This window comes from Salmo salar, chromosome ssa14, assembly GCF_905237065.1.
Source record: "Salmo salar chromosome ssa14, Ssal_v3.1, whole genome shotgun sequence".
Lineage (NCBI taxonomy): Eukaryota > Metazoa > Chordata > Actinopteri > Salmoniformes > Salmonidae > Salmo > Salmo salar.
The window spans coordinates 25,163,005-25,223,952 of record NC_059455.1 but is presented as its reverse complement, the minus strand read 5'-3'; the positions used below and the strand labels follow the sequence as shown (position 1 = coordinate 25,223,952).

The 60,948-nt window shown below is 41.9% G+C and overlaps 2 protein-coding genes across 2 annotated transcripts; one reads left to right on the top strand and one right to left on the bottom strand.

Moving 5' to 3' along the window:
- Positions 1–2,315: 2,315 nt before the first annotated feature.
- On the top strand, positions 2,316–24,901 carry LOC106569231 (transient receptor potential cation channel subfamily A member 1-like). Its single transcript, XM_014140391.2, has 28 exons — positions 2,316–2,377; positions 2,581–2,771; positions 4,868–5,018; positions 5,192–5,367; positions 11,072–11,179; positions 11,334–11,442; positions 11,553–11,698; positions 12,196–12,332; positions 12,432–12,480; positions 12,569–12,668; positions 12,759–12,859; positions 13,277–13,446; positions 13,871–14,035; positions 14,809–14,923; positions 15,219–15,385; positions 15,536–15,626; positions 15,745–15,804; positions 15,934–16,032; positions 18,433–18,503; positions 19,534–19,702; positions 19,811–19,900; positions 20,173–20,342; positions 20,494–20,623; positions 23,470–23,661; positions 23,761–23,829; positions 23,948–24,052; positions 24,394–24,503; positions 24,709–24,901. The coding sequence occupies exons 2-28, from the start codon at positions 2,697–2,699 to the stop codon at positions 24,899–24,901; spliced, it is 3,318 nt and encodes a 1,105-aa protein (XP_013995866.1). The 5' UTR covers positions 2,316–2,377; positions 2,581–2,696.
- Positions 24,902–25,030: 129 nt separating this feature from the next.
- LOC106569232 (dnaJ homolog subfamily B member 6) lies at positions 25,031–33,693 on the bottom strand. The gene is made up of 10 exons (XM_014140392.2): positions 33,508–33,693; positions 32,499–32,587; positions 32,224–32,333; positions 31,731–31,796; positions 31,462–31,572; positions 30,351–30,494; positions 28,733–28,952; positions 28,456–28,526; positions 25,725–25,907; positions 25,031–25,371 (listed from the first exon to the last, which is right to left on the bottom strand). The coding sequence occupies exons 2-10, from the start codon at positions 32,561–32,563 to the stop codon at positions 25,301–25,303; spliced, it is 1,041 nt and encodes a 346-aa protein (XP_013995867.2). The 5' UTR covers positions 32,564–32,587; positions 33,508–33,693; the 3' UTR covers positions 25,031–25,300.
- Positions 33,694–60,948: the final 27,255 nt, after the last annotated feature.

The following is a 60,948-nucleotide window of genomic DNA, read 5'->3' as shown; positions in this document are numbered from 1 at the left end:
AGTCAATAAGTATTCAACCCCTTTGTAAAGACAAGCCTAAATAAGTTCAGGAGTAAAAATGTGCTTAACAAAAATCGCATGATCATTTGCATGGACTCATTCCGTGTTCAATAATAGTGGTTAACAAGATCTTTGAATGACTACCCCATCTTTGTACACCATAAGTACAATTATCTGTAAGGTCCCTCAATCTAGTAGTGAATTTCAAGCACAGATTCAAGCACAGAGACCAGGGAGGTTTTTCAATGCCTAACAAAGAGGGTCACCGATTGTAAAAATACAAAAATCATACACTGAATATCCCTTTGAGCATGGTGAAGTTATTAATTACACTTTAGATGGTGTATCAATACACCCAGTCACTCCAAAGATACAGTCTTCCTTCCTATCTCAGTTGCTGGAGAGGAAGGAAACCGCTCAGGGATTTCATCATAAGGCCAATGGTGATTTTTTAAAACAGTTGTGGAGTTTAATGGTTCTAATATGAGAAAGCTGAGGATGGATCAACAACATTGTAGTTACTCCACAATACTAACCCAAATAACAGTGAAAGAAGGAAGCTTATACAGAATATAAATATTCCAAAACATGCAGCCTGTTTGCAACAATACTACAAGACATTTAAGTAATACTGCAAAAAATGTCACAAAGAAATACACTTTTTGTCCTGAATACAAAACCTTATGTTTGGGGCAAATCCAACACAACACACCACTGAGTACCACACTTCATATTTTCAAGCATGGTGATGGCTGCATGATGTTATGGGTATGCTTGTCATCGGCAAGGACTAGGGAATTTTTTTCTGATAAAAAGAAACATAATACAGCTATAAGCACAGGCAAAATCCTAGTGGAAAACTTGGTTCAGTCTGCTTTCAAACCAACACTGGAAGACTAATTCTCCTTTCAGCAGGACAATAACCCAAAACTCTGGAGTTTCTTACCAAGAAGACATTGAATGCTCCTGAGTGGCCTAGTTACAGTTTTGACTTAAATAGGCTTGAAAATCTATGGCAAAACTTGAAAATGGCTGTCTAGCAATGATCAACAATCAACTTGACAGAGCTTGAAAAATTGTTTAAAAAAAATGATGGGCAAATATTGTACAATCCCGGTGTAAAGTGCTTAGAGACTTACCCAAAAAGACTCACAGCTGTAATCACTACCAAAGGTGCTTCTACAAAGTATTGACTCAGGGGTGTGACTACATATGTAAATTATATATTCTGTATTTCATTTTCAATAAACTAGCAGAACATTCTAAAAACATGTTTTCACTTTGTCTTTATGGGGCTTTGTGTGTAGACGGGGTAGAAAATAAATCTATGTAATCCATGTTTTATTCAGGCTGTAGCACAACGAAATGTGGAAAAAGTCAAGGGGAATTAATACTTTCTGAAGGCACTATACTTTAATTCAAAATACAACAATAAACCAGATATTTATCAGATGATGGCAAGGGAGCATTATGAAATATAACACCATGTTTGCCCCTCTGTAATGCTAACCAAACAAATATTGACTCTGGTTCGCCTCAACAATGGAAGTCCCTATCTTTATTGAAAATATTCTTGAACATATAAATGGTTCATTGCCCAGGCTCCCACAGAGCATTGTTATCAACAGAAAACCTGAATGCCTTATGAAAGTCTGCTTATAAAACAATAGAATAAAAGAGCTGAACCTGACGCTTTAGTCAATAAATGACAAACGATTTGTGCATACAGGAGGTGTATTTCTTTTAACAGACGAGAGTAAGCATTGTGCATGTGGTATTTTACGCCAAATGTAAAGTTTTGGAACAACTACTATCACAGAGTTTAATTGGCAAATTTAAGACAATGCATGCAATTTGAATATCAGCCATGACAGAAATAATGGCATTTCCTGGTTTTAATAATTGTTTATTGTAATGGGATGTTTTATAAGATGATTGTTAAAGATCCTCAGCTGTATGTTACATATGAAACATAAGTGAATAGGTCCATTCCGTTGTGGTCATTACATAGTTCAGAACAAAGAGAGAATTATTGATTTTAGTTTACTACAGGAAAATCCTAGAACCATAGTGCAGTAATGAGCCTGTGAATCTCATAGGTTTATTCTAAACCACAAAGTTACCCCTCAGTTTCAGCTAATGTTGTTTTTCAGGAAGGACTGTTTGTCCAATTAACTTGTCTGTTCTGTGGCAATGGACCCGATGCATTTACATTAGGATAATAACCCTCTCCACTGTCAGTCCAAAGTCTGACCAACCAAGATGCAATGTAATTCGATCTGTTTGGCAAATGGCAAATCTCTATATAACCCCCCCCCCCCTCTCTCTAACAACAGAAGACACTAGAAAGCTCATCTCACACCCAGAAAACATTAAGGTAAAATGATGTATTACATCTTACTGGTTAGACTCATTGGTTGACATTATAATATGTTACAGCCGGTTATGCAGCCTGCTGGATGTCTTTGTTTTCAATACTGTATGTTTTATATGTACACTTAGTGCTTATACATTGACAGCTGTTAACTATAGATATTAATGTATGTTGAAATGTAACTTCTCTGCTCTTACCTATTGTAGAACATACTACTAATCTACACATTCGGTCACAAACCAAACCACATGAAACTTTCACGTCCTTGTGGAAATGTCGACATGAACAGAAAAGCCTGACGAGCTCTTCAAAGACCGACCTGATGCAGGACAAGACCTACCACCAGTCTATGATTCATGGAGATCATGCTACAGAGATTTCTGCCAAAATATTTGAGGTAAGTCATGTGGAAAACAGATCTTGCAGATATTCAATTCCTTTTTTAATGTTATTATTGCATGTACAGTTTTTTACTTATCAAACCTTACTCATTATTAGTTGAGTATGAGAGCCATCCTCTGCAAATATGATAAACTATTTTAATATGATTTTGTGGTTAGTAAAAAATACATTGGTCTAAATCAAAACACATTATATTTGTCACAAGCCCGAATACAACTGGTATAGAGTTTACCGTGATATTCTTGCTTACGAGTCCTCCCAATGATGGAGAGTTTCAAAATAATAATACATATAAAAATAGCAACACGAGGAATAAAATCAAATACACAAAAATTGAGCTACAGTGGCTTCAGAAAGTATTCATACCCCTTGACTTATTCCCCAATTGTTGTGTTACAGCCTGAATTCAAAATGGTTAAAATATATTTTCTTTCTCACTCATCTACACACAATACCCCATAATGACAAAATGAAAACATGTTTTTAGATTTTTTTGCAAATTTATTGAAAGTGAAATACAGAAATATTGCATTTACATAAGTATTGACACCCCTGAGTCAATACTTTGTAGAATCACCTTTGGCAGCGATTACAGCTGTGAGTCTTTCTGGGTATGTCTCTAACAGCTTTCCACACCGGGATTGTGCAAGATTTGCCCATTATTCTTTTCAAAATTCTTCAAGCTCTGTCAAATTGTTTGTTGATCATTGCTAGACAGCCATTTTCAGGTCTTGCCATAGATTTTCAAGCCGTTTTAAGTCTAAACTGTAGCTTGGCCACTCAGGAACAGTCACTGTCTTCTTGATAAGAGACTCTAGTGTAGACTTGGCCTTGTGTTTTAGGTTTTTGTCCTGCTGAAAGGTGAATTCATAAAAAAAAATGTGTCTTGTCTTATCATCAGGTGAATGATAATAGCAAGTAGAAGTAATCAACATTTGAAATGTAATAGATTTGGTAGACAGTTTTATTATATTGACCTCCCCACCGTTCTTTGGAAGAGGAAGTGTACACTCTAACATAGTCTATTAGCTAGAAAGTATCTTGGCGGCGTAGAGAAAATGTTGCTGTTGTAAAGCAAATTTTCTTAAATTCTACACATTTTTCCATTGAGCTGAGAGAAAGCAGACTGAACCAGGTTTTCCTCTAGGATTTTGCCTATGCTTAGCTCCATCCCGTTTCTTTTAATCTTGAAAAACTCCCCAGTACTTAACAATTAGAAGCATACACATAACATGATGCAGCCACCACTACAGCTTGAAAATATAGAGAGTGGTACTCAGTAATGTGTTGTATTGCATTTGCACCAAACATAACACTGTATTCAGGAAAAAAATGTATAATTGCTTTGACACATTTTTGACATACATTTCAGCTTTTCATTTTTAATTAGTTTGTAAAAAATTTGAAAAACATAAGTCCGCTTTGACATTATGGGGTATTGTGTGTAGGCCAGTGACAAAAAAAATCTCAATGAAGGCAGGTAAAGTGACTGGGCATCAGAATAGATAATAATAAGTAAAATAAAGAACTGAGTAGCAGCAGCAAATGATGAGTGTAAAAGTGTGTATGTGTGCTTGTGTGTGTAATGGGTATGTATGTGTGTTTGTGTGGTGTCGATATGCGTGTGTGTGTTATGTGTGTGTCTGCCTATGTAGTGTATGTGAATGTGTGAGAGTTATGTGTTGGAGTGTCAATGTAGGGTGTATATGGTGTGTATACATGTATATAATCCAGTGAGGGTGCGTAGGGTCGGTGCAAATAGTTTGAGTACCATTAATTAACTATTTAGCTGTCTGGCTATTTTCAGTCTTTCAGTCTATGGCTTGGGGGTAGAAGCTGTCTCAGAGCCTGTAGGTCCGAAAGATGATGCTCCGGTACCGTGTGCTGGATGGTAGCAGAGTGAACAGTCTATGACTTGGGTGGCTGGAGTCTTTGGCAATTTTTTCTCTGGTTTCAGTTAAGATGTTTTACTTAACTGTCAACTGAACAGTAACAGAATCCAGTGTGTACAATAGTCTTTTGAACAGATGTGTTACTGTAAACCAGATCATAATACAGGATTGATATGGTCTTTCCACACTATGATAATAGTGGGCTCTGCAAGGTGACTCTGTAGCGTTGGGAAAGCACTCAGCCCTGCTGGGAGTCCGTGACCAAGCCAATGCCAGCCCTCTGCATTACGCCACCTCACACGGGCACATCAGCACCATACAGCTCATTGTGCAGTTGACTGGTCCAGATGGTAAGACGTATTTACGTAGGTATTTATTTACTGTATGCAGTGGTATATATCTTCCTTGAAACATCATTATTGTTTGCCATTTTATATTGTCACCAAAATCGTATTTATGATATTGATGTATATATTTAAATGTATTGAGAAAACCAAAATCTCTATCTGTGACCTTTGTGAAGAACTGAATGCCAGTGATGAGGAGGGCAACACTCCATTGCACTGGGCTGTGAAGGGGACCCAGAGAGAGAGCTGTGCTTGCCTGCTGGACCTGGGGGCAGACTCGAACATCCTCAACCTCCGCCTCATGTCTCCCCTACACCTGGCTGTCAGCCTCGGACACAACCCTCTCGTTGAGGTCCGTCCTCTACCTGACCCCCCCATTCAGCTCTACTCTAGTACAGGGGTTTTCACATGTTTCTTGCTCAAGGACCCCCGCCCCATCAAAGGTTAACAAACAAAAAAAGTAACGTCTTGTCTTATCATCAGGTGAATGATAATAGCAAGTACAAGAAATCAACATTTGAAATGTAATAGATTTGGTGGACAGTTTCATTATATAGACCTCCCAACAGTTCATTGGAAGAGGAAGTGTACACTCTAACATAGTCTATTAGCTAGAAAAGTATCTTGGCGTCGTAGAGAAAATGTTGCTGTTGTAAAGCAAGTATTCTGCCATTTTTCCATTGAGCTGAGAGAGTTCTAAAGTTTTGAAGTTCATTTCCAGCAATTGTACATATTTTGGCATGGAGCAGAGAGACAATTATGCAGTTTTCAAGCTAATTTCCTGCAATTCTATGCATTTTGCAGTTGTAATGCTCTGTTTCTCTGCTCAAACATTTTAATAATATCAATGGGCATGTGCCCTGAATGTCCATATTCTAGAATTTACCACATTCATTTTCTATACAGAAAAAAAACTGTAATTAGCTCCAATGACTGTAATTTCCTCCATCTAAGTTTAGACATTTTAGCAATGAAGTTATTTATCTACTTCCCCAGAGTCTGATGAACAGGAACTGCTAACGCTAGCGAGCTTTGGCCCGTGAAACTACCTCTAACGTCATACTGCATGCAGACATAAAAATGGTATCCATGATGGTATTCTGTTGCAACTAGAGGTTTTCACTGATCCACCTGTAGCCTGGGGGTCGGCAGGGCCTTCAGTCCTATGGGGCTCCGCTCCACTCATAGAACTGGAGTTACAACTCTGGTAACTATATCGTGGAGCTCCACCCCAAAGCTCCTAGTGGTTTAAGGCCGAGCGAAACGCTCCAAAATGTACTCCCTGCCGAGCCTAACACATCCCACTTAATGAAAAGGTCGGGCTCAGCCATGGCTGCGACCAAATCCTGCAGTACTGTAACACACTGTGTCACAATATACTACGTGCTCGGTCCAATCCGCCCTATTCAGTCTAGAGGCATCGCCAATGACTAGTGGGCAGATAAAACAGAATATGAGCCATACTAATCTATACAACCAGATAGATTATACTTCAATATTAAAAGATTGGTCTAATAGTACTGTAATACCAGTTACAGAAGCTATATCCCTCATCCTTCCACCCAAACACAGTCATAGACATGTGGGCAGGTTAGAATACATGACTCTAATGGACCACACCCCACCCTGTAGTCATTCTAATAAGAAAAAGTGGACCTGATGGGACCCTGTCCACTGGTCCTGCATTTCTCCCCTTAGTTCTAGTCCTCCCATCAGCAATGCTGAATACAGGCTGAACCAATTTGGAAGACATACTCACTGATTCCTCAGCGTAACCCGAAACACTCAATCCATAGGCCATTGCCAATGATTCGTGGGCAGATAACAGAATATTGGTCATACTAATCTGGCTCAGCAGATAGATGATACCTCAATATTCTATCAAAATTAGTGACCGGTCCAATAGTAAAGTAATACTAGTTACTGTACTATTTCCCTCATCACTCCGCCCAACACTCTGAGAGCAGGAGAGCGCGAATCTGTGGTGCACTCAGTAGGAAGGACCTGTATTTCTCTATGGCCCAGGGCCGCCGCTGTCCCCCGATATTGAAGTGGTGGCACAGCCCAGGGTGGGCCCCCCTTGAAGGGAGAGGAAATATTAGCATGTTCTGTGAGAAACGGGAGCGACGACACATTGGTTATACTCGTAACCTTGTGGTTCCAGCCCTCTGAAAACGCAGCACGGGTCTGAACTGCACTAACCGAGGCGCTTGCCTGAGTTAATGCGCCATCTCCCAACAGCGATTGCGTCATCGTCCCAACATGGGGTTGTGTACGCAGGCTGTTCTTTAAACCCTGAGCCACATTACTCCTCGGAGTCTGTGGTGTAGGGTTTTTATGAGGTATAGCATGGCGGCTCATCAAGAGCGTCCGCTTTGCTGCCCTCGTGTCATTCCCACTCACATCGTCCTCATGTGTGTGCTCAGCTACACACCCGTGGTGGGCTGGGCTACACTCAGAGTGGTGAGAGAGAGAGAGAGGGAACCTGAACGGTCTCGGGTTTGTTATGGAAAAGAGGTTCTCTTGTGACAAAGTCAACTGGAACACATTCCTTTATTCAACAAACAACACGATGGCTCCTCCATCCATCCCTTTGCAAGGGTGGGGGGGAACAGTGGGCGCCGCCGCACAAGGCGCTGCGCTCTCTCCCGTCCTCTCCCCCTCGCCCCGTCATGGTCGCCGTCTCTTCTGGCCGCCCCTAGGGTGTCGCCAGGGTGACGTCACGACCACCTCTCTCGCCGGTGGAGCGGACCCCGGTCTACTAGAGACGGTGAAGCTGGGAGGCTCTCTGGAAGATGCTCTAGCCCCTCCTGCTAAAGGCAGTTGCCTAGATAGCTGCTTCCTCCCCTCCTCCAGCTTCCCAAAACGCTCCGTCGCATCTTTGACGGCGGCTCCAAAGAGACCACTGTCAGAGATGTGGGCGTTTAACAGTGTGGCTTTATAGGTCTCCTTCTTGGCCGTCAAAGACAGGCAGAGGTGTCGATCCGCGACCACCGAAGTGGCCATGGACCTCTCCGCTCACACAGCCGACGCCTGTGTGAGATGGAGTATGGCGCCGGAAATTCTCGACACCACCTCTATCTCCTCTCCCGACAGCTCAGTCCTACCCGTGGTGAGACGGGAAGAGAGGCTGCTAGGAGGACAATATTATTTGCTGCTGCTATAGCCTGGACACCCAAAGCAAAGGACTTCTCTATCAGCTGAGCTGTGAGCTTGTCCTTGGTCGTAGGTAGAGTGGGGTTTTCTGGAAGATGGCCAGGAGCTCGAACCCGGGACAAGGTATGCAGCCAAGGCATCCGCGAGCCTGGGGATCTCCTGGGGCCGTCTGTTGTCCACTCTGCTGAATGGGGTGTACGCCTTTGCCGGCTCTCTGGCTGTTAAGGGCGACCCCCATTCACCCTCCACATACTTACCGAGCGAGGGCATGGCTGGTGCCAACGGCAGAGCCGCCCTTCTTGATCTAGAGTATGGGTCGTCCACCATCATATCCACTTCCGGGTTGGAGGGAATGGGGGGCAGCGTGATATACAGCCGGCTCGCAGCCTGCTCAGTGAGCCCTGGAAAATCAGAGGGCAGAGAGGCTGTTGCGTAGGAGGGGGCTGCTGAGAACTCAGAGCCTGTCTCTTCCTCGTCCAAGGATGTGAAAAACCTCTCACTCTCCATAGGGAGTTTTTTTTTTCAACCTCAGTCAGTGGAGTGGAATGTTCTGGAGAAAGATCCACAAACTTCCCAATATCCTCGTCTTCTCTAGAAGCGGCATTGTCATATGACGCCTCAGAACCTGAGGCTAGCACAGACATGGCGTCTTCTAGAGGGATATCCTCCCTGAAAAATGCCCATCGCTGCTTCCTCGCCTTTAATGAAAGGAGGGCGCAGCTAGGGCATTCCGGGGGATCTGTGAGGCCGCCCCTAGCGTGCTGGGATCCTAAGCACACGAAACATAGGTCGTGTGAGTCCACGTCATGGTGGAGCAGCGACACTGAGCTCTTAAAAGAGCTTTTGGATTGGGTGGAAAAAACGTGCTCATTTTATAAGGACGACGTTGAGACTTGGAGAACGAGGGCGGGTTCGTCCTGAGACTTATCTTCTCTCTTCTCTACTTGGCCAGTCAGTCCAGTCCAGTCGCTGAAGATAATGGGAGGCTGATTGAGGGGAAACATCCCCTTCCATAGGGACACCTGTACTCCCATTGGCTGCAGGTGTATGCATATTTTTCTCTCAGGCTATTCGCTGCCTAAGCAGCGGGGTAAGCCACTAGGAGCAGAGCTCCCCTATGGGGCGAAGCTCCACGATATAGAACCAGGCTATGGCAGCTATTAGTTTGCTATAGCGCGAGTCGGCTTGGTTGGTTGTGGGCTCTCGTCTCTCTCTCGCAAAACATGCACCCAGGACTAAGTTTGATAATCCCTGTTCTAATACACCTCAATTATACTTCAACACTTCTAGCTAGTGCACCTCCATGTACTATTATTCATTCAGTCTAATAACATAAACTCAGCAAAAAAAAGAAACGTCCTCTCACTGTCAACTGCGTTCATTTTCAGCAAACTTAACATGCGTAAATATTTTAATGAACATAACAAGATTCAACAACTGAGACATAAACTGAACAAGTTCCACATGCATGTGACTAACATAAATGGAATAATGTCCCTGAACAAAGGGGGGGGGGGGTCAAAATCCAAAGTAACAGTCAGTATCTGATACGCCAGTGCATCTCCTCCTCATGGACTGCACCAGATTTGCCAGTTCTTGCTGTGAGATGTTACCCCACTCTTCCACCAAGGCACCTGCAAGATCCCGGACATTTCTGGGGGGAATGGCCCTAGCCCTCACTCTCCGATACAACAGGTCCCAGACGTGCTCAATGGGATTGAGATCCGGGCTCTTCGCTGGCCATGGCAGAAAAATGACATTCCTGTCTTGCAGGAAATCACGCACAGAACGAGCAGTATGGCTGGTGGCATTGTCATGCTGGAGGGTCATGTCAGGATGAGCCTGCAGGAAGGGTACCACATGAGGGAGGAGGATGTCTTCCCTATAAAGCACAGTGTTGAGATTGCCTGCAATGACAACAAGCTCAGTCCGATGACGCTGTGACACACCGCCCCAGACCATGACAGACCCTCCACCTCCAAATCGATCCCGTTCCAGAGTACAGACCTCGGTGTAACGCTCATTCCTTCGACGATAAACGCGAATCCGACCATTACCCCTGGTGAGACAAAACTGCGATTCGTCAGTGAAGAGCACTTTTTACCGGTCCAGCGACGGTGGGTTTGTACCCATAGTCGACATTGTTGCCGGTGATGTCTGGTGAGGACCTGCCTTACAACAGGCCTACAAGCCCTCAGCCCAGCCTCTCTCAGCCTATTGCGGACAGTCTGAGTACTGATGGAGGGATTGTGCGTTCCTGGTGTAACTCGGGCAGTTGTTGTTGCCATCCTGTACCTGTCCCGCAGGTGTGATGTTCGGATGTGCCGATCCTGTGCAGGTGTTGTTACACGTGGTCTGCCACTGCGAGGACGGTCAGCTGTCCTTCCTGTCTCCCTGTAGCGCTGTCTTAGGCATCTCACAGTATGGACATTGCAATTTATTGCCCTGGCACATCTGCAGTCCTCATGCCTCCTTGCAGCATGCCTAAGGCACGTTCATGCAGATGAGCAGGGACCCTGGGCATCTTTTTTTTTGTGTTTTTCAGAGTCAGTAGAAAGGCCTCTTTAGTGTCCTAAGTTTTCATAACTGTGACCTTAATTGCATACCGTCTGTAAGCTGTTAGTGTCTTAACCACCGTTCCACAGGTGCATGTTCAATAATTGTTTATGGTTCAATGAACAAGCATGGGAAACACTTTACAATGTGTGTGAATCTGTGAAGTTATTTGGATTTTTTACACATTTTCTTTGAAAGACAGGGTCCTGAAAAAGGGCCATTTCTTTTTTTTTGCTGAGTTTATATTATATGATATACTACGATATTATATGATGATATGATATAATAAGATATGATATCATTCAGTATGATATGATATTATAAATAATGATGTTTTTCCACAGCTGTTACTGTCTCACAGCAACACAGATGCCAACCTGATGGGAGACCAGGGGAACACACCTGTAATGTTGGCCTGCTCGGTTGATAACCATGAAGCTGTTCGTCTACTTGTGTGTGAATATTAATTATACGGCCACTGTATAAATGTCAAATTGTGTGTTCTTGTATGTTTGAACAAGGAGACGTGTGTGATTCATTGATCATTAGTGATGTCCTATGAGGTTTTTGTAATGTAACTACATTAATTTCATCTGCTGTTCTCAGTTTAAATACAGAGCCAGACTATGTCAACAGAACAAGCTGGGGCATTATCCCATTCACGCAGCAGCGTTTGCAGGGGCTAAAAAATCAATGCTGGTGGTTCTTCAGAAAGGTAAGTAAATAAGAAACATTTGCTTTCCTATTACAGTAATCAAATACTCATTTTGGTACTCAAACGATATCCAGCAGATAATTCTTACTCAGTAATTTTCTCTGCTGAAGGTGAGGAGATGGGTTTATCAACTAAAACGCACATCAACTACGTGGACAAATCATTCAGCACTCCTCTTCATCTGGCCATCCATGGAGGAAACCTGGAGGCGATCAAACTCTGCATAGAACAGGGAGCAAAAATCGACCAACAACAGGTATGTCATCTGGTGATGATGACGCTAAGAAGCTTTTTCTGTGGATATGGAAATAATCATTCAAACTGCACCTACAAGTATATTCACGTATATGGATTTCAAAATCGAACACAAAAATAACTTTGGTTCTTTCTCAGAACCATAGACAAAAGCACATATATTTAGAAGGCTTCTGAGTAATAGGAAAGACCAATTATGAACCTTAATTATCCTTTTCTTCTACTATAAAACAGTTCCCGTTACTGGCATTCATTTGAAAGGTTCTTAGAACTGATGTTTTTACAATGTGTTACAGTAAGCAACAATGAGCTATTATGCATCCACCCATAATGGGTACATTGTCAGTTCATGTTACACCCACGAGACATTGGAAGATAACCAAATCCACTCTAAATCTAATCAAGGGGAATGGACCAGTGTCTGTAATATCCTGACATCATTTCAAACTGGTCTGAGTCATTGTGACCTCTGTCATGTCTTTGTGCTTCTCTTTACAGTGTGACAAATCCACAGCCCTCCACTTTGCCTGCATCCAGGGAGCATCCGAGGCCGTCAAACTCATGCTATCGGCATATGATAGAGTCTGTGATGTCATCAATATCCCAGATGGAGCTAGCCAAACTCCACTGCATAAGTAGTACACTGTATACTGTATGCATTTTCATTGGACAAGACGTTTAGGTAAAAATGATATCCTACTCTCTTACTCTTTTATCATATTTTTCACCAACAGGGCAACAATATTTGACCATGTTGGATTGGCTGAATACCTAATTTCAAAGGTAAACACAAAACATGAAAAGAACCAAGAGAAAAATCGGAATATTTCCAGTGTTTCATCTTATCATATTAATATGAATTCTTTGACAGGGTGCAGACATTAATTCCATTGACTGTAAGGGTCATACGCCACTGCTTCTGGCAACAAGCTGTAGTGCATGGAAAACAGTGGGCCTTCTTCTCACACAGGGTACGTTTCTCAAAGAGAAGCATATGTCTCACATTTAGTTTACACTATTGTATGGTTTGTCATGATCCTGTTCATCCTCTCCTATTTTAGGGGCTAATTTGAAAATAAAAGACAAATATGACTGCAATTTCCTTCACCTTGCCATCTTGCAGCCTAAAGGTCTGAAAAACCTTCCTCCAGAAGTCTTACAGGTAATACTCTATAATGAACGTACCTGCTAGAAGTTTCAATAGAAAGGATGAAGCTTCCAAAATGACGCTGAGATCCATGTTAAAATTTTAAGGCAATTTCATAAGTTCTAAATATTGCAATGAGCTCATAGAGCATGTTTTAATGAGCGCAAGTGGGGGATCTTGTAAGAACGAACACGTAGTGCGTTACTGCCACCTAGCGTAGAGAACTTGAAGCAAATCCAACACACGAAGAAGGATCACAGGATCATAAGTGTTAGCCTTTGTATTAAACAAGATTCATTATTAAAACCATATATCTTCTTGTGACTGTCTCAGTAGGATTGACATGTACAATCATTTTGAATAAAGTTGGCAGTAAACACTTAGTTTGACTCTTGAGACCCCAATGGTATCATATTGTCTCTTGCCACACAGTGCAGCAATGTGAGAGAGCTCCTGGGTGCGGAGGACAATGAGGGTTGTACTCCCCTGCATTACGCCTGCAGACTGGGAATCCCAGAGTCAGTGACGAACATGCTCAGACTCAACGTCTCACTAGACCAGAAGTCTAAGCAGAAGAAATCTGCACTGCATTTCGCAGCCGAGTGAGTTACTTAACAAATAAGACGTGGTATATGGCCAATATACCACGGCGATATACCTTAGGCACGACGCAATGCGGACACAGCCCTTAGCCATGGTATATTGGCCATATATCACAAACCCCCGAGGTGCCTTATTGCTATTATAAACTGCTTACCAACGTAATTAGTGCAGTTAATGTTTTGTCATACGTGGTGTATAAGGTCTGATATACCACGGCTGTCAGCCAATCAGCATTCAGGGCTCGACCCACCCAGTTTATAATTATGAATAAATCTCTACATTATTGACTCATTGAGTTGTCAATAGACTCATTATACCCCAAAAACATGAACAGTTTCGCTGTTTGCTATTTTGGCTGGTTTTCAGTTTAGCATTAGTTGTATTTGATAACTTACTTTTTATGATCAATCTTTTCTATTCCAGGTATGGGAGGATAAACACCTGCCACAGACTCCTGGAGTGGATGACCTGCACCAGGCTGCTGAATGAGGGAGATGAGAGGGGGATGACTCCCCTCCACCTGGCATCCCGAGGCGGCCATATTAAAGTGCTGGAGCTACTGCTGCGGAAAGGAGCTCTGTTCCACAGGTACAGTACTCAGTGGTGGAAAAAGTACAGAAATGTTCATACTTGAGTAAAAGTAAAGATACCTTAATAGAAAATGACTCAAGTAAAAGTGAAAGTCACCCAGTAAAATACTACTTGAGTATAAGTCCAAAAGTATTTGGCTTTAAATATACTTAAGTATCAAAAGAAAATGTAATTGCTAAAATATACTTAAGTATCAAAAGTAAAAGTATAAATCATTTTTTATTCCTTATATAAAGCAAATCAGACGGCATCATTTTCTTTTTTTCTTTTTTACAGACAGCCAGGGGCACGCTCCAACACTCAGACATAATTTACAAACAAAGCATGTGTTTAGTGAGTCTGCCAGATCAGAGGCAGTAGGGATGACCTGGGATGTTATCTTGATAAGTGTGTGAATTAGACAATTTTCCTGTCCTGCTAAGTATTCAAAATGTAACGAGTACTTTTGGGTGTCAGGGAAAATGTATGAAGTAAAAAGTACATAATTTTCTTTAGGAATGTACTGAAGTAAAAGTAAAAGTAAAGTGGTAAAGGACAGATACCCAAAAACACTACTTAAGTAGTACTTTCAAGTATTTTTACTTAATTACTTTACACCACTGACAGTATTTCAGACCTGCTACGCACACACTCACTCAAACTCAATGTTAATCCGAGTGAGGTGAACCATTACTGCCCAAACCAGTGGAAACCAATGTCTATCTTTTTACTAAATTTTCCATTTTGAATCAGCTACAGTAGTAATGAATGTTTACTGTATGCCATTGCAGTGATTCTAAAGGTTGGACCTGTCTACATCATGCTGCAGCAGAGGGATATACCCAGACCATGATCATACTCCTGGAATCAAATATCAAACTGCTGGACAAAACAGATGAAGACAGGGTTTGGGTCCTCTCTTTTTCCACATTCCCTTACCCTGAGGTGGGCTCATCTTCACATTCCCTTACCCTGATGTGGGCTCATCTTCACATTCCCGTACCCTTGAGGTGGGCTCATCTTATCTGTTTCCTTTCTGTTTAGCTTGAGGGAGTAAGATGTCTATGTTGAAATACAGAGAAAGTCTTCCACAAATAGATATCATTCCTCTTTCTGAAAAAAGAAATCCAAAGGTTATTGTTGCCATTATATACAATCCTCTGTTCTAATTTCGAAGTGCTATGTTTTACTTTTGGTGCAGAACACAGCGTTACATCTGGCTGCCAGGGAGGGCCATGCGGCTGCAGTGACACTGCTCCTGGGCAGAGGGGCCCAGATGATGCTCAACAAGAGTGATGCCTCCTTCCTCCACGAAGCTGTTCTCAACGGCAGGAAAGACGTTGCCTTCGCTGTCATCGACAATGAGAGGTTGGGCCACTGTTGTACGATACAGCGGATACTTTATCTATGTGCTGTTACGATGCTTTGACAGTACAGTGATGTGTTTGATTATTGGTATTCAGTTGGATTGTATGACAATACCATATTGAGATGTACAATATAACCTGTCTGTTTCAGATGTGCTGAGGCTATGCTATTGTTCGAAGTGAAGTCAACTAAGCGATGTGTTGTCATGGACATGATAGAGTTCCTGCCAGAGTCATTCAAAGTTAGTTTTATAAAAGAAACTATGCATAAAGGAAACTATCATAAAGGAAATGGATACAAATCTCCCATTTCTCAGTCAGCATATTAGAAAACATTAATGGAACAGTGTTTCTCCACAGCATCTTTTGGACACTTGTGTGAAGGAGTCAGATGATGAAGAAAATAGCTACAACTACTCTGTACGTCTGTTCTCTCTATTCTGTATTTGGTATTACCTTCTTAAAACGCAGATTCATTATTGCTTAATCAAATTCACAAAAACATTCCAGTTAGGGTGTGTTGTAAACTAATATGTCTTTTATCAACAGATCGAGTACACTTTCAAATGGCTCCAAGCTCCCATTCATATCATTAAGCTTGCAAAAACAGACAAAAGCTACTACTTCCAGCCTCTCACTGCTCTGAACGTTAGTACCCACTGCAATACTGTAGACCAGTGTTTCCCAACCCTGGTCCTCCAGTACCCCAACAGTACATATTTTTATTGTAACCCTGGACAAACACACCTGATTCAACTTGTCAACTAATCATCAAGCCCTCAATGAGTTGAATGAGGTGTGTTTGTCCAGTGCTACAACAGCAATGTGTTCTGTTGGGGGTATTCCAGGACCAGGGTTGGGAAACACTGCTGTAAACTGAACTGCACTGTTTTCAAACATGGTATTTTGCTCTAGGGTTAAGGGCCATGAAGTTTCCCCAACTAACACTTTAAAGCAAAACAGTGCAATATCAGGAACAGGTCATATACAGTGACTTTGGAAAGTAATTTGACCCCTTGACTTTTCCCACATTTTGTTACATTACAACCTTATTCTTAAATGGATAAAAAAAAGTCCAGCAATCTACACACAATAACCCATAATGACAAATCGAAAACAGATTTTTAGACATTTTTGCAAATGTATTAAAAATAAAAACAGAAATACCAAATTTACATAAGTATTCAGACCCTTTGCCTATGAGAATTGTGAGCAGTTGATGTTATTCTTCAATAACACAGACCCCAAAGCAAATCAGGGGGGGAAAATATATTTCTTCAAAGAGAACAAATCATAGTTGTTAAGCTGGAACGTAGATGACAGATGTTCATTCTTCCCTGTCCTCAATGTTTTCTCCACTGAACAAAGAGACAGGATGTAGTTTATACCCCAACCCTAGCCTGTGGTTGACCAATTAGAATTCCTTGCAGCAAAATTGGGCCAATGGCCAAATAACAAGTATCCCGTTTCAGGCTCAATGTATAGACAATTTGGACCAATGAGAACTGGGCACATGTAGCTATGAGTCCTGGACTGAAATTCCTCCCATGTCCCTGAACCATTCATCTTCAGTTCCCCTCTTGACCTTTAGTCCTCTGCGTTGTGTATTTACCTTTGAATATTCTTACATAATCAAAATTGAGCTCAGGTGTATCCTGTTTCCATTGATAATCCTTGAGATGTTTCTACAACTTGATTGGAGTCCACCTGTGGTAAATTCAATTGATTGGACATGATTGGAAAGGCACAAACCTGTGTAGATAAGGTCCCACAGTTGACAGTGCATGTCAGAGCAAAAACCAAGCCATGAGGTCGAAGGAATTGTCCGTAGAGCTCCGAGACAAGATTGTGTCGAGGCACAGATCTGGGGAAGGGTACCAAAAAATGTCTGCTGCATTGAAGTTCCCCAAGAACACAGTGGCCTCCATCATTCTTAAATGGAAGAAGTTTGGAACCACCAAGACTCTTCCTAGAGCTGGCCGCCTGGCCAAACTGAGCAATCTGAGCAATCACACTCTGTGGAGATGGGAGAACCTTCCAAAATAACAACCATCTTTGCAGCACTCCACCAATAAGGCCTTTAATAAGGCCACTCCTCAGTAAAAGGCACATGACAGCCTGCTTGGAGTTTGCCAAAAGGCACCTAAAGACTCTCAAACTATGAGAAATAAGATTCTCTGGTCTGATGAAACCAAGATTGAACTCTTTGGCCTGAATGCCAAACGTCACGTCTGGAGGAAACCTGGCACCATCCCTAAGGTGAAGCATGGTGGTGGCAGCATCATGCTGTGGGGATGTTTTTCAGAGGCAGGGACTGGGAGACTAGTCAGGATCGAGGGAAAGATGAACGGAGCAAAGTATAGAGAGATCCTTGATGAAAACCTGCTCCAGAGTGCTCAGGACCTCAGACTGGGGCGAAGGTTCACCTTCCAACAGGACAACGACCCTAAACACACAGCCAAGACAACACAGGAGTGGCTTCCGGACAAGTCTCTGAATGTCCTTGAGTGGCCTAGCCAGAGCCCGGACTTGAACCCGATCGAACATCTCTGGAGAGACCTGAAAATAGCTATGCAGCGACGCTCCCCATCCAACCTGACAGAGCTTGAGAGGATCTGCAGAGAAGAATGGGAGAAACTCCCCAAATACAGGTGTGCCAAGCTTGTAGCGTCATACCCGAGAAGACTCAAGGCTGTAATCGCTGCCAAAGGTGCTTCAACAGTGTATTGCTTAAAGGGTCTGAATAATTATGCAAATGTGATATAAAAAATAAAAAAAGATTTGTAAATTAGCAAACATTTCTAAAAACCTGTTTTTGCTTTGTAATTATGGGGTATTTTGTGTACGTTGATGAGGGAAAAAAATATTTAATTCATTTTAGAATGAAGCTGTAACGTAACAAAATGTGGAAAAAATCAGGTCGGAACACTTTCTGAAGGCACTGTATGTATTTGTCATTCCCACAACACAACATTGTTGGATAGTGGAAAGGAAAACATTATTATCTGATATGTATTCAAAGTGTTTATATTGTTATTTTTTTACTAGTCCATGGTGCAATTTAACCGCATAGAGCTTCTGACCCATCCTGTCTGCAAGAAGTATCTAGAAATGAAATGGTGAGTGACACTGCATGACCTTTATCATAATACGTTATCGTCATACTACTGTCTCCGACACTGTAAATATTAACATCATACTACTGTCTCCAACACTGTAAATATTAACATCATACTACTGTCTCCAACACTGTAAATATTGACAACATCATACTACTGTCTCCAACACTGTAAATATTAACATCATACTACTGTCTCCAACACTGTAAATATTAACATCATACTACTGTCTCCAACACTGTAAATATTAACATCATACTACTGTCTCCAACACTGTAAATATTGACAACATACTACTGTCTCCAACACTGTAAATATTAACATCATACTACTGTCTCCAACACTGTAAATATTAACATCATACTACTGTCTCCAACACTGTAAATATTAACATCATACTACTGTCTCCAACACTGTAAATATTAACATCATACTACTGTCTCCAACACTGTAAATATTGACAACATACTACTGTCTCCAACACTGTAAATATTAACATCATACTACTGTCTCCAACACTGTAAAAATTAACATCATACTACTGTCTCCAACACTGTAAATATTAACATCATACTACTGTCTCCAAGACTGTAAATATTAACATCATACTACTGTCTCCAACACTATAAATATTAACATCATACTACTGTCTCCAACACTGTAAATATTAACATCATACTACTGTCTCCAACACTGTAAATATTAACATCATACTACTGTCTCCAACACTGTAAATATTAACATCATACTACTGTCTCCAACACTGTAAATATTAACATCATACTACTGTCTCCAACACTGTAAATATTAACATCATACTACTGTCTCCAACACTGTAAATATTAACATCATACTACTGTCTCCAACACTGTAAATATTAACATCATACTACTGTCTCCAACACTGTAAATATTAACAACATCAGATTAAAAGTCATGCCAAGCTACAGTATATAGTAAGCTATATACAAAATGTATTAGTGCACAGTCACCTGCGAATACTCACCAAAGGATTTCTTATATCTATATAGGAACGCCTATGGTATCAAAGTGCATCTGCTCAATCTGGCTGTCTACTCACTTGGTCTGGGGCCTCTGACACACATCATTCATACTCTGAAGCCCATCCTCAACACCAATGTCACCCATACTACATCACCATCATCATCAGTAAGCATGGTGACCACCTCCCTTGACAAGGTGCCGTATGAGATCCGATTACATCCACAGCAAGACATTAGACTTCTTTCCTAGTGTATTTGTTTGTCTCAGAAACCCAATTCAATAACAACTCCTCCATCTTCACAGCAAAGCTATTTTATCACCACCTGCATGTTCCTGATTCTTGCCATGAATCTGTACACAGTTGGCAAGGAGCTGGTGCAGATAGTTCAGCAGGTAATCATGGAAATATAAATCTGTTCTAAATACTGTAGCCTCAATCCATGGTATGTGATTTTTCTGGTAGTGTGATTTGATCATTTTAAATATATTGTAGCGAAGTTAACCCAACATCTAGCAACCTTGTCAAAGAGCTTGGATAACTTGGTATAACGTTTAAGGTGTTGGGTTGACAGTCGCTGAACCCGGGTTCGAGTCCCATTCGGGGCTACCTCCCGAATTCATTGCAATATTGAAATAGACGTTCATTTGATGTGTTTCTATTCAAGGGTTCAAAGTACTTCCGTGATGTGACCAATGCATTGGACTGGGGTGCTGCCGTCACTTCTCTGTTGTTTGTGACCCCTTTACTGATGGACTTCAAGGACACATGGCATTGGGAGGCTGGGGTAGTGGCAGTTCTTCTATCCTGGATCAACTTTCTCCTCTATTTCCAACGGTATGGAGACTGAATGTTTTTTTTTACATAAAATAGTATAGGTTTACTGAGATTCATCTTTGAAGAAACATTTATTTATATAAACTGATCAAATGTATTTCTCTGATCAACAACAGCAATTTTAACAAATAAAATCACTATTGGTCCACAGGTTTGAACGTGTTGGGATCTACGTGGTGATGTTTTTAGAGATTGCAAAAACTCTTTTAAGCATCATCGTACTGTTCTTCTTCTTGCTGCTGGCATTTGCATTGGCTTTCTATGCCCTGATACAAGACCAGGTATGTTTACAGGACCACAGAGATTTAACAATGTGTATGAAGAACATTGTACTGTATGGTATTGTGTAATGTATGTAGCTGAGTGTTTTTGTCTGTGAACATCTGTTTAAAATGACCAATAACTGGTACCTGTAATTGTATAATGCATTTCCACAGTTACAGTGAGCTCCAAAAGTATTGGGAGAGTGACACATTTGTTGTTGTTTTGGCTCTGTAGTCCAGCACTTTAGATTTTAAATGATGCAACGACTATGAAGTTAAAGTGCAGACTGTCAGATTTAATCTGAGAGTATTTTCATTCATATGGGGTGAACCATTTAGAAATTACAGCACTTTTTGTACATACTGTAGTCCCCCCATTTTAGGGGACCAAAAGTATTGGGACAAATTAAGTTATGTATTTTAAAGTAGTCAAAAGTTAAGTATTTGGTCCCATATTCATAGCACGCAATGACTACACCAAGCTTGTGACTCTACAAATGTGTTGGATGCATTTTTGGTTGTTTCAGATTATTTTGTGCTCAATAGAAAATAATGGTAAAAAATGTATTGTGTCATTTTGGAGTCTCTTTTATTGCAAATAACAATATAATATCTTTCTAACACGTTTACATTAATGTGGATGCTACCATGATTACGGATAATCCTGAATGAATTGTGAATAATGATGAGTGAGAAAGTTACAAAATGCACAAATATCATACCCCCAAGACATGCTAACCTCTCACCATTACAATAATAGGACAGGTTAGCATTTTTGGGGGTGTGTGATATTTGTGTGTCTAACTTTCTCACTCATCATAATTCACAATTTATTCAGGATTATCCATAATCCAAAATGACACAACACATTATTTACCATTCATTTCTATTGGCCACAAAATAATCTGAAACATAACCAAAACAAACAGCAAATGCATCCAGCACATTTGTAGAGTCACAAGCTGGATGTAATCATTGCGTGCCAGGAATATGGGACCAAATACTTTGACTTCTTTAATACACATATACAGTTGGAGTGGGAAGTTCACATACACTTAGGTTGGAGTCATTAAAACTTGTTTTTCAACCACTCCACAAATTTCTTGTTAACAAACTATAGTTTTGGCAAGTTGGTTAGGGCATCTACTTTGTGCATGACACAAGTCATTTTTCCAACAGTTGTTTACAGACAGATTTTTTCACTTATAATTCACTGTATCACAATTCCAGTGGGTCAGAAGTTTACATACACTAAGTTGACTGTGCCTTTAAACAGCTTGGAAAATTCCACAAAATGATGTCATGGCTTTAGAAGCTTCTGATAGGCTAATTGACATAATTTGAGTCAATTGGAGGTGTACCTGTGGATGTATTTCAAGGCCTACCTTCAAACTCAGTGACTCTTTGCTTGAAGTCATGGGAAAATCAAAAGAAATCAGCCAAGACCTCAGAAAAGAATTGTAGACCTCCACAAGTCTGGTTCATCCTTGGGAGCAATTTCCAAACGCTTGAAGGTACCACATTCATCTGTTCAAACAATAGTACGCAAGAATAAACACCATGGGACCACGCAGCCATCATACCGCTCAGGAAAGAGACGCGTTCTGTCTCCTAGAGATGAACGCACTTTGGTGCGAAAAGTGCAAATCAATCCCAGAACAACAGCGAAGGACCATGTGAAGATGCTGGAGGAAACAGGTACAAAATTATCTATATCCACAGTAAAACGAGTCCTATATCGACATAACCTGAAAGGACGCTCAGAAAGGAAGAAGCCACTGCTCCAAAACCGCCATAAAAAAGCCAGAATACGGTTTGCAACTGCACATGGGGACAAAGATCATACTTTTTGGAGAAATGTCCTCTGGTCAGATGAAACAAAAATAGAACTGTTTGGCCATAATGACCATCGTTATGTTTGGAGGAAAAAGGGGGAGGCTTGCAAGCCAAAGAACACCATCCCAACAGTGAAGCACGGGGGTGGCAGCATCATGTTGTGGGGGTGCTTTGCTGCAGGAGGGACTGGTGCACTTCACAAAATAAATGGCATCATGAGGCAGGAAAATTATGTGGATATATTGAAGCAACATCTCAAGATATCACTCAGGAAGTTAAAGCTTGGTCGCAAATGGGTCTTCCAATTGGACAAAGCATACTTCCAAAGTTGTGGAAAAATGGCTTAAGGACAACAAAGTCAAGGTATTGGAGTGGCCATCACAAAGGCCTGACCTCAATCCTATAGAAAACGTGTGGGCAGAACTGAAAAAGTATGTCCGAGCAAGTTACACCAGCTCTGTCAGGAGGAATGGGCCAAAATTTACCCAACTTATTGTGGGAAGCTTGTGGAAGGCCACCCGAAACATTTGACCCAAGTTAACCAATTTAAAGACAATGCTACCAAATACTAATTGACTGTATGTAAACTTCTGACCCACTGGGAATGTGATGAAATAAATAAAAGCTGAAATAAATCATTCTCTCTACTATTATTCTGACATTTCACATTCTTAAAATAAAGTGGTGATCCTAACTGACCTAAGACAGGGAATTTTCAAGGATTAAATGTCAGGAATTGTCAAAAACTGAGTTTAAATGTATTTTGCTAAGTTGTATGTAAACTTCCGACTTCAATTGTAAGTGAACTTGTCCCAATACTTTTGGATCCCTAAAATGGGTGACTATGCTCAATGAATATGCAGAAAGAGTGCTGTAATTACTTAACGGTTCACCCAATATGGATGAAAATACCCTCAAATTAAAGCTGACAGTCTGCACTTCAAATCCAAAGCGCTGGACTACAGAGCCAAAACAACAACAAACTAATGGAGTTCACTGTATATGACTTTATGCATCTTTGTTACCAGAACTTTGTTGACAGTGGATCTGGCATGCTGCTAGCAATCATGCAAGTATTTGTCATGATGGTTGGAGAACTCAACTACCAAGAAAATATCCTGAAGCCATTTCTGGAAGGGAATCTGCCATTCCCTTCTTTGACCTACGCCATTTTTGTTATCTTCACCTTCGCTGTGCCCATTCTCCTCATGAACCTAATGGTAAGTCCTAAAATCTTACAGGAAGCAATTTACTTAAACTCCCATTATCAACTAAGGATGCTTCATTGCATCTACGTGACTACCTTTTGTGTGACATAGATTGGCTTGGCTGTTGGTGACATAGCAGAGGTACAGGCGAATGCTGTGCTGAAGCAAATGGGAATGCAGGTGTGTTTTGATTTCTTTGTAATTTTTTTTAAACTCATAAAGAATTTTTAAACTCTTTACTAGTGTTTGACAGCCAGGATTAAAAAAATGGCATGTATTATAAACCATTATTCTACAGATTGAGCTTCACACTAGTCTAGAGGAGAAGATGCCGTACTGGTTAATGAAGAGGGTTGACCAGGCCTCTCTCACTGAGTACCCTAACAGAGCCTGCGGCAGAAAGGTGTGTCCTTTCTACAAGTGGTCGTATTTAAAAGAATATGTTAACTGCCCTTTGAATGTTTGTGTAAAATGGAAGGGCTTTCAAATTGAAAAACAGAACAAACATTTTGAGATCCTTTCGAAGGCGTTTAATAAAGGACTTTCTTCAGTTTATCTATTGATCTATACAAATTGTGAATCAGTTAGTTTAAAGGATTGTTTAATCAACTAATACTCTGCATGGAAATACTTCTGGAGAGACATGGAGGTTGTCCAAGCCCACCATAGGACACTGTTAGTTTTTGGTATAGATGTTTGGTAAACAACATAGTAATAATGAATAGTCTGAATCTCCTTTAACAGAGAGAAATGTTCTTTGCAATGCTGGGTATGGGGCATGAGAGAACCCGTCTCAACCCCACTTCCCATCCATCTACACCTATGGAACAGGAAATCAGTAAACAGAAGTACAGGTGAGGACTTAGTTCACACCAGTGGTTTGTTTGACCTTATTCAAATACAACACCAGAGCAACATGATATTGTTTATCAGTATTTAGTTTATCAGTATTTAAAAATCTATCAGTATTTAAAGTGCATTCTATCCATTTTGTATTAAGCGCTTCAATACTACAGACATTTTTAGACTATTAAAATAGATAATCTATTATTTACCCAGGCTGAAGGAGATGTCTAATGTTATTGAGAAGCAGCACAACCTGCTGAAGCTGATCGTTCAGAAGATGGAGATCAGTTCGGAGGCTGAGGAGGAGCATGACGGTCCTCAGCTGTTCCAGGGCTACAGGGACAAGCCCCTCCCCTCCCAGAACAAATGGAACCCTCTGCTGAGGGCACTGGCAGCTAGGAAGTAACATCCATCACATATATTATAATGGACTGACAAGTCAACCCCTGCACATCACCCATTCAATATTTCAGCTAAACTAATCGACAGTGTTCCTTTAGTAATGTATATTACTGGATGTAAGGGAAGACAAGTGTCATGATTTAAACTCATTTCAATTGTATTTTGCATGGTTTTCTGAATCATTTAGTCAGATGCACCCCACATTTTCGTATGGGCGTAAGATAGGATATATAATAGAAAACTAGTCAGGATTATACATTTACAGTATCTGTGCATTCTTGCTAAAGCGCTTTGAGGGCCCCATATTTAAGTGTCCTTTAAAACAATATTCATTGTTAAGGGTGTATCAATAACATATTGTTTCCGTAGCTGACTAGGAGGACAAGGATCTGTGTGTACTGGATCATGTTTTTCTCTTTTTGGCATCCTCTGTGGGCTCAGGCATGGGTTTCTTCCTCTTGTTTTCACTGTGTACTGGAGAGAGATGCATAAGAAAAAGACAGCTTATTTGATTGTGGATCCAGTGAGTCCAGGGCCCATGTTCACATTGCGTCTCAGAGCAGGAAACCTGATCTAGGATGTGATCTCTCCTTGTCTTATTCATTATGATTTAAAAGGCTAAATTGATACTAGATCACAACTCTTACTCTTTTGATAGGCACAAAACTACAGTATGAAAACAAAAAAAACATTATTCCACTTTGATTGAGAATTGAATCCCTGCACACCTTCTCCATGTTTCCAAGTAACTTATAAAAGTAAAATAAATATTGCCCACTATACTATTATGGGAATGTTAGGGATCATGTATTGAAAGTGGTTCTAACCTGAAGCTGGGCTCCTTCCCTCCTCTCTGTCTGGAGTGGGCCTGTGGGAGGAAGTCTTTACATGATGATGAGGAGGACGGGGAACAGGGGACCGGGAGGCATTGGCACTGGAGGAGTGTGCAGTAACAGTTTGTCTGCACTCCTCCTGTTGGACTGCTTGAACTGTGGCAATAGGCTTTGCCCCTGGGGAGAGGAATGGGGTGTTGTAAGAAGAGAGGGGTGACACCAGTTACCCCCTACAATACATACGGTCTTCAATAGGAAACGCTCCATTGGATTTCCATGCATGGATCAGAACGGACGTACAGTATGTAAATGACTGAACCTAAACAGGTGCAACCATCAGATGGATCATGTTGAAATGAACAGTTAATTGCTAAATACATAAAAGGGACAAAGGCAAAATGCTGTGAAATCTCAAAAATGCCATATTCTGAGTGAAAGTTGTGGCTTTTTCAATAGGGTGTATTATTTTGGGTCATATAAACAAAGGAGTGAGACAGTGTGTGTGAGAGAGAGAACACAGTCTGTTCTATATTGCATCTTTCTATCTGCAATAACTCTAAACATTTTCCAGTAAAGAGGAGGTGTGGAGTGAAACATAAAAAATGAGGACTTAATAATCTCACATACAGTGCATTCGGAAAGTATTCAAGCCCCTTGACTTTTTCCACATTTTGATATACAACCTTACTCTAAAATAATATATTAAATGATTTTCTTCCCTCATCCATCAGAAATACCATATTTACATTAGTATTCAGACCCATTGCTATGAGACTTCGAAATTGAGCTTAGGTGCATCCTGTTTCCATTGATCATCCTTGAGATGTTTCTATAAGATTCTTTGGTCTGATGAAACCAAGATTTAACTCTTTGACCTGAATGCCAAGCGTAACGTCTGGAGGAAACCTGGCACCATTCCTACGGTGATGGATTGTGGTGGCAGCATCATGCTGTGGGGATGTTTTTCAGGGACTGGGAGACTAGTCAGGATCGAGGGAAAGAGGAACGGAGCAAAGTACAGAGAGATCCTTGATGAAAACCTGCTCCAGAGCGCTCAGGACCTCAGACTGGGGTGAAGGTTAAACTTCCAACAGGACAACGACCTTAAACAGACAGTGGCTTCGGGACAAGTCTCTAAATGTCCTAGAGTGTCCAAGCCAGAGCCTGGACTTGAACCCAATCGAACACTCTGCAGCGGCGCTCCCCATCCAACCGGACAGAGCTTGAGAAGATCTGCATAGAAGAATGGGAGAAACTGCCCAAATACAGGTGTGCCAAGCTTGTAGCGTCATACCCAAGAAGACTCAAGGCTGTAATCGCTGCCAAAGGTGCTTCAACAAAGTACTGAGTAAAGGGTCTGAATATTTATGTAAATGTGATGTTTTTATTTTTATTTTAATAGACTTGCAAAAAATTATAAAAAACAATTTTGGGTTTGTCATTATGGGGTATTGTGTGTAGATTGATGGGGGGAAACAATTTAATACATTTTAGAACAAGGCTCTAACGTAACAAAATGTGGGGGGAAAAAATCAAGGGGTCTGAATACTTTTCAAATACACTGTAGATGAGCAGAGATAAATGTGAATGAGGCTAATCAAGATGCATGCAACTTCGTCAAGTCAACTATAGCTAAACTACAATAAATTGATTCTTATGGTAAAAGTAGCGCCCATGCTACTTTATTATGGACTCAGCTGACCAATTGACATCATGTACATGGCAAGAATATCCTCCATTGATTATGCTTTCACACCATGAAAACATAGTAAATGACAAGACAGAAATGTCATGCAAAATAGGAAAAATAGAATGCAGGTAGAAAGATATGTAGAAGATAGAAAGCCTGTTCGTGCAGTTAGTACAGTAGCACTCACACAAAGGGATCAATCCTCTGTAAGCAAAGCAGCAGTTTAGGATGATGAACTGCTTGTTCTGTTAGAAGAAACAGCACACCACGCCACTCAAGACTGTCCGTCCAATCCCCAAAAAAGGATGAAATTCATATTTATTGATTTTAAATTGTTTTACAAAGTACACAAAATTCCTTGTATATTCATGTATCATTTATATAATGAATTGTTAATTTGTGCATGGTTATGCAATCATAACATTAAGACTGAACAACATTTATTGGCATACATGCTGAAATGAACAAAACAACTAAAAACACTTGTATTAGAACAAATAAAATAGCATATTAACACTTTCTACCAGCATTTATAAAAGAAATGTTACTAACAAAGGTTAGATAAGCAATCAGGTCGTAAACAGGGTTTTAAAGCAAGGGTTACGTTTTCCAGTTAACACTCATATTAATATCCAGATGAAAAAGCAAAGTCATGCTTTATCCAAATGCACAAAGCGTTCCTTGTCCAAAACACTATCAGAGAGAGACTGCAATAGAGCGAAGAAGTGCATACGGAAAGACAGTACAAACAGAAGTTCTCTGATCCTAACTTACTTACACCATGGTCCCAAACGCAAGTAAAACACTCCATCCTGAGCCAAATTGTTGACAGCTCGAATTCATAAATACATTAACAAAATGCATAGAAAATTGAATTTACTCAATGGACACTGACCTACAAACTCTAACAAGGGAAAACCAAACAAAAGTACAAACATCCAAACAATGACATAACATTGTTTTTTTGAGCTCAAGTTTGTGCTGGTAATGCTCCAGTAGATTACTTGTTATCCAGTCGCAGTAGTTGTTCCTTACCATTGACGGTTAGTGATCTTAACTGTCCGTCTTCTTCCACCTCTACGCGTTCCTGTCCATTCTCCACAATTCTAAAGTATGGAGGGGGATTAAAATACTTTTCTAAATCAATGCACTTCAATAAGAACCCATGTTAAAGGATAGCCTCTGATGATAGTGTATCTGGCCTAATTGAAAAGTAGATAACTAGTTGCATTTTCCCCTTGAAAACATAACAATTAAAGACTAAACAAAACAATATCAACTTCACCGTGTGGTTAGAGAGCTACTAATCTACCTTTTTGTTGTGATTTTCCTGCCGTTGATGAATTTGGTGGAGGTTGATACAGAGCGGAAGTTGCCCATCCCGCCGCCTCCACCCCCGCCGCCAAAGGAGGTGGAGGAGAAGGCAGTGAAGCCACCATGGCCTCCTCCTCCTCCCAGATGACCCATGTGACTCATATGGCCCATAGGACCCATATGACCCATGTGACCCATGTGTCCGAAAGAGGTAAAGCCTGTCAGGGAACAGAGAGATGACATTCACTTATAGATCCATAACAATCACATCTCTAAAGGCAACAAGAAATACATCCTCTAACTGCTTTAAGGAAAAGAAGTTCTGGATTGATAGCTTTACACTTTATTTGACGGTAGAGACAGGACCAGGTATTTCCTAAGAATTTAGAAGGTGAACTGATAAATAACATACATGTTTGTTTCTTTGGGATAACTTTTTGTTTAAACATGTACAGTACAAGTGAAAAGTTTGGACACACCTACTCATTCAAGGTTACTTTAAGACATGAAGGTCAGTCAATGCGGAACATTTCAAGAACTTTGAACGTTTATTCAAGTGCAGTTGCAAAAACCATCAAGTGCTATGATGAAACTGTCTCTCATGAGGACCACCACAGGAAAGGAAGACCCAGAGTTACCTCTGCTGCAGAGGATAAGGTCATTAAAGTTAACTGCACCTCAGATTGCAGCCCAAATGAATGCTTCACAGTGTTCAAGTAACAGACACTTCTCAACATCAACTGTTCAGAGGAGACTGCGTGAATCAGGCCTTTATGGTTGAATTGCTGCAGAGAAACCACTACTAAAAGGACACCAATAAGAAGAAGACACTTGCTTGGGCCAAGAAACCCGTGAAATGGACATTAGACTGGTGGAAATCTGTTCTTTGGTCTGATGAGTCCAAACTTCTGATTTTTGGTTCCAACCGCCGTGTCTTTGTGAGACACAGATTAGGATGATCTCTGTGGTTCTCACCGTGAAGCATGAAGGAGGAGTGATGGTGCTTTGCTGGTGACACTGTAGGTGGTTTATTTAGAATTCAAGGCACACAAAATAGGCTACCACAGCCATCTGCAGCGATACACCATCCCATCTGGTTTGCGCTTAGTGGGACTATCACTTGTTTTTCAACAGGACAATGACCCAAAACACACCTCCAGGCCATGTAAGGGCTATTTGACCAAGGAGAGTGATGCAGTGCTGCATCAGATGACCTGGCCACCAACAATCACCCGACCTCAACCCAATTGAGATGGTTTGGGACGAGTTGGACCGCAGAGTGAAGGAAAAGCAGCCAACAAGTGCTCAGCATATGCGGGAACTCCTTCGAGACTGTTGGAAAAGCATTCCAGGTGAAGATGGTTGAGAGAATGCCAAGAGTGTGCAAACCTGCCACTAAGGCAAAGGGTGGCTATTTTGAAGAATATAAATTATAAAATCTTGTTTAACACTTTTTTGGTTACTACATGATTCCATATGTGTTATTTAATCGTTGTGATGTATTCACTAATATTCTACAATGTAGAAAATAGTAAAAATAAAGAAAAACCCTTGAATGAGTAGGTGTGTCCTAACTTTTGACTGGTACTGTATATCCGGGACCTGTGTTTCCTGACCTGGGTCAAACGCTGTGAAGCCTGCACCAAACGGTGGGAAGCCACCGAATCCCCCGAAGAAGGGTCCCCCCGTTCGACTCCTGCTCACTCCCCTGTGGTGCCTCCTCCCTCCACCGAAGAACTCATCCCCAAACGGATCCCCTCCTGCAGGAGAAGAGAAGAAAGAGTGTGACGAGAAGAGAGACTGTGTTCAGTTTCTGGGTGACAGCTAAAGTTATAAACAACGAGAAATAGCCTGCATGCTTTCAGATAAATAGACCTACACCACCTATGCACAGAAAGTGAATGTAATGCAATTTACTGACTGTAAATCTCCAATCTAGTAGATGCTATGAACTAAATTATTTACATTATTAGTTTCTGGGATAAGCATACTGTGTCTATTGTAACCAACCCAACACGATCCTCATAAAGGACGACTGGGCCCCCTCTTTCATCTCTGACTTTCCTTCTCTGGTTGCCTATTTCATCTCTGCCTGCCTCTCATCTCTGTCCTTCCTTCTCTGTGCTCCCCTATCTCCTACTGATTGTCCCCCTCTTCCGTCTGCAGCGCTCTCTGTAAAAGCTTTAAAAGATATATATTGTTGACAATGTATTACCAATACTCAAAAAACAATACTCAAAAATGCTCGTAGAAAGAGGAGGAAAGGAAGCGCTGCTAAGGTACACAATAGTACATTTTCGTAGACAGAAGGTGCCCTTTGGTAAACGGGGTGAATTGGTCATCAAAAAAGAAAGGAGGACCAAGGCACTCTTCATATAATTAATTTAAATGCCTTTATTTGTATGGCATGTTCAATAGAAACAACGTTTTAAAAAAAACTGACACGTTTCGGCTGCATGGCCTTCGTCAGGGGGTACAAAGAAATAATACAATGTCCTCTTTGAAAACAGCTTTTCCACTTAGCCTGAATTTGAAGAGGGAGTGGTTACAAAATTGATTGGACAAACCTAGTAAGCAATACTATACACATTAAAAAGTGAAATACTGTAGCTATGAGAAGCGTCAAGAATAAGAAAGCAATATATTCCATAGTACACTAGAACCAAGCAAACACGAACAACAACAGTCTAAACATAGCTGAGGGCAATTGAGCTCAAAAATGCTCACCAAAGAAATCCGCAAAAGGATCTCGACCGCCAAAGAACTCTCTGAAGACATCTTCAGGATTGCGGAACGTGAACCCTTCGTTGAAGTGATCACCATTGTGGTAATGTCCAACTAAATGAAAACAAAAAGGATGAATATGGTCAGTGGAAATAATAATAAGTCTTATGACTGTTTATTACAGATGAATAGAGACTAACTAACAATTTAACCGTCCACAAAATAATTGTATACATTTCGGAGATCCGCCAAGAGCCTAATAAAGGACTTACCACCTCCTCCACTGTTTGTTGTTAGGCCTGCTTTACCATAGCGATCATACATGTTCCTCTTGTTGGCTACAATAGAATATAAAAACGTAAACTCCCATCAAAACAAACAGTAAAATGATATACAGGATGATAACAAGTGAGATACACTGGATGCTTGCCAAGGGTTCAGAGGGACATGACACTGGGTAAGTACCTGCAGATCAGCATATACAGCCTTTATGGGATTATTAAGAGGAATTTCAGAAGGAATCAAATATAATCTTTCGCAACCTCAACTACTCACATCGCATTAACACACAGTTTAACAATTGCATAACAGTTGTGGATGCTGCTATTGTATGTGAAAAACAGCTTCCTTGAAAAGAAAATAACTTATTTTGGTTAGATGTACTTTACGTGTCATGGATGCAGATATCAGTGCATTATTTATTGTTCATATATTATAAATACTGTGTTCTCTTGGCTTCAAACGCCTTTCAAATGTATGACTTACCATCTGACAGAACCTCATAGGCCTCAGAAAGTTCTTTGAACTTTTTCTCTGCCTCTTCCTTATTTTCTGGGTTTTTGTCAGGATGCCATTTTAGTGCCAATTTTCTGTACCTGAAAGCAGAGAAATACATTAAACAGCAACTCAAGGGGACTTGAAATGTAAGCCTAGCTTATTATCACAGTATATCAAACATTTAAAACTTCTGAAATTCCCATCATCTACACCTAGTGCCAGTCTATTGGAATACATACGCTAAACTTGACAAGAATACTTACGCTTTTTTTATGTCTTCTTGAGATGCATTTCTTAGGACTCCTAAAATGTGATAATATTCCACCATGGTTTTGTATAAACTTTTTCCAACCTGTGTGAATAGGAAACAGTAATGTAAAATTTGCAGGAGTGCACATCTTATATAAAACTATGATGTAAATGGCCAATTATTTCCCAGGCCTCAGGGAACAAAAAATGCAAGTACAGCAGCACCTTGAATATGGGATAATCTATGACTTAAATTACTTTATCCTCCCCAGACTGGACTGGCAGTTGCCTGGTAACTAATTGGCATGCCTAAGTGACAGCTGGAGGCTTACGGTCCCATAAAGGTCAACGCTTTATCGTCCAAAGAGGTCACATTCTGGCTCAGTGTAGAACATACCCCCTGGTGCAATTTGACAATAACCAGGCCTGATTGACAACCCTGGATCAACCACAGGGGCAATGCCACAATTGTCCGTATGTTGAAGCTCCTGATCTAGGTAACTAACATGTACTAGTGGGGACATTAATCGTGGTGCTGCGGCTGCGTTAGTCAGGTATACAACGTTAGCTAGCTACTGTTTAATTAACTATCGATTTAATCAGTTGGAAATAATTGTATACCATTTCGCAGAGTCTCATCTTTTTCTCTTTCCGCCATATCTCTGAAATGTCACTGTGCATTCTACTAGCTAATGCGTTTATAATGCTCACTATGTTAACGTTAGCTAGATGATTGCTACCTCAATAGCATATCCAGTTTTGTTCTCCGTCCTGTGCCTCCTAGCATTACACATCACCTAGCAACTCAAAACTAATCACACCAAAGCTAAAGACCATACTGAGTGTTCTAGCAAACATCAACATTTTGCAGTAACTTGCGTTGCTGTCAAAATTATCATTCTGGCTAGCTAACTAATGCTAACTAACAGGCTAGCAAGCTAACTAGCTAGCTAATGTTTTTGTGATGATGCCCAGCATCAAAGGAATGTGTCACTGGTAAAACAAAAGACGTGGTCAAATTACCTAGCTCTTCAGCCGTCCCAGTTTTCTTCTATAGCCTGATAAGTTTCCAGTAGTGATTTATTATCGTTTTCCAGTTATGGTTATTCAAGAAAATGCTGCTTTGCCCCAGACAATTCAGCAGCCTTGGGTAGTTTGTAGTTTTACGTAACATCCGGTTAGCTAATTCTCTTCTTCTTTGGTGTTTTTGACGACGACCAGACTATCAGTCGGTGCAACATCGCCCCCCTATTTTTTAAGTAAGCTGGGGGTATAACCAATGTAAAAACGGCAAATTCTGTGAAATAACTGTGTAAAATAACAGAAGATGAAAGCGTATTTGTTCATTCTTAACTTCAATGTAAATTATTTGCACAACCTTAATTTGCCTTATTTTTATTTACATGTATTTATGTGTCTACCATGTCTGATTAACAGAAGTGAACAGGAAGGTGGGAGTATTTTGCCACTAGAAAACCGTTTAGCCCAAATACACCCTTGCCCTCTGGCAAATTATCATTGCTTCTCACCAATATTTACTGTCTCTATAACTCTTCTTGTTACCCACACTCAGCATAATTTTCTTCTTGAAGACCAATAATAGATGAACCAAGCAAATGATAACCCTCTCCAACCTACACAAGTGTATCCCTTCCTTCCCTCCCTCAGCTCCTCAAGTCAGGTTCTATCTCTATTTATATCTCTAGTCATTAAATAACAGCTCACAAGTATGTAGAGTCAGAGTCAGTCTGAATAATTGTTTCTGCCATCCTCAGTCGCTCGCAGTCCTATAAATAGAGCCAGGCCTGGTGCTGCATTAGTAGGAGAGGGACTGATTGGACTGAATTTGCTGTGTGAAAAAGGTTCTTAGACCTTCTGTAAAAATAACTACTCCTGATTACCTTGGTTGGCTAAAACAGTGGGCTGCATGCAATTAACAAAGACTTACACATTACCTTTCCGATGATTACACCTTAGAAATAGTTCACAGGAAAGAACCCCTCTATGAATCTAAAGAGATATAAGTAACACACTCATCTGAAACTATTGTCTAGGCCTGTATCCTACATAGACCAAGTGAAAATGGTAGGTTTATTATAAAACAAATTATTTGTCAGTGTTTTTTCCCATTCAACAATTTGTGAATGAAGGTTTGTGTTAACTAATTCATAATTCCTTATTCATTCAGTGGTTTGGGAAGAGAGAGAGAGCATGAAGGAGAAGATGAGACTGGAGTGAGAGTCATAGGCTTTTTAAAGACAATGCCTTGAATTAATTGCATCCAATGAGCAATGGAATCAGATTAGAGTCTTGTAACAGGACTTCCAATTAAGCCTGACAGACTGCACTGGGGAAAGCAAATGTGATTAAACTGAATTTCACATTGTGACACTGCATTGTATTACACTGCAGGCCATGTAGAAAGAGTTTAGCCCACCAGCATACATTGTTATATACCAGATATAGGATGGTAAAGCGTGGTGATCATAAGCGTGAACATTGTATCAGCGACTTCATGAATAACCTGAACCAAATTGATGCACATTGTCATTCTCTCAAGCTGATGCTGGCATTGTAATTTTGGGTAAGAACTAGGTGATTCGCTTTCAACTTATTTGGGAGAGCGGAGGAGCTGCTGCTAATGCTGTTGGTGGTGGCATGGAGCTTTAGGCCTAGCTAGTATTGATTGACTTCCTTCATATTGTACCTTTGGGAGATTGCGAGAGGTGCAGAGGCACTTAGGATATTAAACAAGATGCGAACTTTAGTGGGCCAACCCTTTTAGTGATGCCATCAATTAAACTGGCATTGTGTACATGGGCACTGTCTGGCAGCTGAGGCAGACAGCGTGGGCATGCAGGGTAGCCTGGCAGGTTCACTTTCAGAGAAGAACTAGTGCCAATGAATGATGCAATGGCATTAACATTATATTCCCATAGGAGCAAACTTGTCATGAGAGTTTCTCAAAATACTCCATTACTGTTGACCTTGACTGTATTTTCAATAGCATGAGGTCCAATTATTGAGGTCCAGCACGATTCATTGACCTGGCCAAGGCTTTCGACTCTGTCAATCACCGCATTCTTAACAGCAGACTCAACAGCCTTGGTTTCTCAAATGACTGCCTCGCCTGATTCACCAACTACTTCTCAGATAGAGTTCAGTGTGTCAAATCGGAGGGCTCTGGCAGTCTCTATGGGGGTGCCACAGGGTTCAGTTCTTGGGTCGACTCTTTTCTCTGTATACATCAATGATGTCACTCTTGCTGCTGGTGATTCTCTGATCCACCTCTATGCAGACGACACCATTCTGTATACTTCTTTGGACTCTGTGTTAGCAAACCTCCAGACGAGCCTTAATGCCATACAACATTCCTTCCGTGGCCTCCAACTGCTCTTAAATGTAAGCAAAACTAAATGCATGCTCTTCTACCGATCGCTGCCCGCACCCACTCGACCGACTAGCATCACTACTCTGTACGGTTCTGACTTAGAATATGTGGACAACTACAAATACCTTGGTGTCTGGTTAGACAGTACACTCTCCTTCCAGGCTCACATTAAGCATCTCCAATCCAAAATTAAATCTAGAATCGGCTTCCTATTTCACAACAAAGCATCCTTCACTCATGCTGCCAAACATACCCTTGTAAAACTGACTATCCTACCGATCCTTGATGTCATTTACAAAATAGCCTCCAACACTACTTAGCAAATTGGATGTATTCTATCACAGTGCCATCCGTTTTGTCACCAAAGCCCCATATACTACCCACCATTGCGACCTGTACACTCTCCTTGGCTGGTCCTCGCTTCATATTCGTCGCCAAACCCACCGGCTGCAGGTCATCTATAAGTATTTTCTAGGTAAAGCCCCACCTTATCTCAGCTCACTGGTTACCATAGCAGGACCCACCCGTCTCAGGAGGTTCCGGACCGTGGACCGTCGTTGGAGGTTCCGGACTGTGGACCGTCGGAAGCTCTGGATTGGGAACTGTCGCCGGAAGCTCTGGACTGGGAACTGTCGCCGGAAGCTCTGGACTGGGAACTGTCGCCGGAAGCTCTGGACTGGGAACTGTCGCCGGAAGCTCTGGACTGCCGACCGTCGCAGGAAGCTCTGGACTGGGAACTGTCGCCGGAAGCTCTGGACTGGGAACTGTCGCCGGAAGCTCTGGACTGGGAACTGTCGCCGGAAGCTCTGGACTGGGAACCGTCGCCGGAAGCTCTGGACTGCCGTCCGTCGCCGGAAGCTCTGGACTGGGAACTGTCGCCGGAAGCTCTGGACTGGGAACTGTCGCCGGAAGCTCTGGACTGCAGACCGTCGCTGGAGACTCTGGACCTTGGATCGTCTCTGGAGGCGCCAGGCCATGGATCATCACTGGAGGCTTCGAGCGTAGAGCTGGCACAATGCGTCCTGGACAGATGACCACCTTCGCATGGCAAGTGCGGGGAGCTGGCACAGGACGCACTGGGCTGTGAAGGCGCACTGGGGACACAGTGCGTAGAGCCGGTGCAGGATATACTGGACCGTGGAGGTGCACTGGAGGTCTGGAGCGTAGAGCTGGCACAACGCGTCCTGGACAGATGCCCACTTTCGCACGGCAAGTGCGAGGAGCTAGCACAGAACGCACCGGGCTGTGGATGCGCACTGGAGACACCGTGCGTATCACCGCAAAACATGGTGCCTGACCGGTCACACGCTCCCTACTGTGAGTACAGGGAGTTGGCACAGGACGTACTGGACTGTGAAGGCGTACTGGAGACCTGGTGCGTATAGCTGGCATCAATCGTACCGGAACGATTAACACTTCTCAGGACGAGTACGAGAAGCTGACTCAGGTGGCCTCAGACAGCTAACATGCTCCTCAGGGCAAATGCCGTGCATACTACGTCAAACCAACAGCTCTCTCTCATCACTCTCCTCAACTTTCGCCGCCCATTCCTCGCTCAATCTGTCCCAATATTCCTCCTCGGTCTCTGACTCACTCCTCGGCTCCGCCGACCACTCCATCTGCCCCCCCAAAAAACTTTTTGGGGCTGTCTCTCGGGCTTCCGTCGTGGTTGCGAATCCCGGAGTCGTCGTTGATCCTCCTATGCTGCCTCCGCCTGCTTCCATGGCAGGGTCTTGTCTCCTGCCATAATCTCCTCCCACGTCCAAGAAGTCCTCCTCTCCCGTGCCCAGGATCCCTGCTCCTCCTGGTCACGCTGCTTGGTCCTGGTTTGATGGGATATTCTGTCGTGTGTATAGATGGACCAAGGCGCAGCGTGAGTAGCGTTCCACATCTTTATTATAAAGTGAAACTTAGCAAAATACAAAACAAACAATAAATTAAGAAACAAACCGTGACTACAGAGATGCTACGTGCACTAACTCAAAACACAATATCCCATAACCCACAGATGGAAAACATGCTACTTAAGTATGATCCCCAATTAGAGACAACGATTACCAGCTGCCTCTAATTGGGAATCATACACAATCACCAACATAGAAAAACAAACCTAGAACCCCACATAGAAATAATAAACTAGACTAAACCCCCCAGTCACGCCCTGACCTACTCTACCATAGAAAATAAAAGCTTTCTATGGTCAGGACATGACAATAGCTCCAAGGAACATGGTATCTGAGACATTCAATCATAGTTTCTGACATTACGGCAGCCAACAGCTACCGTATTTGTCCAAGCCTATGAAAACATAAAGAATTTATTTGAAAACACGAAATGCTCAGAACCAAACATGTTTTATGTGCTATTAATGGCTGTTTCAAAATCTATTAACACCCATTCACGGGAGGTTAACTTGTCATAAAACCTAGATCAATATTTTACAATTAAATAAGGTTGTTTGTCACTGTATCATTTTATAATGGATTTTCCATATATTTTCCTCCATGTTAGCGAAATATTGCCTCAGCAACGTATTTCTGACATTGGAGAATGTGAGGTACTATATTCCTGATGTATGACGAATGACTAAAATCACTGTATGAACCTGAAGCATTTGTTTTTAATTCTGTACAGTGGACTCAATTACTCGGTTTACTCCAATGGCTTCATGGGCACACTTGCACACTCCTTAAGTATCTTCTCACGTTGTGCCTACATTATCTTCTCATGTTGTGCCTACATTATTTTCTCACGTTGTGTCTACAGTACCACTCTGTCAGGCTTTCACACTTCACACTTCACACACTTGTTGTTTGGTAGTGTGTTTCAGCTCATTGTCAATAGTAAATCAAGCAAGATAATCTGGAAAAACCTGAAAGTCTGAAAAAAGCTCCAATTGTCAAGATAAGGATTATAGCATCTCCTTTTCAACATGTCTCAATTGAATTGTACAAGTATCTTGGTGCAGTACTGAGAACATAGCCTACTGGCCCATGTCAGATTTATAGTCACTCTTAAAACGACTATTTTTCCTACGAGTTCATTTGGATTACCTGTCATATAGCAAGGTGACTGATGAGCGACCCTCTGTCTCAGACCAGCTAATTGCAGAGAGACATACACGGTTGTGTGAGTTTGATGGTCGACTATGGGTAACGTTATGAGGCACTTCAAATGAAAGATAGATCACGTCAGTTGTCTGTGATGTCCTTGAGCTGCTTATGGTGGGTAATCATTACCACCCATAAAAAGGAAATACGATGTCTTAATGGACATTCTATGTCTGGTTCTCTCTTGCAATTAAAATGAAAAAACATCAAGAACAACCATAGGTCCATTCCTACTTTAAGGTGGACCTTGCTGCTCTCTATTCCAAGTGGTCTTTTTTTATAAAAAATGTCATGGTATGTATATTTAAATACTTGATGACCTTAGCTTCTTTATGGTCTACCAAGGACACCAAGGGCTCCTAAGAAAAAGAGTTTTACAATTGAGGAAAAGTGATTCACAAAACGTTATCACAATCTTGTAAGATTTTGTTGTAATACCCATGATTTAGTCTCAGTATCCTTAAAGGAAACCATATCAAAACATACATGATTATTTACCTGTAGTTGTAATAGATGGGTATTGTCTGTAGGAAAATCAATATCATATAAGAGCCCTCAGTTCTACGCTGTATTCCCTACAGGCTGTATGTAGTTATTGCTTATCACAATTTCTGTACACCTCAGCAGATTTATCATTAGTGCAGTCAGTGTATTCTAACAGAGAGACTTGGGCCTTCAGTGCCAATCACTTATTTGATTATAAAGCAGTCAAGTTGAGTCAGCTGCTTTGTTCCATTTGATGGGGTCTTATACTGTAATGGATATAAAATGATAGTATTATCCTTTGCTTTTTGTTTCACCAGTAATAAGAAGGTATATGTTTTCATACTTCTCAGATTTTTCAATATTATTGTGCTCTATGTTTTATCACACACAAGTCACAGCCTCCCATGGTGCCACATTCAGTCTATTTGCAAAGTAAACAAACAAAGCAAAGCTATTGAGTGAATACCAGTAATAGATTGGATCTCGATCTTAATGTTAAACTGAATTAGATCATTTGGTTCAGTGAGAAGATCTAAAGTGCCCTTCATTAATTCTTGGAGATGATGTTGCCATGTTTTTTTTTTATCTCAAGAGGAACATAGCTAGAGAAAAAAAACGGAATTAAATACAAATCCTACATTTAGGTTTTACTTAATTTACTAAGTGCTACGTTATGTCAAACTCTCGTCTTAAAGATGGATTTTCAATAAATCTGTATGTGGTTAAGATGACAGAAAGCTCCACATATCACAATATGTGGCAGAGCTTATTACAGCCTGAGGAGTTATCGATCTGCCATTTTGTATGATATTTCACAGTGCCTTATGGCACTCATGCCCTGAAAGATGCCCAATACAAGCCTGGCTGATGCAGCCCATGTGATCACAGCACAGGGATAGCTGTGACAAACTGGTCTGGAAAGGAGGCTATTTGTTAACGCAAAATTCGCACAGAAATTGTGCAATAGGTTTGATTGGTTCTCTCAAATGTTCGTTTTTTTCCTCCTCGGGGGTTGAGATTTTAAAATCCAACCTTTGTAATGGAAGGGGACGGTGCTCGGGTGCTGTGTGTGGCTGTGCCTGTGGGTGTTTGAGTGAGAAAGATACAGAGGACAGCCAAAAGCAAAGCCACCATCATTATCAACGCATTGTGCCGACCACATCAAAGAGCCATCCAGACTAGTTAGGTGTTAGCCAGACTAGCCCAATACTACCTTCAAACCAAACAATCATTATGCACATGTCTAGTGAGGCATGTTTGCTGCTGATGTGTAGCAAAGGCACCTCACACCACATATTCTTACTTGTAACAAACACAAGAATCAACTTACGATTGACAAAAGAATGTCAATCTATACAAATATGATTGAATTGTCAATTTGTTGGTAGAACTGATCGATTTTAACACTGGTTGCTGAATGTTTGTGGTAATGATGTCAACGTGAAAGGTTATGAGGTTCATAAGCTGATCCATTGAATGGTGGCTGGGAAAAAGATTAGTGGCAAGAATTATTGCTAATTCCTGTACACATTTCCCATAAAATCCTCTTTTGTTAGTTGTTCAGTGCTGACACTCCATGTTGTTCTCTCTAACGGGCCATTTAAAGGGCCCTATATTCCCCCGATGAGAGAGCGCTATTGACCGAAACAGGATTACATATTTTATTTGAATGTTTGTAAAATTGAATTGTTTTTGTTTTTTGTAATGACATTATCTAGTAGTTGCTTGCACTGTAAAAGAGGATGAGAGTCATTTTATACTGCAGCTCCATGTTAGAAAACTCCACACAAACACAATTTCAACCACATTTCTAGTGATATCCAATTCCAACAGTTAACTCAGATGTTTCCTTAACGTTAGCATCTAGACTAAATACATCAACAACTTATGTGGTTGTTGGGTTGGGTTATCACATTTACCAGTAAAGACAAAGATTTTTTTCAAATGCAAATACACTGATTATCCAACAAACCTTGTTGTGGATTTGCAAAATGATTGCCTCAGTTGCCTTGTAACTGTTGCAAAAGGCTTATCGAGAACAATCTAGAACTTATGGTGACCTTTTCTCCCCTTCAGCACTAGAGAATGTGACTGACTTAACTAGATATCTACAGTAAAGGGGAAATAAAATTACCCCATGAATGAGCTTTGTGTGGAGGATTTATTTATTATAACAATTTTCACTTTCCTCCTATTTCTATTCTTCCTAAAATACAAGGATCCGAGCATAATACATCACTTGTTAAAGAGAACCGCAACAGTAAAGTCGTTAGCACAATATGTTTTCTCATACAATACATATACCATTACATCATGGAAGGGTCATGACCACAGGTGTCAGTCAGAAAGGAGAAAAGGTTTGCTGAAAGGTTTTTTCTGTCTAAATTGTTTTACTTTGGTGGAAGCGTTATATTTCCTGCTCTAGAACATGAGACAAGACTCAACAGAGGAACGAGGTGTGGAATACTTGCTATACTATAGCTGAGTAAAAATCCTGTGGTTGTGAGTTTTGGGTGTGTGAGTGTGAGGAACTTGTGTCAACGTTGGCACATTTGAATAGGTTGCTCATCATTATGGTTCTTGTCAGGCTTACTAGCGTCATTTCAATGATTTTGTATACTTTTGGATGGGGGCGGAAGTTGGTCTAAGTGGTGGTAAATCTGAACTATTGATATTTTTGTATTGACAGTGAAAAGCGCAATACACTAGGAAAAACAATTTTCTCTAACACTGCACACATTTCATACATTTGTATAGTGTGATTGCACTAGAAGTTGATATAACATCAAACAAGCTCAATATGCATCACATCAAAATCAATGAACACAAATGTTATTTATATAGCACTTTTAACAACAATGATTGTCTCAGAGTGCTTTACAATAACTCGGCCCAGACCCCAACGAGCAAGCAGCAGTTATGTGGCAAGGTAAAGAAAAGATGGAAGGAGCCTTCTTTAGGTGTACATAGTAGGAGTGACAAGCTGAGTATACAGTTGAAATCGAAAGTTTACATACACTTAGATTGGAGTCATTCAAACACGTTTTTCAACCACTCCACAAATTTCTTGTTAACAAACTATAGTTTTGGCAAGTCGGCTAGGACATCTACTATGTGCTTGACACAAGTAATTTTTCCAACAATTGTTTACAGAAAGATTATTTCACTTATAATTCACTGCATCACAATTCCAGTGGGTCAGAAGTTTACATACACTACGTTGACTGTGCCTTTAAACAGCTTGGAAAATTCCAGAAAATGATGTCATGGCTTTAGAAGCTTTTGATAGGCAAATTGACATCATATGAGTCAATTGGAGGTGTACCTGTGGATGTATTTCAAGGCCTACCTTCAAACTCAGTGCCTCTTTGCTTGACATCATGGGAAAATCAAAAGAAATCAGCCAAGACCTCAGAAAAAGAATTGTAGACCTCCGCAAATCTGGTTCATCCTTTGGAGCAATTTCCAAACGCCTGAAGGTACCATGTCCATCTGTACAAACAATAGTACGCAAGCATAAACACCATGGGACCACGCAGCCGTCATACCGCTCAGGAAGGTGACGCGTTCTGTCTCCTAGAGATGATCGTACTTTTTGGAGAAATGTCCTCTGGTCTGATGAAACAAAAATAGAACTGTTTGGCCATAATGACCATCGTTATGTTTGGAGGAAAAAGGGGAGGCTTGTAAGCCAAAGAACACCATCCCAACAGTGAAGCACGGGGGTGGCAGCATCATGTTGTGGGGGTGCTTTGCTGCAGGAGGGACTGGTGCACTTCACAAAATAAATGGCATCATGAGGCAGGAAAATTATGTGGATATATTGAAGCAACATCTCAAGACATCAGTCAGGAAGTTAAAGCTTGATCGCAAATGGGTCGTCCAAATGGACAATGACCCCAAGCATACTTCCAAAGTTGTGGCAAAATGGCTTAAGGACAACAAAGTCAAGGTATTGGTGTGGCCATCACAAAGCCCTGACCTCAATCCCATAGACAATTTGTGGGCAGAACTGAAAAAGCGTGTGCGAGCAAGGAGGCCTACAATCCTGACTCAGTTACACCAGCTCTGTCAGAAGGAATGGGCCAAAATTCACCCAACTTATTGTGGGAAGCTAGTGGAAGGCTACCTGAAACGTTTGATCCAAGTTAAACAATTTAAAGGCAATGCTACCAAATACTAATTGAGTGTATGTAAACTTCCGACCCACTGGGAATGTGATGAAAAAAATAAAAGCTGAAATAAATTGTTCTCTCTACTATTATTCTGACATTTCACGTTCTTCAAATAAAGTGGTGATCCTAACTGAATTTTTACCCGGATTAAATATCAGGAAATGTGAAAAAAACTGAGTTTAAATATATTTGGCTAAGGTGTATGTAAACTTTCGACTTCAACTGTATTCAATCGGATCTCAAGATCTTCAAGAGAGTGTCACCATGTATACTACCAAAAGCCTTGAAGTCTATGAAGTGAGAATGGGGAAGTTCAGAATCCTGCTTGCTCCTTCTTTAGCTTCGTGTCAATGGCAGACGCTGTACATTTTTGGTGATGCAGAATAAAAAATGGTTTATTCAAAAATGGTTGATGGCATTACCCCCAAATTGAGATTCACTTTCCAACATTAGATTCACTTTCCAACAATATAATATTTAAAAAACATTATATTGTGTACATTGTCAGAAACAACGATTTAATTGGATTTCTTAATCTATGGCTTACCCTCGTTCACCATTATATAATAATTTGAACTGTTTATGATGTTGTACTTGGCACCATTGTAATCCTTGACCATCAAAACATAGCCATAGACATTACATTTTCTGTGTTATCATGTTTGATTCAGCAGATATGAAGGAACATGTGTTGTCCGGCTTTGGCCAGGGGCGTGTTGGAGGTTCGTCACTCGTTACCACAGCCACAAAGTCATAAACCATGCTTATTTTTTAAATTTTTCATCATATAATGTGATTTTAAACCTGTGATTTTAAACCTAACCCTAACCTTAACCACTCTGCTAACCTTATGCCGAACCTGAACCTTTGACTAATACCAAAAATGAAGATCGTTGGTGCGCAGGCAAGAGGTGAGGCTGGAGGTGAGGTCTTTACCAGAGCTCCACTGATGGGCACAGCAGCGTAGATCAGCTCCTGGCCCCTCATCAAAGATACTGGTCAGTCACACACACACACACACACACACACACACACACACACACACACACACACACACACACACACACAGAGCACTGATTACATTATCAATGGTGGTTATGATTAGCCTGGGGGAACCAACCTGATCACTGCGTTGACCTTTCTATTTCACTTCAGATATCATAAAATGTGAAGTGAAATAGAGTGGTGAGCACAGCCATCAGGCTGGTTCCACCAGGCTAGGTTATGCCTTGGTCATTATATGCATCTAAGAAGTAGAAAATAAACAACACATAATGTCAGTTTACAAAAATGATGTTTCACAATTGGGTTATCAAATGTATCAAACTAATGAAGTGAGTAACCTTCTGTACTTGTACAAATGATGAGCCTGTGAAAGCTGTTGCTGACAGGTGAAGTTTGCTGGCCGGATAGCTGCTAACATGTGGCTGACTGCTCCATTGATAGGAATGCTCACAGCGAGGGCATGTCTGCATGATGGTCAGGAGGGCCTCCTTGATGGTCTTCTATATGCTGCATGTTCGGCTTCAAACTGGACATCTCTCGACCCCAAAATATTGTGGGGGCTGTTTTGTTAGACTTCAGTGCGGCTTTTAACGTTATTGATCATAGTCTGCTGCTGGAAAAACGTATGTGTTATGGCTTTACACCGCCTGCTATATTGTGGATAAAGTTACCTGTCTTTTAAAAAAAATGTAACCTTTATTTAACTAGGCAAGTCAGTCTAACAGAACAGAGGGTGTTCTTTAATGGAAGCTTCTCCAACATAATCCAGGTAGAATCAGGAATTCCACATGGCAGCTGTCTAGGCCACTTTACTAACAACATGCCACTGGCTTTGAGTAAAGCCAGTATGTCTATGTATGCGGATGACTCAACACTATACACGTCAGCTACTACAGCGACTGAAATTTCAGAGTGGGTGGCAAGGAATAAGTTAGTCCAAAATATTTCAAAAACTAAAAGCATTGTATTTGGGACAAATCATTCACTAAACCCTAAACCTCAACTACGATGGGGAGAAGTCTGTCCATAATAAAGCGTAGCTCTAACTTCTTAACAGCACTATCAACAAGGCAGGTCCTACAGGCCCTAGTTTTGTCGCACCTGGACTACTTTTCAGCCGTGTGGTCAGGTGCCACAAAAAAGGAATTGGGAAAATGGCAATTGTCTCAGAACAGGGCAGCACGGCTGGCCCTTGGATGTACACAGAGAGCTAACATTAATATTATGCATGTCATTCTCTCCTGGCTCAAAGTGGAGAAGAGATTGACTTCATCACTACTTGTATTTATATCAAAAACATTAATATCTTATGTTTCACCAAGTCGTGGCTGAACGACGACATGGATAAAATACAACTGCCTCTGGTAAGACAAGGGAGGCGGTCTGTGTATATTTCTAAACAACAGCTGGTGCACGAAATCTAATATTAAGGAAGTCTCAAGGTTTTGCTCGCCTAAGGTAGAGTATCTCATGATAAGCTGTAGACCACACTATTACCAAGAGAGTTTTCATATATATTTTTCGTAACTGGGTCTATTTACCACCACAAACCAATGCTGGCACTAAGTCAGCACTCAATGAGCTGTATAAGGCCATAAGCAAACAGGAAAAAGCTCATCCAGAGGGGGCACTCCTAGTGGCCGGGGACTTTAATGCAGGGAAACTTAAATCTGTCTTATCTCATTTCTATCAGCATGTTAAATGCGCAACCAGAGGGAACAATCTCTAGACCCCCTTTACTCTACACACAGAGACACGTACAAAGCTCTCGCTCGCCCTCCATTTGGAAAATCTGACCACAATCCTATCCTCCTGATTCCTGCTTACAAGCAAAAACTAAAGCAGGAAGCACCAGTGACTCGATTAATAAAGAAGTGGTCAGATGACACAGATGCTAAGCTACAGGACTGTTTTTCTAGCACAGACTGGAATATGTTCTGGGATTCTTCCAATGGCAATGAGGAGTACATCACATCAGTCTCTGGCTTCATCAATAAGTGCATTGATGATGTCGTCCCCACAGTGAACGAACGTACATACCACAACCAGAAGCCATGGATTACAGGCAACAGCCACACTGAGCTAAATGGTAGAGATGCCGCTTTCAAGGAGCAGGACTCTAACCTGGCCGCTTATAAGAAATCTCATTATGCCTTTACATGAACCATCAAACAGGCAAAGGCTCAATACAGGACTAAGATTGAATCGTATTACAACTGCTCAGATGATCGTTGGATGTGGCAGGGCTTGCAAACTATTACAGACTACAAAGGGAAGCATAGCCACAAGCTGCCCAGTGACACAAGCCTACCAGATGAGCTAAATTACTTCTATGCTCACTTCAAGGCAAGCAACACTGAAGCATGCATGAGAGCATCAGCTGTTCCGGATGACTGTGTAATCACACTCTCCATAACCAATGTGAGTAAGACCTTTAAACAAGTCAGCATTCACAAGGTTGCGGGGCCAGACAGATTACCAGGACGTGTACTCCGAGCATGTGCTAACCAACTGGCAAGTGTCTTCACTGACATTTTCAACCTCTCCCTATCTGAGTCTGTAATACCAACATGTTTCAAGCAGACCACCATAGTCCCTGTGCCCAAGAACACTAAGGTAACCTGCCTAAATGACTTTCCACCCGTAGCACGCACGTCTGTGGCCAGGAAGTGCTTTGAAAGGCTGGTCATCACTCACATCAACACCATTATCCCAGAAACCCTAATTTGCATACCACCCCAACAGATCCACAGATGATGCAATCTCTATTGCACTCCACACTGTCCTTTCCCACCTGGACAAATGGAACACCTATGTGAGAATGGTATTCATTGACTACAGCTCAGCGCTCAACACCATAATGCCCTCCAAGCTCATCACTAAGCTAAGGTCCCTGGGACTAAACACCTCCCTCTCCAACTGGATCCTGAACTTCCTGACGGGCCACCCCCAGGTGGTAAGGGTAGGCAACAACACATCTGCCACGCTGAACCTCAACACGGGGTGCAAGCTCAGTCCCCTCCTGTACTCCCTGTTCACCAAGGACAGCACGGCCAGGCACGACTCCAGCACCATCATTAAGTTTGCAGATGACACAACAGTGGTAGGCCTGATCACTGACAACGATGAGACAGCCTATAGGGAGGAGGTCAGCGATCTGGCCATGTGGTTCCAGGATAACAACCTCTCCCTCACCGTGATCAAGACAAATGAGATGGTTGTGGACTACAGGAAAAGGAGGACCGAGCACGCCCCCATTCTCATTGACAGGGCTGTAGTGGAGCAGGTTGAGAACTTCAAGTTCCGACCGCAAGGCACTACAGAGAGTAGTGCGTACAGCCTAGTACATCACTGGAGCCAAGCTTCCTGCCAACCAGGACCTCTATACCAAGCAGTGTCAAGGAAGGCCCTAAACATTGTAGACTGTTCTCTCTGCTACCTCACAGCAAGTAGTACCGGAGCGCCAAGTCTAGGTCCAAAAGGCTTCTTAACAGCTTCTAGCCTCAAGCAATAAGATTCCTGAACAGCTAATCAATTGGCTACCCAGACTATTTGCATTGTCCCCCCCCCCTCCTCCCTCACCTCACCCCCTCTTTCATGCTGCTGCTACTCTCTGGCTATTATCTATGCATACTCACTTTAACTCTACCTACATGTACATATTACCTCAATTACCTCGACTAACCTGTGTCCCCACACATTGCCTCTGTACTGGTACCCCCTGTATATAGCCTCGCTACTGTTATTTTACTGGTGGTCTTTAAATATTGTCACATGGAACTCTATTCCACATCAAGTAACTGACGCAAGTAATACATTTGATTTAAAAAAAACAGATAAAAAATACACCTTATGGAACTGCGGGGACATGGAAGCAACACAAACATAAGCACAGACACATGCATACACACACACGATAACATACGCACTATACACACACGTACACATGGGTTTTGTATTGTAGATATGTGTTTGTTGGTGGAGTAGGGGCCTGAGAGCACACAATGTGTTGTGAAATCTGTGAATGTATTATAATGTTTTTAAAATTGTATAACTGCCTTAACTTTGCTGGACCCAAGAAGAGTAGCTGCTGCCTTAGCTAATGGGGATCCATAATAAATACAAATACAAAACTGCAGCAGGCAATCTTATGAGGTGGTGTTGACTGTAAATTCCATTTGGTTCAAAAGAAAGCACAAAGGTTTTGGCTAATGCACTTCACAACTAAAATGACCCGACTAGATGTACCTGCTTGAACATTTCACATAACATACATTACCTGCCGTGGTTGATTAACCTGTCTGTGTCATCACGGCAGTAACTCGGGTAACGATCAAAGGTGTCATGATTTTATTTTTATTTTTTATTTTATTTCACCTTTATTTAACCAGGTAGGCCAGATGAGAACAAGTTCTCATTTACAACTGTGACCTGGTCAAGATAAAGCAAAGCAGTGCGACAAAAACAACAACACAGAGTTACACATGGGATAAACAAACGTACAGTCAATAAGACAATAGAAAAGTCTATATACAGTGTGTGCAAATGTAGTAAGATTAGAGAGGTAAGGCAATAAATAGGCCATAGTGGCAATATAATTACAATTTAGCAATTAAACACTGGAGTGATAGATGTGCAGATGATGATGTGCAAGTAGAGATACTGGGGTGCAAAAGAGAAAAAAATAAATGACAATATGGGGATGAGGTATTTGGGAGTGCTATTTACAGATGTACAGGTGCAGTGATCGGTAAGCTGCTCTGACAGCTGATGCTTAAAGTTAGTGAGGGAGATATATGTCTCCAGCATCAGTAATTTTTGTAATTCGTTCCAGTCATTGGCAGCAGAGAACTGGAAGTAATCTGAGATAAGGCGGGGCTTTACCTAGCAAAGACTTATAGATGACCTGGAGCCAGTGGGTTTGGCGACGAATATGAAGCGGGGGCCAGCCAAGGAGAGCATACAGGTCGCAGTGGTGGGTAGTATATGGGGCTTTGGTGACAAAACGGATGGCACTGTGATAGACTACATCCAATTTGCAGAGTAGAGTGTTGGAGGCTATTTTGTAAATGACATCGCCGAAGTCAAGGATTGGTAGGATAGTCAGTTTTACGAGGGTATGTTTAACAGCATGAGTAAAAGAAGCTTTGTTGTGAAACAGGAAGCCAATTCTAGATTAAATGTTGGATTGGAGATGCTTAATGTGAGTCTGGAAGTAGAGTTTACAGTCTAACCAGACACCCAGGTATTTGTATTTGTCCACATATTTTAAGTCAGAACCGTCCAGAGTAGTGATGCTAGTCGGGTGGGTGGATGCGGGCAGCGGTCGGTTGAAAGGCATGAGGTTGAACAGGTTAGTAATAGGGGTTGCAACAATTGCGGCGGATAATTTTAGAGAGGCTCCAGATTGTCTAGCCCAGATGATTTGTTGGGGTCCAGATTTTGCAGCTCTTTCAGAACATCTCTCTATCTGGATTTGGAGAAGCGGGGGGGGGCTTGGGTAAGTTTCTGCGGGGGGTGCAGAGCTGTTGGCCGGGGTAGGGGTAGCCAAGTGGAAAGCATGGCCAGCCGTAGAAAAATGCTTATTGACATTCTCGATTATCATGGATCAGTGGTGACAGTATTTCCTAGCCTCTGTGCAGTGGGCAGCTGGGAGGAGGTGTTTTTATTCTCCATGGACTTTAGTGTCCAGAACCTTTTTGAGTTTGTGCTACAGGATGCAAATTTCTGTTTGAAAAAGCTAGCCTTTGCTTTCCTAACTGCCTGTGTATATTGGTTCCTAACTTCCCTGAAAGTTGCATATCGCGGGGGCTATTCGATGCTAATGCAGTACGCCACAGGATGTTTTTGTGCTGGTCAAGGGCAGTCAAGTCTGGAGTGAACCAAGGGCTATATCTGTTCCTAGTTCTACATTTTTTGAATGGGGCATCTTTATTTAAGATGGTGAGGAAAGCACTTTTAAAGAATAACCAGGCATCCTCTACTGACGGAATGAGGTCAATATCCTTCTAGGATACCCGGGCCAGCTCGATTAGAAAGGCCTGCTCGCTGAAGTGTTTTAGGGAGCGTTTGACAGTGATGAGGGGTGGTCATTTGACGGCGGACCCATTACGGACGCAGGCAATGAGGCGGTGTTCGCTGAGATCCTGGTTGAAGACAGCAGAGGTGTATTTAGAGGGCAGGTTGGTCAGGATAATATCTATGAGGTTGCCCGTGTTTATGGATTTGGGGTTGTACCTGGTAGGTTCCTTGATAATTTGTGTGAGATTGAGGGCATCTAGCTTAGATTGTAGGATGGCCGGTGTGTTAAGCATATCCCTGTTTAGGTCACCTAACAGTACAATCTCTGAAGATAAATGGGGGGCAATCAATTCACATATGGAGTCCAGGGCACAACTGGGGGTTGAGGGGGTCTATAGCAAGCGGCAACAGTGAGAGACTTATTTCTGGAAAGGTGGATTTTTAGAAGTAGAAGCTCGAACTGTTTGGGCACAGACCTGGAATGCATGACAGAACTCTGCAGACTATCTCTGCAGTAGATTGCGACTCCGCCCATTTTGGCAGTTCTATCTTGCCGGAAAATATTGTAGTTGGGGGTGGACATTTCTGAATGTTTGGTGGCCTTCCTAAGCCAGGATTCAGACACGGCTAGGACATCAGGGTTGGCAGAGTGTGCTAAAGCAGTGAATAAAACAAACTTAAGGAGGAGGCTTCTGATGTTAACATGCATGAAACCAAGGCTTCTACGGTTACAGTGTCACGGGTGTCGTAGGGTGTAGACCAAAACGCAGCGGGAAAATGTATACTCATCTTCTTTTATTTAGGACAAAGAAGGAAAACCAAAACAAACACGTATACAAAAACACAACGACGATTAACAGTCATGTAAGGCATGAAGCTATACATGGAAACAATCTCCCACAAACCCCAAAATAAACACACTCCTAAATATAGGACATTCAATCAGAGGCAACGATAGACAGCTGCCTCCAATTGAAGGCCCCAATCCCCATTACCTAAACATAGAAATACAATACCCTAGCACAGACATAGAACTAACAACATAGAACTAATAAAAAAAACCAGACTAATAAATCAAATACCCCTCTACATGAACACATATTTTTTTATTTATTTCACCTTTATTTAACCAGGTAGGCAAGTTGAGAAGAAGTTCTCATTTACAATTGCGACCTGGCCAAGATAAAGCAAAGCAGTTCGACAACATACAAAAACACAGAGTTACACATGGAGTAAAACAAACATACAGTCAATAATGCAGTAGAAAAAAAAACCATACTCAAACACACCCTGAACCACATAAAACAAATACCCCCACCCATGTCCTGACCAAACTATAAGAACAAATAACCCCTTTACTGGTCAGGACGTGACAGTACCCCCCCAAAGGTGCATACCCCGGATGCACCTGAAAACAAAATTACCCCAAAAATAAACCCCTAAACTAAAGGGAGGGAAGGGAGGGTGGCTGCCGTCACCGACGGCTCCCGTGCTACACCCCCACCTCCCCAAACCTCCTACAGTGGAGGTGGCTTAGGCTCAGGCCTTAGTCCCCTACCTGACCAGTCCACCCCCACTGAATACCTCTGCCTGAAGCCTGTCACTGAGGACCCTGGACTGTAGTCTGGGAGCTCCGGACTGTAGGACGACTCTGGGAGCTCCGGACTGTAGGACGACTCTGGGAGCTCCGGACAGTGGGCCGTCTCTCCTGGTTCCGGACAGTGGGCCGTCTCTCTTGGTACCGGACACTGGGCCGTCTCTCTTGGTACCGGACACTCTGGACGAGGCACTGTTACCGGACACTCTGGACGAGGCACTGTTACCAGACACTCTGGACGAGGCACTGTTGCCGGAAGTTCTGGACGAGGCACTGTTGCCGGAAGTTCTGGACGAGGCACTGTTGCCGGAAGTTCTGGACGAGGCACTGTTGCCGGAAGTTCTGGACGAGGCACTGTTACTGGACACTCTGGACGAGGCACTGTCGTTGGAAGCTCAGGACTGGGCTGACGCACTGGAAGCCTGATGCGTGGGGCTGGTAGTGGAGGTACCAGACTGGGGACACGCACCTCAGGGCTAGTGTGGGGAGTAGGAACAGGACGTACTGGACTGGGCTGATGCACTGGAAGCCTAGTGTGTGGGGCTGGTACTGGAGGTATCAGACTAGGGACACACACCCCAAGGCTAGTGCGAGGAGCGGGAACAGGACGTACTGAACTGGGCTGACGCACTGGAAGCCTGGTGCGTGGGGCTGGCTTAGGGCGCGCCAGACTAAGCACACGCACCACAGGGCTAGTGCGAGGAGCAGGAACAGGACTGGGCTGATGCACTGGAAGCATAGTGCGTGGGGCTCGTACTGGAGTTATCAGACTGGAGACAAGCACTTCAAGGCTAATGCGAGGAGCAGGAACAGGACCTACTGGACTGGGCTAATGCACTGGAAGCCTGGTGCGTGGTGCTGGCTTGGGATGTGCCAGACTGGAGACACGCACCTCACGGCTAGTGCGAAGAGCGGGAACAGGATACACTGGACCGTGAAGATGCACTGGCGGTCTTGAGCGCAGCACTGGCTCCACCCTTACTGGCTGGATGCCCACTTCTCCCTGGCAAATGCGGGGCGCTGGCACTGTTCTCACCGGCCTGAAAATACTTGGCCTCGCCACAGTACGCATTACCCCGAAGCACGGGACCTGTCCAGTCATAGGTTGACTCAAGAAAGCACGGGGATTTGGCTTGGGGCTTAATCTTCGCCCAGCCAAACTACCCGTGTGCCCTCCCCCCAAAAATTATTGGGCCTGCCTCTCAGGTTTGGACTCCAACCGTGTACCCCTGTAACATTCCCGGTCCTCTTTCACCTTCCTCCATGGGCCCACTCCGGCTTTAATCTCCTCCCAGGTCCACGACTCCTGATAGTCCACCTGTTGCTCCTTCCTCCGCTGCTTGGTCCGTGGTTGGTGGGAGATTCTGTCACGGTCGTCGTAATAGATGGACCAAGGCGCAGCGGGTACGTGAATGCTCATTTTTATTTATCCAAAACAAAAACAAAGAACAATAAACTGACGACAAAACAGTGTTGTAGGCAACACACAGCAATACAAGAAACAATCTCCCACAAACCCCAAAACAAACACACTCCTAAATATAGGACCTTCAATCAGAGGCAACGATAGACAGCTGCCTTCAATTGAAGACCCCAATCCCCATTACCTAAACATAGAAATAAAATACCCTAGCACAGACATAGAACTAACAACATAGAACTAACCAAAAAACCCGGACTAATAAATCAAATACCCCTCTACATGAACACATACTCAAACACACCCTGAACCACATAAAACAAATACCCCCTGCCACGTCCTGACCAAACTATAAGAACAAATAACCCCTTTACTGGTCAGGACGTGACATACAGAAGTCAACAAATGATAGCGCCTGGGGAATAGCTGTGGTACTGGGGTCTACAGGGCCTGGGTTCATCTCTACATCACCAGAGGAACAGAGGAGGAGTAGGGTAAGGGTATGGCTAAAGGCTATAAGAACTGGTCGTCTAATGGGTTGGGAACAGAGAATAAAAGTAGCATATTTCTGGGTGTGGTAGAATAGATTCAGGGCATAATGTACAGACAAGGGTATGGTAGGATGTGAGTATAGTGGAGGTAAACCTAGGCGTTGAGTGACAATGAGAGAGGTTTCATCTCTGGTGTGACCAGTTAAGTCAGGTGAGGTCTCCGCATGTATTGGGGGTGGGACAAAAGAGCTATCTAAGGCAAGGTGAGCGGGACTGAGGGCTCTAGAGTGAAATAAACAATAAGGACTTGCCGAGACAGCAGTAGTCAAGGCATATTGACATTAGAAAGAGGCATATTGACATTAGAGGCATAAAGCAGTCACAGGTGTTGATCGGAAGAGCTAAGACAACAACGGGTAAATAGCGATGAATGGGCAGAGCCGGCCAGTTAGGTACATACAGGACCTGAATTCGAGGCTGGGAACGACAGATGAACAAAATTAGGTACCTTGTTATTGAAACAGTCCAGGGGGATCAGCTGTGTAGCCGAGTGATCATAAGGTCCAAAGAACAGCAATAGGTGAGTCAGGGAGCCGTTCAGTAGTCAGTACTACGCTAGGCCAGTGGGAGACATGGCGCTTAGAAAGCTAGCAGGCCGGGGCAAGAAGATGGGTCTTCGGTGACATCGCCACGGAGAAGCCCGTTGAGACCACATCGGGCAACCATGTCGACAAACCAGTCGTGATGGATCGGCGGGGCTCCGTGTCGACAACAAAGGGTCCAAGCCAATTGGCAAAAGAGGTATTGTAGCCCTAGAATTAGCTGGTATATGGGCCTAGCTCGTGGTTAGCTCAAGGCTAGCTGGTGCCAGTCTGCCTCGACTCCTATGTCCTCCTGTGTCCTTTCATAGGACTCGAGGAAGAATGGCAACAACAGAGGTTTCACAAGTGTACTTGTGTCGCATGACACACTTTTATTCTGAGGTCTTGTCTGACAAACTGTGAAAATAGCAAGTGAACAGTGAACAACATTATTTTTTGAGGACGCTAAGCAATTGCAATCACACTTCTGGACATGTTATGTTGCCCACCTTTGCTCCTTCTGGTAGGTCCCGACATCCCTTCATGATCAGGGGATCAGTCTGGCACCCAACTGTGCACTTGGTCAAACAGAAAAACAGGCTCAACGATTGTCATCGTCCCTCAATTATTAACATAGCTCGAGAAATAAGGTAATCTCATTTGGAAGTTAATTCTAGGCTTTACAGATGTAGACTGACTGACTCCAGATTGGATTATATTCAGGCCGATGACACCGTTACACTATGCAACCAACTGTGACGTGTTTCTCTATGGCCCTGGGTTGGTTTGTACGGAAGTCCAGACGGACATATGAATAAATAAATAAATTCCCTTGTTATGTTGAGATCACAACTTATTTATCTCATGATCACTGCATAACAAAAGTTGTTTTGTCGAGATCCCAAGATCATTTTCTTGTGATCACGAGATTACAAATGTTGTTTTATCGAGATCACGAGATAATCAAAAGTACCACACATTTCATTAATTTGTTCAGATGCATGATAACCACCTCATCAAGGAGCCCTGTGGCTGCGTTGATTTCAATGTACTCTTGGGCATATAAGCCCTGATCGAAGCCCAAGAGGCAACCCTGTCTCCCAGGCTACCCCCAAGACCACAGCCAATCACATGCAAGGAACAACACAGCTAACTTGGCTAGTCTTGTGAGCTAGCTAGGTAGCTCGGTAGTCTTGTTAGCTTGCATAACTGAAATGTGTATAATTATAAGGGACACCATGTTTTGTAGATAATATTTCAATTTACAGTGGGTGAGCTCCATTACTGACAAGCTGATCAGATTCAATTTCAGCCTCAGAGGCTGATAAGTCAGGGTGCTGCCTTGTAGGCTGTTTTATAGGTAAGGCTCCTTGTAGACAGATCAGCTGTCAAAGTGCTTTATAGGCAGATGCATATCTGATCCAGGGCGTGAGCTCTATTCCTGGCAGGCTGATCATATTCAATAGCAGCCTCAGAGGCTGATAAATTAGGATGCTGCCCTGTACAGTAGGCTGTCTGCAAGGAGCCTTACATATGAAACAGCCTACATGGCAGCATCCTAATACTTCAGAAAGTATTCACACCCCTTGACTTTTTCCACATTTTGTTGTGTTACAGCCTGAATTGTGTGTCACTGATCTACACACAATACCCTATAATGTCAAAGTGGAATTATGTTTTTAGAAATGTTTACAAATTAATAAAAAATGAAAAGCAATTAGTATTCAGCCCTTTTGTTACAGCAAGCCTAAATACGTTCAGGAGTAAAAATGTGCTTAACAAGTCACATAATAAGTTGCATGGACTCTGTGTGCAATAATAGTGTTTAACATGATTTTTAAATGACCAGCTCATCTCTGTACCCCACACATACAATTATCTGTAAGGTCCCTTAGTCAGCAGTGAATTTCAAGCACAGATTCAACCACAAAGACCAGGGAGGTTTTCCAATGATTGGCAAAGAAAGGCATCTATTGGTAGAAAAAGCAGACATTGAATATCCCTTTGAGCATGGTGCAGTTATTAATTACACTTTGGATGGTGTATCAATACACCCAGTCACCACAAAGATACAGGCGCCCTTTTCTTCCTAAATCACTTTGCCCGAAGAGAAAGTAAATGGTGATTTTAAAACCATTACAGAGTTTAATGGCTGTGATAGGAGATAACTGAGGATCAATAATATTTTAGTTACTCCACAATACTAACCTAAATGACAGAGTGAAAATACGGAAGCCTGTACAGAACAAAAATATTCCAAAACGAGCATCCTGTTTGTAATAAGCCAATAAAATAAAACTGAAAAAATGTGACAAAGAAATTAACTTTTCATCCTGAATACAAGGCATTTTGTTTGGGGCAAATCCAACACAACACATCACTGAGTACTACTCTTCATATTTTCAAGCATGGTGGTGGCTGCATCATGTTATGGGTATTCTTGTTATCGGCAAGGACCAGGCAGTTTTTTAGGATAAAACGGAATAAAGCTAAGCACAGGCAAAATCCTAGATGAAAACTTGGTTCAGTCTGCTTTCCAACAGACACTGGGAGACAAATTCACCTTTCAGCATGACAATTACTTAAAATACATGATAAAATATAGACTGGAGTGGCTTACCAAGACGACAATGAATGTTCCTAAGTGCCCTAATTACAGTTTTGACTTATATCTGCTTGAAAATGTATGGCATGACTTGAAAATGGCTGTCAAGCAATGATCAATAACCAACTTGACAGAGCTTGAATATTTTTTTAGGATTAATGGCCAAAAATTGTACAATACCGGTGTGCAAAGCTCTTAGAGACTCGGTGCCAAAGATGATTCTAACATGTATTGACTCAGGGAGTTGAATACTTATCTAATCAAGATATATTAGTGTTCTATTTTCCTTTTTTTAAATTTATATTTTTGTCCCACTTTGACATTACACTTTGACTACTTTGTGTCCATTTTGACATTAAAATAAGTGTTTCTGACTCTTATCGATGCCACATAGGCCATTTTCAAAGGGATTCGTTTTTTTTATAGGCTCTTTGACATAATTTTCACATATCACCTAGATAAGTGGTTCCCAACCTTTTCGGTTACTGTACCACCAACTGAATTTTGCTCTTCCCGGAGTACCCTTGAAGTACCCCATCATGTGCATTTTACCAGTAGGTCTATTGTCTCATGAGTCTTCTCAAGTACCCCCTATGAATAGGCCAAGTACCCATAGGGGTCCTAGTACCCTGGTTGGGAACCAGTGACCTAGACTAAAGGCCAACTCAACATACACTTTCTATTTGTCTTATCTGTGGTTCAGGTGGAGACATCTCTCAGAGGAAGGCTGAAGTCACAGTTAATCTTCATTATCCTTTGCCTTATTGATTCTGTCTATCCTACCCACCTCACAATGGTCTTTTCCTTCACCTTGTGGAATTGCCTGCCACTTTCCTCCATGGCAAAGAGTGGTTGCTATAGCAATAGACTGTTCGATCTAACCACAGACCCAAGTTCTGATTGATGAAAATAGTACTTCAATGTCTCCTCTCTTAATTGCAGTTGGCTTGGACGAATGGTTCTGAACATTAATTTGCTCGGAAAAGGACAACATGAGGATGAAATGAGAAAGGAACAGCCAGAAAGGGTATCGAAGCATTTGATATGCATCCAGAACAACTAAGGACTATTCCCACTGGGCACACACTGGTTGAATTAACATTGTTTCCACATCATTTCAATGAAATTAAGTTGAACCAACGTGGAATAGACGTTGAATCTGTGCCCAGTGGGTTGAGACCTGAGTGAGAAGGATTTCTTTACAAATACTACCGTACAAAGAAATGTTCAAATGACCCACCTGTAAGTCAATAAGGCCTAAAAAATGCACAATGCTGTGTCATTCAAAGAGGTTGCCATTAATTTGGAACAATTCTTATTACCCTGCTAAGTAATGAGATTGTAAAATAATGGACAAGAGAAGGATGTTTTTCCACCAAGGGCCACCACAGACATCACATGTGACCCAGGTTACATCCCAAATGGCACCCTATTCCCTTTATAGTGCACTGCTGGGGAATAAGGTGCCGTTTTGGACTCACCCCCAGGACAGATGTAGACTGACCTCAGGAAGACCATTCACTCACACGTTGTTCTGCTAATTGAAAAGAACGACTCGGATTTCCTGGTGACACAAATGGTCTCTAAGACTTTTTTATTGCCTAGCAAAAAGACTCAACTTGTTTGCAGCAGCTTAACCTTTCTTTCTGTCTCCCAGTGGGCAATTTAGCATTTAAGTGAAAATTAGAGATAATAGTCAACTAGATATGGAGAAATTGTTAATTAGATGTTCGAAGCTGGAGATGCTAGTGTCAATCTACCAATGCAGAAGAATGTATTTTGGTTATTGAGCATATTCAAGCACTTGCACTTTCATTTGGATACAGGATTATGGTGAAGGAAGGAAAAAACAACATGGAAACAGCTTAACATTTTTGACCTGTTAATAAGGGTTACAGACACTGTGGAATTCTACACTTAACTAAAAGAAAGGATGAAGTAGTTTCAAAACATGATCAGTTGATTACTGATACATTTCCAGGATATTTTAAGGATACTTTTGTAATTTCACAGTTTGTTGTGGCTGTTGAACATCATTGTTCTGTTGGTGGTGTTGCATGGTGTGCACTCATTCTGTTAAAATGGATGTGTTCATTTTCATCCTGGTCCATGTGACCAGTAGCAATGGAAAGGAGCACTGCATATTCCGTGTTGATGCTGTTTTAAGGACTGGACGATTATATAAAGATGTAGGATCTTAATTTGATCACCCTGTTGCAGGAGAACTTTCTTGCAATGCAGTAACTTATTTGAGGTTTAAAAAGCATTCTGATGTACTTTTCACTTTGATATTTCAGACTTGATTTTCCCTTACGAAAAATGTATCAACCCTACAAAATGTCCATGAATTATTATCCACATCATAATTCACATTTCGTGTTGCTGCAGGATTATTTTCCTGCTGTATCACACTGGCTCAATTTAAAATCCGACATCTGTAGTAGTTCCATTTGGGTTGTAGTCTGTTCCTAAATTGTATTTTCACCCAGTTGGAGCAGCTTTGGAGAACCCACATCTAAGTGGGTCTTGTATGTCTCTTCTGCCAACAAACCAACTACGATACAGACCAACCTACTGTTGTTGACCTACAGTATGACAATCCCAGTCTTTCATATTTCAATTTTTGGGCCCATGGTTACATTGAAAATACAATCCAGTCTTTAGAGCAATGTACATAAGGGATTATACACTGAGTGTACAAAACATTATGAACACCTGCTCTCTCCATGACATAAACTGACCAGGTGAATCCATGTGAAAGCTATGATCCCTTATTGATGTCACTTGTTAAATTCACTTCAATCAGTTTAGATTAAAGGGAGGAGACAGGTTAAAGAAGGATTAAGTCTTGAGACATTTGAGACATGGATTGTGTACGTGTGCCCTTTAGAGGGTGAATGGGCAAGACAAAAGATTGAAGTGCCTTTGACCAGGATATGATAATATGTGTCAAGAACTGCAACGCTGTAGGGTTTTTCCCCCTCAACAGTTTCCTGTGTGTATCAAGAATGGTCCACCATCCAAAGGACATCGAGCCAATTTGACACAACCATGGGAATCATTGGAGTCAACATGGGCCAGTATCCCTGTGGAACGCTTTTGACACCGTGCATGACACCGTCCATGCTCCGACAAATTGAGGCTGTTCTCTTTAATCTTTAATCGAGATTGATTTTATCTGTTTTTTTTGTGACAACAGTGGCGACAAGAATGTAGTATGACTTACCTCATGCTAAAAGACTTGTATATGGTAGACTTGAGTTTGAATGACCAAGGAACTGTATGTGTCTGTGTGATGTCATGGTATAAGGGAAATGTTTCCAACCATTCTATTGATTCCATAGGCACAGTCCAACCTAGACTGCTTGAGATCCTTGCACTCAATTCTTACGTTTATTTTATTTGACCTTCATCCCATGTGTTTTTATGTACCACAACCAGTGTATACCAGTGTCCCCATTTGAAAATATTACGGTTTGAGTATTTTGAGTCCTTCTAAGACTCTTAACATAGTTTGAGGATCAGGATTAGGATCTCAATGTTAATTCTAATCCAAACATTTTAACAATTCATTCCTGAGTT

What these genes read in the sequence shown, in the direction of transcription:
- LOC106569231 (XM_014140391.2), top strand. Translation starts at nt 2,697, where the DNA reads ATGCAGGACAAGACCTACCACCAGTCTATGATTCATGGAGATCATGCT. An exon ending in GGGCCTTCTTCTCACACAGG is followed by an intron (nt 12,669 to 12,758) that starts GTACGTTTCTCA and finishes CTCCTATTTTAG; the next exon opens with GGGCTAATTTGAAAATAAAA. An exon ending in ACAAAACAGATGAAGACAGG is followed by an intron (nt 14,924 to 15,218) that starts GTTTGGGTCCTC and finishes CTTTTGGTGCAG; the next exon opens with AACACAGCGTTACATCTGGC.
- LOC106569232 (XM_014140392.2), bottom strand. Translation starts at nt 32,563, where the DNA reads ATGGTGGAATATTATCACATTTTAGGAGTCCTAAGAAATGCATCTCAA. An exon ending in AAGATCACTAACCGTCAATG is followed by an intron (nt 25,908 to 28,455) that starts GTAAGGAACAAC and finishes TCCTCTCCCCAG; the next exon opens with GGGCAAAGCCTATTGCCACA. An exon ending in GGGAAGGAGCCCAGCTTCAG is followed by an intron (nt 25,372 to 25,724) that starts GTTAGAACCACT and finishes ATCTCTCTCCAG; the next exon opens with TACACAGTGAAAACAAGAGG.